The 72,089-nt window shown below is 40.5% G+C and overlaps 1 protein-coding gene across 1 annotated transcript; it reads left to right on the forward strand.

The window, feature by feature from the left end:
* The first annotated feature begins 11,828 nt into the window (after nucleotides 1–11,828).
* LOC108546077 (farnesol dehydrogenase) lies at nucleotides 11,829–16,371 on the forward strand. The gene is made up of 5 exons (XM_017898002.1): nucleotides 11,829–12,336; nucleotides 13,223–13,349; nucleotides 15,140–15,284; nucleotides 15,387–15,530; nucleotides 16,235–16,371. Exons 1-5 carry the CDS (start codon nucleotides 12,033–12,035, stop codon nucleotides 16,271–16,273), a joined length of 759 nt encoding a protein of 252 aa, XP_017753491.1. The 5' UTR covers nucleotides 11,829–12,032; the 3' UTR covers nucleotides 16,274–16,371.
* The last annotated feature ends 55,718 nt before the right edge of the window (nucleotides 16,372–72,089 follow it).

Consider the following 72,089-nt stretch of genomic DNA (forward strand, 5'->3'; position numbering starts at 1 on the left):
ATGTATAATTTTCCTCAAAAATTGATAAATATTCTAATACAACTACTATTATTAACATTTTTTTCTTAAAATAGGAATTTGTTCAAATTTCCCTTTTTTATAAAAATTGGCTGAGATTGTATGTATAATTCTCTTCATTTTATAGAAATTGGTCGAAAGTGTTGTTCCCTTTTTTAATAAAAATTAGTTGAGATTGTAGTTACAATGTACAACGAGTGACTAATTTCTATACTTTTCTAAACCGCATTAGAATAAAATTAGTATAACGAACCCTCTGCAGTACAATAACGAGTCTAACTCGTCGTGAGTTCTTGTCCATTATTATAATACTATCATATGCAAGCCTTGTCATACGACCGAAATTATATTTAATTGCTTTGAACGAGTTTCAAAAGAAATTCCAAAATTTTTGTACAATTTTATCACGAGTGGAATAGAAGTTACTTAAAATCAAATATTTTTCCAATACTTCATTTTTCGAAATGAAATCGTAATGGAACTACGCAAAAATTTATAACCCGCTCTGTATATTAAATAAATAAATATTTATATAAAAAAGAGTAAAAATTGTCGATCCAAAATATCAGGAGCGTAGGAAACTAATATTTCACCACCACCTACACGAATACCAAAAATTTTCAAAATACAAGTGCCAGGAAACTCTTTAACACTTTGCACTCGACGATTTTTTCGTTACAGGAAAATATCATAGTAATTCGAAGACTTTCTGCCATAAATTCGACGATATTTCTAACACGGTAAATAAGAAATCGTATGCAAATTGAAACGTAAAATTATTTTACTTAATTGTAAATTTGATATATTAATTAATATCCATCTTTAGAATTTGATTAAATGATAACTGAGAGACATCAATCGAGTGCAAAGGGTTAAAAATAATCGAAAGTAGAAATAAAATTTATAAAATGGTATTTTGCCATTGTAGTTTTTCAATTACTAAACATACTTATTTTGTAGTATTATTTCTAACAAAATTTCACGAAGGTACGGAAAAATGATCTGCGTGTAAGATAATATTCCTACGATATCTCCGAATAATTTTATCATCGGGATATACGTATAACAGTGCTCTGATACATTATTATAGTATAACAGAGAAGCATCGAAAAATTGGAGACTGGAATATATTTTATAATTTTATTCTATTTTCATCAAATTCGTTCAACATCGTCCCTAAAAAGCTTCGCTGGAACAAGGAAGAATTATCTGCTGGAAGGGAGATTCTGTCACGGTATCGCTGAATAGTTTTATCATCGATAGCCATAATAATGGCCCGCTATATTATTAGTGTAATGGTTCGGTGTAAGAACGGTGCTCGATATAGAGGATGGAATTTTAACGAGAATCGTATTATGTAAAATGGATTCGCAGACGATGTGCGTCTATGTCTTTTCCCGATTCCTTCGCCGTTTGTTCCTTTTACCCCGAACATACAGCAGCCTCCTCTCGATATCAGATAAAATGTAACTAATTCATGACGCCCTCGAAGATCGCATCGAGACTGCTGCCTGCGGCAATCATTATACTGAAAGAAATTTCACGGAATACTTCCTCGATAAAGTACCGGCTTCGAGATCTCTCTGCTGCACAGCAAGCTTCGCAGAGTCAGAGATATTCCCATATAAAATATATTTCCCATATAAAATATATTTGACAGCCGGCGAAATAGATACGGGATATTTTATACGTAAATTTCCTACTATTCGCTATGATTTTTAATTTATAATTTTCGTTACTGTCATTATTTCGGGTTAAAATATTATACAGGGGCCTCGTTAATTTTTGGAAATTTATTTCCGGGGTATACTCGTCGTGAAAAGATGGTCCTTGTGGAAATAAAATTCGCTTTAGCTATTTAATATTTTTAATAGCAAATTTTTTAATATTAGGAAGATTCTTTACTTTATTTTGAATTTATATGTTATTTATTTCGTTGTTACTTAATTCTTTAAACTTTTGTACTCGACGATTTTTGGCTTAAGGAGAATAGGAGTTCAAAGATTTTCTGTTACAAAGGTGACGATATTTTTCTGAGCACTGAATAAGAAATCGTATAATAATTAACACGTAGAATTATTTAATTTCGATACCTCACACACTGTTTCATTATTTTAAATTTGATATATTAATGAATATCGAGCTTCGAAATTTTATCAAATGACGACTGAAAGGCGCCTCTCGAGTGCAAAGGGTTAAATAATAAATAACGAAGGAAAAGATGACTAGACAGGTTTGTCATTTTATTAGAATTCGTTAATTCCGGATCTGTTCGCTTTTACTATTTAATATTTTTAATAGCGAATTTTTAAATATTCGGAAAATCCTTTAAATAATATTCCACGATTCTTCCTTTTATTTTGAATTTATATTTTATTTATTTAATTATTGCTTAATACTTTAAATAATAAATAACGAAGGTTAAAGGAAAAGACGATTAGACGGGTTTGTCATTTTATTAGAATTTGTTAATTCCTTAATTCTGTTCGTTTTTACTATTTAATATTTTTAATAGCAAATTCTCAAATATTTGGAAAATCCTTTAAATAATATTCCACGATTCTTCCTTTTATTTTGAATTTATATTTTATTTATTTAATTATTGCTTAATACTTTAAATAATAAATAACGAAGGTTAAAGGAAAAGACGATTAGACGGGTTTGTCATTTTATTAGAATTTGTTAATTCGTTAATTCTGTTCGTTTTTACTATTTAATATTTTTAATAGCAAATTCTCAAATATTTGGAAAATCCTTTAAATAATATTCCACGATTCTTTCTTTTATTTTGAATTTATCTTTTATTTATTTAATTGTCACATAATTCTTTAAATAATAAATAACGAAGGTTAAAGAAAAAGATGACTAGACAGGTTTGTGATTTTATTAGAATTTTTTAATTCCGAATCTGTCAAGTATACTGATCGAAATTAACGTATTCGAAATTAAATAACACTAATATTGTACTTTCTAATGAAAGTAATTTATTGTAATGAAATGGAAAATCGTATGGAATTTAAATGGCCTCGGAACAAAGAAATGGTGAATTTTTAGCTTATCACGGCCCTGTATCGCGAATTTTATTAGAATTTGTTAATTCCTATTCTGTCGAGTATACTGATCGAAATTGACGTATTCGAAATTAAATAACACTAATATTGTACTTTCTAACGAAAGTAATTTATTCTAATGGAATGGTAAATCGCGTGGAATTTAAATGGGCGTAGAACTAGGGAAGCGGTGAACTTTCAGCTTGTTACGGCCCTGTATCGCGAGTAAGCTCGCCAGGTTCTGTGAATAAAAAGATGTCGATAACGTCTGTTATCGTCTATCGCTCGGGAAAGCAAAGTTGAACGTCACTGCCCTGACTGACTTTTTCCCTGCCGTTCTCCCGATAGTTCCCTCAAACTTTCCAGCAAGTTTTCAAATAACTCTCCCTAATGCTACTAGAAAATGTCTCAAGAACCGAGATGCAAGGGCGAAACTGTCACGGGAATCCTCGTTTTTGCCGGAAAGAGCTCGAGAAGTCCCCTTATCGACGTCGATTGCCATTCTCTCTCATAGGGAAATCGTTCTTTTAATTTCCAATGCGAGCTTGCCTATAGCAACCACTACACCCCATAAACGCGAAATAAGAACGAACGCGAGAGTGGATTTTAATTTCGAGTGCGATCCGAGGCCAAACGATGCCAATTATTAATTTTGATCACGCGAGGTAGCTCGTTAAAAATTTCTGGCTAGTTATTATTTAGAAATTTCGCGCTGATGGATTATGAATTTATTAATTCGCGTTAATATCGGGATTATTAAATTGGTAATTAAATGCGTGGGTAAATTGTTTAATAGAAGGAGGTGAAGTGAATTATTAAATTGCGAGGTGATTAAATAAGTGTAAGTCGCGTGTTTTGGGATGATAGAGCTCGAATGGAGTGGTCGAAGGCCATCAGCTAGCCGAGGGTGTTAGGCGATAGCTATTGTCTACCCTATTCAAATCTCTGACCCACCCTCGATTTCGAGATGTGTATGTTGCCAAGTCGGAACAGCAAATAACCTCTCACATCCCACGGTCCTTATATACTCGATCACTACTAACTTCGGAAGATCGAAACGATCACTGTTGATCGCTAATCGAGTCACGAATCATCCCCCTACTATGCTAATTTACTATCCACGAATTTCTAAATTCACAACTCACTGTAAATTGCAAAATTTATTCCTTTGTGAGTGGAAATTTTATTTACACTTGCATTAATTTTTCAGGTAATAATGTATATTTAATTAAAATATTTTAGACAAAGAAATTTTGATTCCTGTTAAATGAAATATGAGGAAACTTCATTTTATTCACTTTCTAGAAATTTTACTTGAAAAATTGAAAGAAATGCTAAAGTATTTTTTGAAAGTCGATTAATCATTACACTTTCATTAAATTTTGTCTCATTGCGAGTATTTAATAAATTTAAATATTTTAAACACCATTTTAAATTGAAATAAAATGAGTAAATATGAAAAAATAGTACATTTTGATGGAAAATTTGGAGTATACTCGTCATGACACAAAATCCTGCCACTTCTCCATGACGAGTATACTCGTCAATCACAGCTAACTGGTTAATTTTACTACAACAAAAAATAATTCTTAGTGCAAAAGGATAATATTGTAGTATGGCGAAAATTGGTTTTGAGACAGTAAAAATTGACAAAACAACAAGAACAGAATAACACAAACTCAAAACTCATGAAACTAACTTAATTTAGGAAAAGAACACCAAGATAACAAAACGAAAACACAAAGGCACACTCTAACCTAACACTCTTTGCAACACAAAGCGACTCACACTCGCGCTGGTCACAATTGATTTCTAAGGACTCTGTTTCGGTGGTCAAGGACATGCTTTCATGCTTTTCTTAACCAGTTAGCTGTGATTGACGAGTATACTCGTCATCGCTCGAATTTCGCGACACATATAAGTGCATGTGCCACAGCTAACTGGTTAACCTACGCATCTCCTAGCAAGGACCACGCAACTTAATTTTGCTGGCTAAAATAATTTTCCATTTGCCTATTTGCCTTCAGAAAATATTGATCGATTTATAATTTGTTTTTGTTAACAAAAATTCGCGATTTCTTTCCAAAATGGTATCCCACGATATATCCATTTCCCATTACCTCCTCCCCAGAAACTGCAGCCTTCAAAATTATTTCCGCCCTCTGCAGTGCCCCTCGTGCATCAGCACACCCCAGCGAACTGAAGTAGAATAACACTCGCGACTTCTTACTCGTCGCGTCTGTTATCTCCAGCGACGGGGCTTCGTGGGTACATAACGAACGCGCGAATTCGCGAATTCCGTTGCTCAGGGGGGAGTTGAAAATTCGCCGATTGCGACGCGTGTAATTTATTCCCTCTCGAAAGGATATTTCCGTCTCGTTTAGCGTGCGAATCGATACCATTAAGCCGCGAGGAGAAAAAGCTGCGTTGGATGAAAATGCGGGAAAGCGACGACGTCATGCGCGGCTCGTTATCGAGCGTAATCTATGCGATAAAGGGCGGAAAATTGTATTATTACGGAAGAATACGCGTGATAATAGTTGCCGGCGAGAAATTACCGGGATGGACGTCTGTTGTTTCAGAGAACGTAACGGAAGCCCGGGGGTGGGCCGGGAGAGAAGGGGTGGTTTCCTTCGCTTTGCTCGTTAATCGCCATCTTCCCGTGGCGTGCATGAAAATGACGTGCATCCTGTGGGAACAAAGCGTTCCAGATATCGCCTGCTATTTTTCCAAAGCTGTCTAAACGGGATTCCACGTAATCCAACCCTGTGCACCCCTAAATTTCGGACTGTGCAGGAATTCCAATGGCATCTTTTCCGATAATTCTTGGTAATTATATCCTAACAGTCGACGTGTTATTATTATAATTGTTCTACGTGTTTATTTCTTTATCTCTTTAATACTCTTTGTCTCACTCCTTCCGCGACTCACTCGGACCTGTAACAAGTACCGAACATGAAATATGTATCCCTATACTGTGCACCTACACGCATACTTCGCCATTTTTCACTCGTGAAATCAATTCCGCGATTTTTATTCTCGAGAAACCTCTTTGTAAGGATTCTTTATTGCCACATTGAGTGAGATATTCTTCCTTAATTATTTATTATAGCGAGGAATACATATATAACAGTGGTAGAGCATATGCTATCAATGTCAAGATGCAAAACGTAAATGATGTGTTTCTTCGTATCTGGTACCTGTGTTATCACTTTGTCGCAGCCATTTTTCATATGAACAAATACAGTTTGTAGATAAAAATGTGAACTATAGCTAGTATTCCTCTGTACTATTAAGGACCGATACACTATGCGAGTGTTCATGTAACATAGGTATACGTTATTGTTGGTAGCAATGTCTCGATTGGTACGAATGATGAGTGAATGTGAAAGAATCGGCAACCGTGGAAGAATAAATGACAACGTGCAACTATGGATGTCAATTGTTTTCTGAGAGCAAGCATGGTGTGTGCTGTAAGCATAGTGTGCTGCAAAAATAAAATATCCACATGGAAACCTAACCTCTAACCTCTAACCTAACCTCTTACATTAGCTTCAAGAAGCATTGCGAATTACAGCCTCTGGTATTATTCTATCGTCTACCTAAGGAAGCTTAAAAAACCTTTTCGGATCCCTCTAATGATGCGTGCAAGGCTACCACCTCAAAGGGAAAGAAAAATTAATCCTCGAGTGCATCGTGAAAACCAACAACCCCCGACATCCGTGAACTAGAATCACCTAATTCGCGAGCGAGACAGACGAGACAAGCGACAGGTCAATATATACTGCCGATCATCTGGAATTCGTGCATACATGAAACACGAGTTAACCGAGTGCATAGCCGGTCGTTCTCAATTATTGAAAGTTTAATCGTCGAATCGATGGCCGGGGTCTGGGCACTCGAGCGACGAAAGCGAAAAACGAGCAGCAGGGCACGTCCCGCGACAAATGCGCGCGGGGGTCGCGCGAAATTTGTTCGCGCCGGGAATTCGCGCTTAAATTATTCCCCGTCCGGCAATTAATTCACCGGATGAAAGCTCTCCTCTCTTTGCCGTCGTTGAAAAATGCTCGCCGAAGCGCGCTCGCGGCCGCGTACACGCTCGCTGATGCGAGGCATCGTCCGCGGTAATTCCTCGCCTAGGATCCGTCGTTGGAGACGAAAAATATAGACAATGCTGGTAACGAAACGTCGGGAAACGATCGGGGCGTCGGAAACGCGTGCTACGTCCCTGGGAGGCCATGCGCCGCGACCGGCGCGCCCTCTGGCTTCCTCGTCGACTTCCGCGCCCTCACGGCGGGCCGGAATAACACCGACACGGTATTTGAACGTCTTAGGTAAACAAATAGCCGGACGCGGAGGATTTTAAGGGAAGCAAACCGGTATTATTCCGACAGAATGCGAGACTTCGATATTAAACGCATGCAGATAAATGCGCATGCGCGATGTAAAGCGGACCTATGTGTTCATCGCAGTTTGCGTGCCACGCCACTCTCGCCCTCGAGATAAAATGAATTTCTAACTTTTCTTGAATATTTCATAGAATAGTCACCCTGCAGGGGGTGTGTAATAAAATAGTTCTCATTTTTGAACATTAACTTTTCAAATTTTTTGGTCAACAGCTTCGAATCTTATCGAAATTTTTATTGAAAATTCTACAAGGTGTCTCATTTGAAGTTTCGGACTTAATAATTTTCTGAACTATACTTCATTTCCAAAAATGTTTCAAATGGAACTTACCCTGTTTTGGGGGGCGTGGGGATCTTATAATGATGATAAATTTTTAATAAGTAAAAAATGGTATTAAAAAATTATTACATCGAGTTAGAACGTGGTAACGACGTGTACCTGAAATCTCGAGATCGACGTAACGCCCGTTCGAAAGAAGAAGTCTGATGGGAATGATGGCGGTAAGTAGAACGGAGAGGACTCGTATAATCACGGCAACATTGAGAAATGACCGAGCTACGGGAGCATCTGGTGCTCGGCACCAGGAAACGACTAAAGATTCCGCTGCTTTTCTTGTTTATTTCCTCGCGGTGCGAACGAGAATAATGTCCCGGGCGCCAGGAGCGTACCAGCTGCCGACTAGATCGATACACGTCGTTGTTATTGCGTCTGGGAACCCGGTACTCTGTATCCGCGAAGAAGCTAGCGGATCCCGAGGACCGTGGATCATCGAATGATCGATCCCGGAGGATCCAGCGTTACGGATCTCCCTGGTACCTCCTGTTCCACGAAAAATGCAAGGTGTGTTTCGTGGAACGAAGCTTATGAACCCGCGCGATGCTGCTGCAACGTAATTCGATAAATTCCTCGAGTCGATCGCTCGTTCGCTGTTTCGATCACCGTTTTACGGTTATCCCTATTTTTCCTGCCCGTCCACGCTCCAACGCGGGAACATTAGTTGCACATTTTACGGCCCGCTGTTAGCGCCATCTATGTGGATCCCATTTACGATAAGGACATCACTCGTCTTAGAGTTGTATAGTTTATACTAAATATAGTTTAAAAATCGTGGTACTTTGTTGCATAATTTTGCAACTGATTTATAAGAGCTTCGTTTCAGGTGGAATATGAAGAAGCGAGGAAATTAATACAAATTCTGATTCATTCGTTTTTAACGACTGCCAGGTATATGTTTAACTGAAATGTTTTAAACGATATGGTATAAATAGTAAAGAAGAAATTCGAAGATTGTATCAGTAAAATTAGAAAATAAATGGACAATCTATGCGATATTTATATATGACACGCTTATCGTAGATATGGACCGTGGTGGCGCTAGTGAGTTAAGTAAGAAATCGTCTTAAGGCTACGCTATACGCGACGGAAGATGAATCAATATTACAATCTAACTCCTTACTTTTTAATACATAAAATTGAGAAAAGAAACACAGAAACACAGAAAATAAATAGACTATATATGCGATACTTATATATGGCACACTTATCGTAGATACGGACCGTGGTGGCGCTAGTGAGTTAAGTAAGAAATCGTCTTAAGACTACGCTATACGTGACGGAAGATGAATCAATATTACAATCTAACTCCTTACTTTTTAATACACAAAATTGAGAAAAGGAACCAAAGCTATTGTCCTCAAATCTTAAGGTACACTGTTACACATATACACACAGGGACTTTACCAATACTTTAATAGTAAACGTTCGGATACTATCCTCTAATACACATACCAGAAAGAAGACACGTCTCTTCATAAATTTCGAAGCTAAATTGCAACTTAAATTACGAGCTTAAAATTCGTAAATAAGTTTTCATCCTCTTCTCACCTCGTCCTATTAGATTTTAACGTTAATTCCATTGTCAAAGGAAGCATCACCGACGACATCGTTCAAAGTCAAGCTACCCTTGTCGCACCACGGTTCCTCCGCGAACTGACACGCGAGCAAACACGCTCGCGTACACACGCGTTTGCCTGGGAAGACAGTTACGCGTCCATATCCACTTCGAAACGACAAAGCTACTTCGGATTAGGTGGATCCGTTTACCCTGCGACCGCATCCGCCGGTTTTACCGCGGACTTTACTTGTTTTAAGTGAAGCGCGACGTGACCTGCCGCAAACCCGCTTGTATCCCAGTCACATCGGCTCCTGCGCACGATCTCTCTGCAGAGACGTCTATCCGAGTATCAGGCGCCGCGGCGCCTCGAAATCCCGCAGATTCCGCGGCACGACTTCCGGATATGTACCACGTCCTTCAGAGAAGTCTGCTCGCGGATCTCTCCGTCTCCTCGCGAGGAAAGCACCGACTGATAGGGAATACGGCTCGGCAACTTCCTGTCTGGAGTAGCTACCGCGTGGCCTTGAAATGCGACGAGTCGCGGTACCGGAAGTGCGGGTGCCAAACACCATATTGGAGCCTAACTAGGTGTAACTGCTATAGTATTCGTGAGTTGCAATTTCTCTTTTATCACTCTCCTTGTCTTGGGATAAATGGAACTTTTAGTTTCCCTTTCCCCCCTCTTTTGACATTTTTAAATGACAGCGTGAATGACAAGATCGAACGAAAGGTTCGAGCATCTTGGAAAGTACATTATTAGTATGGTATTCACGAATTTTCATGTTTGGGATGAACATATTGTGATAGATATGTATATTTAAATTATAATTACTAAATTTAATTATACTATGGGTAATTGAAATAAAATTGGCTTCTTTCAATTTTAATATATTTTTCTGAAAACGAATTCGTAATACAAATTACTCTATCACGATCAGTTTTCGGGAAAACGTGTTTTTCTACAGACCCACAATTTTTGGTTAAAATGGAATATTATTAGATAAAACTTAAAAAATTCATTGTTATTTCACAAATTATCTAAGAGTATTCCGAGTTCATTAATGTCCATAATTATAATTATTCATGTTTCTAAGTAATTGAATAATAAACGTATTTTCAACGAATATTTTTGCATATTTTTGCAAAAATTCCTTTATCTGATACGAATTTCCTAGATAATGTCGTATTATGTAAGCATAGCACCTTGAATTTGCTATTTCTAATTATTAAAAATAAAAAATTTTAAATATTAAAATTTAAGTAGCTTCAGTGCATTATACGAATAGATAAAGAATAAGTATTACATTATCGAATTATCGGTTAAGAAATGATAAGATATTGTGGTATCGCAGGATGACTGGATCGAGCGTATTATCTGGAGTACGTGCGGAAGGTCGAATGACCTTGCGCTAATTATTATAAATTCGTAGCCTAATCGTCACCACACATTGCTAATTTAATCCATTATTATTTGTTATTTAATAAATAGAGCCTATTATTTATCACCTACCCAAGTGTCTCTACAATATAGTATATATATATATTATAAAATTTGCACCGTAATTGTTTCATACATAATATATTCGATATGAGATAGAAATGTATTTACACTATGCGACCTCTTTCGAAATTAGCTGGACTAACTAACACGAGTGAAATTTATTTACTTTCTATGTACCCCCTCCCTCCAGTGTCAGTACATCTATTCTACACACGCGAATCAAGAGTGCACAGTCATTGAAGTTCGCAATGTCCCTTTCTACATACCCTGGTGATAAAGAATGTAACAGCGTGCACATGCGGAAAAATATTATTACGCGGACGAGAGACGCACGGTCAAGATTTCAGATGGAAGTAGAGAGCTATGAAAACAGAGGCCATGCATATGCAAGAATATATGAATGAGAAAACGCAGCGCGGCAGAGGAATGGAGGCTTCAGGAAGCTAATAGCCAGGAAGACCATTGTTCTCGTTTTTATTATTTCATTATCGTCGCCTATGTTCCCTATTACTCCAGTGAAACTCCAACTACCGAGAAAATGCCTACCCATAACTTCCACTATTCTCTAATATCTCGGATCGACGCGTGAATTTAGCCACTTACTGCACAACCATAATCACGTCATTATCAATTCCATCTAGCGATTTGATCGATTACGATCGTCTGACGCGCAACGAGTTTTTCACTAACGAATAACAAAAGAAACGACGATTAAAATACGTCGGATCAGTAAGTCGAGACGTTTGTTTCATAATTCAAAATGGCGGACAAAAAGTCAGCAATCTTAATTTCACTCTTCGACGATATAATCAATTGCATCCTCAAGACGTTCTTACACACGAACAATGTCAAGCTTATGGTAATTCGCTAGCCTATGACGCAAGCTGTCCACTACTACGCAAACATCCACTTGTCTGCTGTCATTATCGTAGAACTAGTCCAACGCGCCACACTCTAGAGCAAAGTGCTTCGAGCTTCAGATCCACTCAGACAGGACGCAAAGTTTCAGGACGTCAGTTGGTCCGAAGTCATCCTCGAACCGCACTCGTTCCGATCCTCTGACAGTCTCCCGATCGACTCGAGACGTTTCCAGAGACGTAATCCTCTTGACATTCCTCGAGACTCACCGGAAGAATCCCTCTCACAAAGAAGAATCCCTAACATGGATCGCTGGGTGAAGAAATGCGCCATTGTCACCGGCGCTGCGTCAGGCATCGGCAAAGCGATCACGATAGCCCTTCTGGAGAAAGGGGTGAACGTGCTGGCGCTGGATGTCAAAACAGAGGGACTCTCGTCCCTGAGTCACCAGGTGAAACTCGGGCCGTCCACGAAATTGCACGTCATGCCTTGCGACGTGACCAATCAGGACCACCTGGACCAGGCTTTCCAGTACGCGGAGTCCACGTGGAACGGTGTTGATATTATGGTAAACAACGCCGGGGTGTTCGACAACACTCGCGTGATTGGTAAGACACTGCATGCTGACTGCGAGGACAGCAAGAATTGATGTTTAACCCATTAGCTGCCAAAATTCTTATATTACATGATTCTTTAATTTCTCGCTTTCCGTTTTTCCCTTAACTTATTTTTTACATACCTTATATACCGCGAGGGGTCATTTGACCCCTTACGAAATAATACCAGTACCTACACGTACCATTCTTTCAAACCAAATATTCTCCACAATCGCACCTAACCCAAACCTACCCCCTTTTTACCCCGATTTAATTATAGGAAACTGTGCATTATAAAATTATTGAACTTCGATTACCTATTATTATATATTCGTATGTTATTTTATACGTAATATACAATATAAAATCGCACAAAATCTGCACACGTTAACGTACCTTAACCCCTGGTGCTACGATTTAATTTCCGACCGTCGAGATATAATCAACAGCAGAGTCTGTCACACGTCGAGTCACTTGGAAAAATAACACGCAACTGAGATAGAAATACGTTATCGAAAATTAACTATGAGCTTGACCTGTGTTGTTGACATCGAGTCTTATCTACAAATCATAGTTCTCACCCCTGACACTCGATGTCCTCACCACGTGTCATACACGATATTGTAGACGAAGGTGTAAAGTACAATTGGAATACACTGCGAGTGAAATTCGCTTGTCTTTTCATTCATGAAAAACTCACGAGTCGGACTCGTTATCGTAGCATAAGTGGTTAAGTCTGCGCGTAACCTGCGCAAGGTCCAAAGACACGCTGGGGTGGAAAAAAAGGCCCTTTATACGGCGTGTAGACCCGGCCCATAAGGGACGAGGTATTACGCCCGGGACCTCGTTCGCCAGCTCGTTGGCGCGTTTTAAAAAATTCCATAAATTACACTTGCAGAGAGCGACAGGGCGACATTCGAAAGGCTGTTAAATATTAATGTCCTCGCAAACGCCGTGTGCACGAACCGGGCGGTGCGCTCGATGCGCCAGCGAAACATCGAAGGGCATATTTTCAATATCAACAGGTATTGTTGCTCGCGAGCCTCGTCTTGTCCGATCGTTCATCCGTTCACGCGAACCCTTCCGCTTGCACGCCGATGCATTTCGCTTGTCCCTTGGCGAACGTCGCTTCTGCTTTCCGCCATTTTCTTTTTCTTCTATGCGAGGGAAATTGTTCCGACATTGCTTTTGATTTCCGTCATTTTCTTTTTCTTTTTATGCGAGGGAAATGTTACGAAATCACCTCTGCTTTCCGCCATTTTTTTTCTTTCCTTTTATGCGAGGGAAATTGTTCCGAAATCGTCTTTGCTTTCCGCCATTTTCTTTTCTTTTTTCTATGCGAAGGAAATGTTTGAAAATCGCCTTTGCTTTCCGCCATCTCCTTTTTTCTTTTTTACAGCAGGGAAATATTACTAAATTACCTCTACTTTCCGCCATTTTTTTTCCTTTTATGCGAGGGAAATTGTTCCGAAATCGTCTTTGCTTTCCTCCATTTTCTTTTCTGTTTTCTATGCGAAGGAAATGTTTGAAAATCGCCTTTGCTTTCCGCCATCTTCCTTCTTCTTTTCTACAGCAGGGAAATATTACTAAATTACCTTTGCTTTCCGCCATTTTCTTTTTCCTCTATGCGAGGGAAATTGTCTCGACATTGCTTTTGCTTTCCGCCATTTTTCTTTTTCTTTTTTACAGCAGGGAAATATTACTAAATTACCTCTACTTTCCGCCATTTTTTTTTCCTTTTATGCGAGGGAAATTGTTCCGAAATCGTCTTTGCTTTCCGCCATTTTCTTTTCTTTTTTCTATGCGAAGGAAATGTTTGAAAATCGCCTTTGCTTTCCGCCATCTCCTTTTTTCTTTTTTACAGCAGGGAAATATTACTAAATTACCTCTACTTTCCGCCATTTTTTTTTCTTCTATGCGAGGGAAATTGTTCCAAAATCGCCTTTGCTTTCCGCCATTTTCTCTTTTTTTTTATGCGAAGGAAATGTTCCGAAATAATCTCTACTTTCTGCCATTTTCTTTTTCTTCTATGCGAGAAAAATGTTTCAAAATCGCCTCCGCTTTTCGTCATTTTCTTTTCTTTTTTCTTTTATGTGGGAAAAATGTTTCAAAGACACCTATCCTATCCGCCATTACGTTTCCGATTACTGTCTTGTATCTTTATTTTTATTTTTCGCACGAAGAATTATTCGCATAAAGAAGTATTCGCGCGAAGAACTGATCCCTCTGACCCTGACACCGTCATGCCATTCAAACGATTAACAACCGAGAAATTTTCTCGGAAAAGGAAACTTCAAATTCTCAATTACTAACCCAAAAATCAAGTCAAAAATCCACTTTCTCCAATTTACCTTAAAAATCGAACTTCTTCCACAAAGAACCATCGTGTATCTCATACCTCACATCTTATGATCGATTATTCGAGCCAGAGGAATCTACTTCGAGCACGAACGAAGAGACTCGTAGGCTAGAAAATTCACCATCGTGTCGTTACTCCGAGAAGCCTGGAAGCGTTGTCGAAGGTCGGGTTTCGGAGGGACACGCGTGTAAAGGCCGTGTTGTTTGAGAAAGCTGCCGGAAATTCCGCTCGTCCTGTTTCCACGCGGCCCGGCCGAGCGAAAAGTGGAAAAAGGTGGAAAAAGAGGGCTGAAACGGGGCGCGAGGGGGGTCGAGGGGGAGAAAAAAGAGGATGGACGCTTTTAAGACCGAAACAAACGTTCCGGCTGTTTGCGCTCGAAGTCGATTCGAATAAAACGCCGTGCAAATGGCCGGCCACGGGCGGCCTGTTGAAGCAATTTTTTGTTTCGTGCGGCAGCGTGCTGGGACGCGAAATTCCGAGTAGTTACCTTTTGGAAAAAGATGGCTGGAACCTGTACCCGGCTTGCAAACACGGCACTGTTGCATTAACGCACACGGTGAGGCGGGAATTGGCGGCCATTAAAGCACCGATTCGAATCACCGTAAGTTCGCGCGGCCTCCACCATCGCATGAAAAGCTTTTATGAGCCTTATAACCGCCACCTGTCTCTCGCCATTTTCCCTGTTACCCTGTTTTGTCCACAGGGCATCAATCCGGGCTTCGTCGATACTAATATAGGCAGTCACGTGCCGCGATTGGTGGAAGCCTTCAAGAACATACCCACTCTTCGACCGGAAGATGTCGCTGACGCTGTCATCTACGCGTTAAGCACTCGACCAGAGGTCCAAGTAAGTATTCTTAGCCTGCCAAGCTTTTGTATAAACTGAATCGATTGCTGTACCTCGTCGAGTGCAAATTTATTTATTTATTCGTCTCGATGGACGCTCGAAACTTGCCATTTTGAAATGCAGAGAGTAGGAGAACTGGAAGGAAGGCTAAAAGTGCCAAAATTTTGTGTGTCACAGTATTACCTAGGAACAGAATAGACTAAATTTTTATTATTCCAAAATTTCGTGACGTTTCTTCCATTGTCATTTTGATTTTTCCTTTCATAGGGTATTACGAGTTATAATAACCTTTGAAATATTCCTAAATCTAATTTAAAAAGAAAAAAAAAGGAAAAATCCGTGTGTTTTAAGAAAGGCTACAAGATACTCTTATTTATTATTTGTTCATTTATTGAAAAAGACTGGAGAAATTGAATTCCCTCTTAACTGAAGACACAATGTACAGTGTGGTGCATTTGCCAACATACATCCCGAATTAATTGTCCCAAGAATATTTCACTCCATATTTATTAATATCCTTTCAGCCTTTTTATCTGCACTCTCCAATCGCAAGAAAAGAATGCACAAATTCAATCACAGATCTGCAATTCACTCATCCAGGTCGTTAAGATAAAGACCACTCGCAATGACAGAAGTAGTCTCGAGCAATCCATTCAGTTTAGACACAGAGTGGCATAATGTTAGGGTGACTGATGAAATTCTAGATCACCGAGCTCACCATCCAACGCACGGGTGAAGTTTAATCCCTGTGCATTCGTAGTACAGTACCTGTGTGTGCCTACATATGAACAGGTCCCAAGGAGAAGCTACTGATAGATTTCAAATAAATCCAAAGAAGTTACTAAAAGAGTCTGTTTACTTCTCAAAACCTGTGAGTCATTATCCACGTAGAATTTAACAAAGACAATCCTCTATGATATGGTTCGTCACGTGCTCGTAACACTTAGCATAAAGATGGAGGAAAATTCGCGATTGACGCGAAAATTCGTGGCAGACGTGAAAATTCGCGAGGACGGTTTCATTCGTAGCCAGATTACGCGCTATTGATTACAAACTGCGAATAGTCGGTACGCAGTCGCGGCGTAATTACAGGGCCCGTTGCTCCTTAGGATGCAATGATTGATGCCATTATTGGGCTGCGTGACCGGACTCGGCATTAATTCGAGGCGAGCAACAGTTACTAACTACGAGTCTTCCCCTTGCCCGCGATCGGGCTATCTCTAATTAGCCGTAATCACCGTGTCGCGCTCGTTCGCCGCGCACGCACACCACGGGCCGTCATTAAATATTCCGTGTACCCGGCCGGAGCATATTTCTTGCGTTGATTAATGCGCCGGCCCAATATAATTTACGTAATGCGTTCGCTAATAGACCGCGGCTCGCGATTTCGTTAAATACACGCGGCGCACTCGAAAATTCCATCGCAATTTATCGCGGCGCCGAGGACCCCAACGTCAAACGTCCACGCATTAATTGACCGATTCGCCGAGAGACCGGTGAAAATTCAATTTCCGGCTGGACAGCTCGGGAACTAATATTCGCTGTTAGGTATTTAGTTCCTCTTTTCGTCGTGCTTCGAGTTAGAAGCGAGTTTTTGAAAGGTTATGGCGCACGGCCGGTTAACTCGGCGCGTTGACGCCGGGTGGCGCGACGGTCGCCAACATGGCGCATGCGCGGTCAAATACGAACCGGTAGTAGTACATTTATCGTATCTAGCGAGATTCAGTGAATATGTATAGTGTGAAAAACGTGTTTACGACGTGGATAAATGATATTTATTCGTTTCCTGTACTAAAAATGTACAATACTTGTGTATTGTTATATGGAGGTTATATATTCTGTTACGTATACAGAATGGATCCTCTAGTTATTCAAGAATTAATACAAAATTATGTTGTTGTAAATGTTAGGACGTCAAATGAAATTATTGCTACGTCTAGAACAAATTTTTTAGCCGACCCAAATTATCTAAAATTACTATACTGTACTATGAGCATAAAACAAGATGTTAAATCATTTTTATAGGAAAGGAAAACGAGATAAGAAATAATTTAAAGTTTTGTATATTATCGAGGGGAAATAATGAAAAGATAAGTATTATTGAGTTTGATCAAAAACTTTTTGCCAGGGGTAGTAGCAATGAAAGCAGACATAGTCATGTTACACGATCCACCATGAATGTACTATATATTCAATTGATATGGTTAAGTTTAATCTTATCCCTACAAAGACTCACAATAGTCAAAAAATAATTCTTTGCGAATTTTAGTGTATTCTTTATTTTCTTATACACCGAATATTCCTGCAGTATGAATATTCCTCTTAATTTCAATCTGTCAGAAAATAAAAAGGGTAGGAAAATTTGCAAAAAATTATTTTATAATCCAAATATCTTTTTTCCTAATTATAACTTGTTTCCTGTTAACCCTGTTGACACGAGTGTTAATTATTATCCGAACGTTCCTCGTTTCACATATGTTTTACTAACATTCAAGACTGTAAAACAGAGCTTCTATTCCATCCAATTCTACCCAAAATTTCTCAGAAGACGTCTAACTATTCGTCACCCGAGAACCCTGGAATCGTACGTTTAAATGACTAGTCGTAAGTTGTCGACTACCCGACTGACAGCATAATAAAAGGCAAAGGAGAAAAAAGAAGTTTGACGACAACAGAAGTCGCAACACTCGATGAGCTTGTACGTCAGCGTACGAGTGTACATTTGCTCGACGCTGGCAGCAGGTTTGCACGCAAACTTCCGACAGTCAAGGCAAAAGCTCGCATTGTGCACAGCTTTACTGTCACCCGAGGCATCTCGGTGCACGGGACAGTTAAGGTGTCAAACAACTTCCGTCGAGCTTCGAGCAGTTCGGAGCTTCATGCTCCAAACTTGCGGCCTCCACTTTTCACGGTTAATAACCTCCTCCAACCTTCGCCAATCTGTCACGATAAAACTGTAATTTATGAAAAACTTCGCCCCATCCTTACGAACCCCCACCACGAGGATGTAAGTTCCCTGCGAGGATATTCTTCCGGGATCTCGCTAATTTTACGCTTCCCTCGCGAAGAATCCAACGGAAATCGATCTTCCTGGCGGAGGATCGAGGAGAAAGCTAGTAATTAATATTCCTCCACAGCTTTCTAATCATTCTCAACGCATATGAGAATAAAATTGCAGGATAAAATCTCTTTGCCCAGTAAATCTCGAATTGCATTTTCTAATATATTTATTTGACTCGAAAATGATAGATAATAATTCAACAAATCGCCTATAATTTCGAGTATAAAAGCGACAGCTTAACGAAATTTAAATTAAAGAGAATCACAAAATGGAGGAAAAATTTGGACACGATCGAAGAGCTTATACTGTGGTCAAAATTTAGACCATCAAAGAATCAAAGAATAAACATTTTTCACAGCTCTACAAAATTCTGCATGGATCACATAGATCTTGACACGATCTTCACAATGCAATATCTGTTTTAAAAAATAATTAAACAAATCGCATATAATTTCGAGTATATTGGGAATTGAAATTAAAAGGAATCGCAAGTTGAGGTTAGGTTTGGTCACAGTCGATAAGCAGTATGGAAATTACTCGCAGCTCTGCAAAATTTCGCATGGATCACATAGATCCTGACACGATCTCTACAATGCATTAAAGAGTATATTTGGAACTGAAATTAAAAGGAATCGCAAGTTGAGGTTAGGTTTGGTCACACTCGATGATCAGTATGGAAATTTCTCGCAGCTCTGCAAAATTTCGCATGGATCACATAGATCCTGACACGATCTCTACAATGCATTATTTGTTTTAAAAAATAATTAAACAAATCGCATATAATTTCGAGTATATTGGGAATTGAAATTAAAAGGAATCGCAAGTTAAGGTTAGGTTTGGTCACACTCGATGATCAGTATGTAAATTTCTCGCAGCTCTGCAAAATTTCGCATGGATCACATAGATCCTGACACGATCTCTGCAATACAATATTTATTTTAAAAAATAATTAAACAAATCACGTATTCGAGTACATTTGGAATTGAAGTTAAAGAGAATCACAAAATGAGGTTAGGTTTGGTCACACTCGATGAGCAGTATGGAAATTTCTCGCGGCTCTGCAAAATTTCGCGAATCACCGTATTGCATCTCCATATTATTGCATCGATGATCATCCAAACCACAGCATCCACGTTTAAATTTCCCAAAAACGACGACAACGATGGAAACGGAAGAAAAAGGTGCAAACAAAAAGACAGGAGAACATGAGTATACGTATTGCCGAAAATTTCGCAATGGCGGGCACAGGGAATGGCTCTACTCGCGGATCGCGAGACGTGAACGTGGAACGATAAAAATGATCGATAAAGTCGTCGTGTCCTGCGACCGCCGCGGATCCGGCATTTAGGAATTTATATTAAAATATGTAAATTTATCGGTGCAGGCATATTTGAAAACAGATAAATTATGCTGGCCATGTATCGCGTTCCCGTGGTAAAATATATCGACGTCGGGACACGCAGAGTGGAGGGCGCCAGCGGAACCGGAGTTCCTCGCATAACGGCACGTTCTGTCGTCCGGCAGAAATACAATTTATGACGATCATTGTGTAACGATCATAAATTATCTTGTTATTTACGTGCCGTCCAGCGTTGATTTTCTCGTTCCGCCGTTTTTCTTTCACCCCCTCCCCCGCCACTTTCCTCGCGATCCCACGAAACCACCTGACTTTGTTTAACGATTATCCAAGGAAGTTAATCACCTTTCCGATTTTTGCATTAAGCTTCCGCTCGTTTAACCTGCCCACAATTACTTTATTTTCACACTGTACATATATATACCTATAATTATGAAAGTGGTCTAAGTCAACGAGTTAATAAGAACGATTTTATTATTTATTTATTATATGTATATTACGATAAAATATATTTATTTTCTACGAGACAGCGAAGAATTGAATCGTTAGATTGAGTTTGTAGCTTCATCGCAATTAATTTCGTAATTTATGACGTATTTAAAAGCCAAAGATTTTAACCCTTTGGACTCGAAGATTTTTTGATTAAAGAAGAGTAGAAATTCAAAGATTCTCTACTAATAAAATAAATAAAAATTATATAGTAATAAAATTGTAGAATTATTTGACTTCTATACTTCGCACACTGCTACATTACATCAAATTTGATATATTAATTAATATCGATCTTCCAAATTTTATGAAATGGTGACTGAAGCTCACCTCTCTAGTGCAAAGGGTTAATATTTCAGAAGCAAATATAAGTGACTTAGACCACTTTCATAATCATAGGTACATATATACTTGTATCTGGAAGTCGTGAGAATCTTGGAAACCTGTGAGTATGTGAAAGAAATATACTTGACATGGAAAATTATTTATTTATTTTTGAAAAGTTTCCAGGTTTGAATTTTTGTTCAGCCATTTTGAAATTGGCGGAGAAATGGGGATATTTGGAAACACTATAGCTGGTGCATAATTGTCCAATATTGTACTGGTCGACGATAACGAATATTTAATGTGTTTATGTGAATAATCGTACACTAATATTCGTGACATCCTCAACAGAATCATTGCTGTTATTATTTTAGGATTTGGATATTGAAAGACCTTTCTGCTCTTTATATTTATTTCCTAAAATCATCCTACATTATACAACAATATAAAGGAACAGAACATTCCTCCTGCCATGGACGATTTATACAAAATTTGTTGACAATCAACCTGTTAAAACGTCACAACTCCCAAAAGATAGAATTCAATTTTATTCATAATTGTTTCACCCACATTTAACTATTTTTGACACATTTTCTATCGTTTCTTCGTTCAAGAAGGAGGCCAACCTCAGAAAGCTAATCACATGTGAACAACTATAAATTTGTAAAAAGTTAGAGCAACCAGAAAGAACAACTGTAACACCGAACCAACTATAATCCCTTATTATATATTTAATTAATTTATTTATTACTATATTTCCCATTTAAATTAAATAATAAACTTGCGAAATAAACATATGTACTCACACTGTAATTACAGAAGACAAAATTGTAATACATATGTGAATGTGAATTTACACCTTAACTGAACCTTTCAATTACAAGCGCATCATCAAAATGATAGAAGACTCTATTTCGAAGGAAAACTACGTAGAAAAATTCCTCTACTTTAATAATAATAAAATTACAATACTGTAATTGTGGTAGTGGTTGTCACAGAATGTTTGGTATAAGTGTGAGAAATGTTTGTGTGGAAGAATGTATGTGTGTGACGAGTATGACAGAGAGTCGTGAAAAACAATTAGTGGGTGAATGACAGTCATCAGAAATAGAAGTTGTGCGTGAAAGAGTGGTGAATAGATTATATCGCAGTGAGAAGCGAATTTATTTTATGTGATTTAACTATAATTTATGTTGTGTTGTTATACTGTTCAATAAATATTGTTCTCAATTTATCCATTCACAGGAATATCCTTCATGTACTGTCTACTATGCAGAAGGACTCGGATGAAAAATATCCTCATCTCAAGAATTGGAATTAAATTTCTGTCGCGTCGCGTCGCGATCTAAACTCTCGTGTTTCAGGGACGGTGCAGGCCGTCTCGCGACAACGACACGTGTTGCCCGCCAAATGAAAATTGGGCAACTGTTTAAGTTGCACGAGCAGAAAAGCGTCGCCTCTACGACGGTCTACGTTTCGAAAAGAACCGTGGCGTGTTGCTGATTCGAAGAGAACTGTTTCAAGAGAACCGATGTCTCTGAGAGCTCGTTCGGAAGTGTCTTTGACCAAGGGCGTTCCCTTGGTTCGCGAATCCGTTACCTTGGAGTGAGGGAAGGTTCCCCCGAAAAACCACGATAGTGGAGGAAACCCTCTCCTCCAAGGTGGGGTACCTGGGGTTCACCCGCGCGCCGGTGACCCCATCGGCCGTTTGTTACCCCTAGCGAAGGCCTGAGGCTTCCAACGTGTGCGGACCACGTGGAGCCCTCAGGCCTATTGTCAGCCAAGTCTTAAGAGCCGTCGCCTAATTTCGTTAAATTAGGGATTTCCAGGATTCTCGTGTTCCGCGACACGAGAAGTCAAAAGAAAAAAGGTACAGCAGTCAAACATGCTGAAGATCCCTTACAATTATGCCCCATGTTAATTGTCCTAATTCAACACACGCGTATACTGATTTCCCGAGGAAAATAAATTCGCGTAAAGGAGAGGAAAGTTTCAGTGGATGATGAATAGAATATCTCGCTGGCCTCGAAATAAGCGAAAGCTCAGAAGCCTGTTGGTTTACCGAAGCTCTGAGTGACAGATAAGCACGGGATCGCAACGGAGACCTTTTAATTCTTGATGAACGTTAAAAGCCTTTAAACCCTGCGTTTCTTACTTACCCGGGACCGTGCTTGCCTGCATCGCGTTTTCGTATAATATCCGCCTGAATGTTTTAAAATTTCGGAAAGAGGGACTTACAAACTGGCGATATCCGGCGCGAACGTTTGCCTTCGTTTAGTGTTTCCGGTTCCGTTAATATTACATCAGCAACGTCCGGATCGAGCGGGACGGAAGTGGCTGAGGGACAGTCGGCTCTGAAGGAGCCTCTTTAACTTAACGCTAACTAGATTCGCCGCTTAATAACTGGGATATAACGTGAACTCTAAATACCTCGCGCCATCAAACTCCAGAGCTGTCCCGGAAACTACGCGTACTCCGCCGTGCACTTTGAACTCTGGGTGACCGGAAACAACGCTTCCAGGAGACTCTCCAAACTCTCTCGCGTGTGAAGAATTTTATGTGGATGTTGCTGATCGGGACGTGCAGTTTTGGAGAAAAATTTTGTCGCGTTTCTTACCTTGTGAGTTGATTTTGAGCGTTGGTATACTCCGTGATCGTCTCCTGGAAATAGACAGAATATTTATTTGTAGTTTAAAGACTAGGTTACGGGAATAATATTGCATAGAAATTAATAATATGGAATTTTAAATATAATATATTATCACTGAGAAAAGTTATAAAATTATCTGAAATCAATTGTTAGATATAGAATAATAAAATACAAGTATGAAACGAGATATTAAATTGATTTAATATGAAGTAAAAACAGAAGGAAAAATTATAAAAGTTTCTGTTTAAAATTTATTCCATTTAGGAGAAATTAATTGAGTTTGGACAAAAATTTTTGCTAAAGTTAGTAATTGTCGATTATAATATGGGATTTTAAATATTATGTATTTCTATTTAAAATTATTATTTGTATCATGCTCCTCTTTATTTATATGGGAATAATATTGCATAGAAATTGTATAATATGGAATTTTAAATATAATATATTATCACTGAGAAAAGTTATAAAATTATCTGAAATTAATTGTTAGATGTAGAATAATAAAATATAAGTATGAAACGAGATATGAAATTGATTTAATACGAAGTAAAAACAGAAGGAAAAATTATAAAAATTTCTGTTTATGATTTAGGAGAAATTAATTGGGTTTGGATAAAAATTTTTGCCAACGTTAGTAGTTGTCAATTATATGCTTATTATCTCCTGCTTGTTTATACGAATCAAGTAATCGATTATAATAAAGGATTTTAAATATTATGTATTTTTATTTAAAATTATTATTTATATTGTGATCCTCTTTATTTATGTGAATCAAGTATTCAATTATAATATGAAATTTTAAATATTTATTGAAATATACGCTCCTGCTTATTTACATATACCAAGTAATCAATTTTAATATAGGATTAAAGTATTATACATTTATATTTAAACGTATTACTTGTTTTATGCTTTTATCTATTTATGCAAATCAAGTATTCAATTATAGTATGAAATTTTAAAACTATTAACTGTGTATTGTGCTTCTGTCTATTTATATAAATCAATTAATAAAAACCCGGTATAAATATATATAATATTATTAAATACTAATAATTATTTTATATATTCGTTCTTATTACTGTAATATTATACTTTTATCACTATATTTGCAATTATAGTAGAGTCAGGAGATTAATTTCTAATAATTATTAGTTTCGGAACATACATAGAACATAAACGAAAAGGAAATGTTATCAGAAAACGAAATTTCATTCACAGGAAGTTAAATTTCCTACGCCCCTTCGCTCGAACTTCCGGTTGAACGCAAAATGTCTAACTGTACGGCGGAAACGTCACTTTTTCTTGGCAATTTCAAGCCAGGAACTGCACTCGACTTGGAAACGTCTACGTCGAAGCCTTAGACAAACTAAAATTAATTACATATTCGTTCAAAGTGATCGCGGCACGAACGTCCTCGCGGTCCTCCATTACCGGAAGTGCCACGAAATCCGCGAGTTCTTCGATCCATAGGTACCAAACGACCTGTCCTCGGTATAAACATCCCGATTTAAGTTCCTCAAACGCGTTAGTAACTGTTTCTGACAGCCCCAGCTCTGTACTAACCTTATTTGACCGCGTTTCTCGCATTCGAATAAGTCTCGAAACGGATAAACTTGTTTGAATCTGCGCAGTTAACGTGATCAACGCACGCGAAATTCGCAGTTTCCGAAAATTCTTACAGACTTTTGTATATTTATGAGAACGAACGCACGGATTCGGGACTAAACTCGTTAGATAAATCGCGAAGCTGAAACGCGAACGCGTGTCCAATTTTTCGTCTCTTTTCTGTATTTTTTTTTTTATTATTTTTTCCCCCTTTTTTTCTGTTTCTGTGTATTTTTGGAAGTTTGCAGTGTCACCGGTGTTGATATTGCATGTGCTTTTTTTTCGACGATCGATATCGTTTCCTGTGTAACGAATCGACCATTACAGGCCGAATCCATTTCGTTCGGCAACGCGTTTCGGGATTCACGGAAGCGAATCGCTTTTGTAACGTAAACCGGTTCCAGGGCCGTTTCAAGGTTGAATGGGTGAGCGGTTAAGTTGATTTATAAAAAAATTTTTCAATGCACGCGACGGGAGATATGTCTCTAGAGCGAGTTCGATGAACGCGACCTCTGTGGAGGATTCTTAATCCTTTACGTTCTGTATTAAACCATTCGACGTCGTTTCGTCGAGACAGGTCAGTCGCCATTATTACAAAAATTTCTCAGTAAATGTGATAGGAATATATGATGGGAATTCGATGCAGGGAACTTTTCAAAAGGAATTTTAATTACTCGACGTCACTTATTTGTGGAAATTAGCCGCCATTATGGTAAAATTTTTCAAGAGACGTAACAAGAATTTCCACTATTGTAGACATGAGTTTGATGCACGGGACTTTTAAGGAGAAATCGTTATTCCTTATATAGGGTGTCCTCAAGAAACGTATACACACTTTAATACCTTATTGTTTACAATTTATTTTTTCTTTTCTAGGTATAACCCGTTTAAAATAATAGCTGACTTTAGACTAGACTTTGAAAAATGTAAATATATTTTAAAGTGCTACCATAAGTGTGAAAACATACTGGAAGTGCAAAGACGGTTTAAACAACCCGTTTAAAATAATAGCTGACTTCAGACTAGACTTTGAAAAATGTAAATATATTTTAAATTGCTACCATAAGTGTGAAAACATACTGGAAGTGCAAAGACGGTTTAATTAAACGGTAAAATGTATATTATTTTTTTTAATCACGCGAAGTGTGTATACATTTTGTTGGGACACCCTGTATATTTCATTGGAAATTATTTGATGTCACTTATTTGTGGTAAGTTAACCGCCATTATAGTAAAACCTTTCAATGGACATAACAAGAATTTCCACTATTGTAGACATGAGTTCCATGCATAGAAGATTTTCAATAGAAATTTTAATTCCTCATATAATTTATTTGAAGTTATTGGAAATTACTCGACGTCATTTATTTGTGATAATTAGCTGCCATTACAGTAAAATTTTTCAATAGATATAACAAGAATTTTCACTATTATAAATATGAATTCGATGCAGGGGACTTTTCAGAAGAAATCTTAATTCCTTATATATTTTATACAAAATTATTTGACGTCACTTATTTGTGGTAAGTCATTATAGTAAAATTATAGTCATCATAGTAAAATTTTTCAATAGACGTAACAAAAATTTTCACTATTGTAGACATGAGTTCGTTGCACGGGATTGTTAAAGAGAATTCTTAATTCCTTATATATCTTATTTAAAATGGTATGACGTCATTTATGCGTGTCAGGTCATCCGCCATTGCGCAAAAATTGTTCAATCGACGCAACGATATAGGTACTGAGGATACTTCGATAAAGGAAATTTTTGAGACACATGCGAATTTTCGATATTTCATGTAAAATGATCGAACGTCATTTATTTGCGTCAGGTCATCCGCCATTATTCGGTATTTACGGTCACGTCTGGTCGGTATTTCCTCGTCGCGTTCAGCCCAATTTCTGCCGCGTCCCCCTTTGAAAATGGTGCCCGCGTAAAGTGCAGCGCCATAGCAAATTGGATTAGCGTTACGTTACTACTCCACCGTGCCACCCCGGCCCTCTGCGTCCCTGGCCGACCCTCTGGAACCTCGTTCCACCCTTGCCGTGAACCGCATCGACGGAACGAGCCGTTGCATTCGGTGGCTTTGCTGCGGCGCACCGACCTCGTTCGCCACTCGCACGTCTAAGAATTTGCTGCAGCTGCAAGGACACGCCGCGCGATTTCCGGCCACCATCGTGCTCTACCACGGTAGAGATTCGTGAGACCACCGCTGTGGCTAGGATGCGCCGAAAGGAAATGGAGGGACGGGGTTGCCGAGAATAGCCGCAGGCTTACTTAATTTCCCTTTATTTTTCTTCCTATTTTCGAGCTCGTGTGATGAACTGATTATGGTTGCCGGTGTTGCAATTACCGAGTGCTGACAATTTCCGGGGGATCGTGAAGGTTCAAGATTAGAGAAAATGAGGCAATTTTCGGAAGTATTCAACTCTGAAAATGAGAAGGCTCTGTGATGTAAGAAAATTGTGATCTGAAGATTTGGAAGCTCTGTAAATTAGGAACGACTAAAAATTAGCGATCTCTAAAAAGAAATAAAAACTGTGCAATTTTAGGAACATTGAAAACTTGCAAACCCCGTAAATTATCGTACCCCGAAAAATAAAAAGTCTCCGTGATTTAATAAATCCCGAAAATTTCGAAGCTCTCTGAATTAGAAAGCTCTAAAAATAAATAAAATCTCTGGGATTTTGTGAATTTCGAAAGCCTATAAGCCAGGAAAAATCACGGAACGCTAAAAATCCGCGAGCAGCAGAAATTCCAGGAATTGGAGAGCACTGAAAACCGGAAAATTGGTAATCTCCGGATATTATTCGCTCTATTCGTCGCTGGTCCCAATTCGGGATTAATAATTTAAATATATCTCGTGGTGGTAATTAATATTAACGGCAAATGTCAATATTACGTTACTCTTCGATCATCATATGATAATTACGAAAACTTCATGCGTAATGCATCGCGCAAATCCGATAATCGCTCATCCTATGTACAAGCTTCGGTTTCCAGTGGTTAATTCACGCGATCGTAAATATCGTTCAGAGATTCGAGGCACTCGATTCACGCTTCCGCCATGTAAAGGTTTCGGATTGGATCTAAAGATGGCGTCGATAGAAAAGACGCCGGGCGAGGGAGTGGGGATGATAAAGGCTGCTGGGAACGAGCTCGAGGCTCGGAGTATGGAGGGTACGTAAAAGGGTTCAGGGACGGTTGGCTGAAGCCGCAACGATAGGTTCGTTAGCGGAACACTGGCAGTGCAAACATGTACACTTTAACCGGCAGCGTACGTGCGCCAATGCGGTGTCAGATTTGAAGTGGTTCGCGGTGTTAACTGGGACGTGCACGTGATGCGAGCGAACGTGGCGCCACCTGCCCTCGCGCCATTACCACGGCTCGATTCGTGCTCGCAGCTCCTTCTATTGACCAACTGATCTGTGACGAGCCGAGCGCGTTGTGCACTAGACTGGCATAAAAGACAGGAGAACAGTGACTTTCCTTCCTTCAAGATCTGTCGATTGTCCTTGTTGGTATAATCTCACGATTTCAACGTCGGAATTCTATGGACGAGCTACTGATTTTCTCCAGCTTGTCTTGGGTAATGGAGTAAGCATGGAACATCGTTTCTATAGATTTATAATTTATAGATTCAAATTTCTTACTTGAGGTTCGGATGATCTTTGTTGTAATATAGGTAATATTGGAAGTGTGGAATATCTGTAGCTGGAATCGAACAATTTAAATGGGAGAAATTCTTAGTTGAAATGTGGATAATTTTGGGTCTAACTAGTAAGGAATGTCTAAAGTCTTCACAGGCACTGTTTCATAATTTAAATATCGAAATTTCACTGTTGGTCTCCAAATATTCTTGACTCTATCCTAGGAAGCAGAGGTCTAAACTTCTTACAGATACAGTTATTTAGGATTTAAATATTAAAAGCAAATATTATATATTAAATATTAAAATATTAGCATCACAGACCCAATTACAAGACTCAAATGTCAAAATTTCATAGTTAATCCTATCCCTTATAAGAGAAGCCTAAAATTCTCACCAGTAGCCAATGTAAACATCGATCTTCCACAGATACATTTCCAAACCCTAACCTAAACTTCTCACAAACCCAATTCTGCAATATAAACATGAAAATTTCAAATTATACCTTGACGATTACCCATCCCAGAGAACAGTGATCGAGAATCAGAAATGAAAATCAAAGTTATAGAGAAGGACGAAATTTCCATTGGAAGAACCTTCGTATCGGCCACAAGAATCTCATCAGACTGGTCTGAAAATTGCAGCATATAGAGATAGCGATCCGCTGTTGGGATGAATAGAAATATGTCGCGGCTAAGTTGCCCGCGGCTCGCTGGCGACTAAACTTAAGAAACGTCTTACATCTCTCCACCATCCGAGCTCCTCTGGTTTTTTTAATCGTGCCGTCACGACGCCCCGAAGGCGCTCGTTCCCATCTTTATGCGGCATGCGATACAGCCTTAATGCAACGCGCGCATGCAGAAGGTAGTGGCGCAGATGCAGGTGGGCAGAGCGCCGCGTATTCCGCTCACCGGCTTAGGTAATACGGTTTAAACCAACCGCGTTATCTCGCCGCCCCTGGAATCACCCCCTTGGATCTTCCACCGACGTTTTCCCTCGCCACGTGCACCTCCTCGCCCTTAAGCTTCATCCGCAAGTCGCGAGAACCGACGAACTCTATGGACCCCGTTGGTTCGATTGATATACTGCTTAATTTGACGATTATACTGTGTAACTAGCTAAAACCTAACACGTGACCTCTCTGTTAGCTGGGTTGATCATGTTAGATGTGACAAGAAGAAAAGCTTCCTTTCGATTAGGTTTGGAATGTTATTTTTCAAAATATTGTACTACGCGTTAACGATAACCGTGGTAATTTCGTTCAGAGATGGCGTGTGTCTACAAACGTATGTATGTTGATATGAGAGTAAAAGTAAAAATTAGAAAGTAAAAATAATACCTACTATTGCAGATACAAGATAGATATATGAGTTTAATTATTCTAACCTTTAATGTTAAGTTGTCGGCCTAGTCCAGGTTTGTGTTGTTTCTATCTTCTTGTATAATTATTTCTTGTAAATGTATATGGTAACAGGATGTGCAGTCCTTTGTTAAATTTCACGCACGACCAGTAAAATAACAACACTACGATGCACTGCCGGTCCGTGTGAAGGTCCCAGGCGAGTGCCTGCGTCCCCACTCCAGAGGAGTGGGGCGAATAACGGCCGATGCCTGCGGTGGTGGGGAAGCTAGTGGCGTGGGGGCCCGCAGCTGGAGTGGGGGTAGCGCTCTCGCCTGTCTTCTTCACGCGTGCCGACAGTACAGTACGATGCGTTATAAACACCTATATATATACAGAGCGGTCAACGCAACATCTCTATAATTTCCAAGGTATATGTCATACGAAAAAGTTTTATATACAAAAGTTGCACGATTTGAAGAGGTACATCGCGTAGTACATTTATTTTGTTTATGGGTGGAAGGGTTTCGAAGATTTGGAAGTCAACCTTATTTCTTGAATGGAATACTACATTTTTTATACCAAAGTATGGAAGAATATCGAATTTTCAGTAAAAGGGTGTTGACCCTGAGTAACCACGAGGCTTATCCGTGTACATGACAAGAGGAAAAAGAAGTTTTCTAGTTATTTCTGCTACCACTGCGCTGTTTAATTTGTAATCGTCTCAGCACCGACGTGCTTCCATCCTTCCCATTGACGTACCGCGCAAGGGATCACGGGAACTCGTATTTTCCGCGCGATGGAGATGAAAAATGGTTGGAAACAGGCGATAAACGTGCGTTAACGAACTCCACTGGGATTTCACGTTGGTTATACGTATCGTTGCTCCGATTTTCTCCTCCGACGTACCCAGCCACGGATTCTATCGATAAATTCGACGTGGTACGAGCCGCATTGAAAATTCCTCAGGATTTCTGCCGGTTATCTCGGCTGGTACGCTCTGAACCGCGGCAGAAGTTTGCGGGACGAGACGGAAGGGGCGTGGGGTAAGTCTAACCCGCGAGAAAGATAAGCGTTATTTATCTTGCATTTGCAAGGAAAAACTTCCACGAACGGCTATCCTTCTTTTTGACGAACGGGCGGGAAGGAGCAGACGGCGAAATCCTTTCCAGGTGCGAGCCGCCGGCTGTCATTAAAAAGAAACGTTTATCTACCATTTATCAGCTGTCGCGGTAACATTTGCCTTCCCCGAAAACCGATCCTCCATCCCCGTGAAACTTCACCTTAATGACGCCTTTCTCATCCCTGCCCGAGATGAATTTCACTTCCACGAATGGTGGAATTTTCTTTCCGTGCAAGCTGTATTGTTCTTTCCTATATACTGCCAGTTCCTTTATACAGTACCAATTTCTTTTTTTCATATAATGGATTTTTTACTTCCAGGAATAAGCGTATTGTTCTTTTACATACAGTGCTAGTTCCTTTATCCTGTGTCGATTTCTCCTTTTCAGGGACCATACTAAATTTCGCAATACTGTATTATTTATAAATTAAACAATTTTTATGCGTTCATTAATTTATATAGACACCATTATACTAGCAACCCTTTCTTATTTTCCTTTGGAATTGGAAGGGTATATTTGTCATATGATAATTATGTTATATATCGGTGTTGTAAAGAGACCTAACCTATTTCTGCCCTAACTCCTCGTCTCTTTGATACCATCTTATTCTACTCATTCGTCTTTATGATTCTCAAAATGACATACCTATTATCACCTGATCATCGTGATTTTTATGTATACAAGTATCATCGAATGCACTTGGATTAAATGCCTCTGAAATAAAATAAGTCCAAATATAATTACCTACCCAATAAGAATGCACAGTCCGACGTTCGAATAAACGAAGCAGAGAGTTGAAATCTCCCTCCAGGCATAAAGAAACAGAACACTCGAAGTTATCAGCCCACCCTGTATATCACACCGTTTTCTTCGGCCGCAAGCTTCATCTTCCCATCGCGCTTCCACTGCATAACACGGAGAGAATCGATGGGGAGGCGAACCGATGAAACCGTAACGATTTCACGGACAGGCAACTTATTCGAAACGAATCAGTCAAGCCCGACAAACGGTCGAACGGGCGGCGTCGCGACGATTACGCCAGGTAATATCCGTCGCGTGTCGAAGAGTTCGCGGCGGTGGGGGTTTAGTGAAATTCTTAGACGACAGCTATTTGCGAGGATTACTCTTCCATGATTCATGAGCGCCGAACGTGAGAAATGTCCGTCGTTCTTATCCAGCGCGTCGTTTCCCGCGCCCGTGCTTTTTCTTCCCGCTTCGCACCCCTTTCATCCCCCTCCGCGGCCCTCCGCCGTCACCTCCGACCGTCTTCTACACCAAGCATCGCGAATGCCGTCTCCTGGAACCGGCCTGGCATTAGTCCCCGGCCAGCAACCCCCGCGGAGCACGCCAATCCAACGGCGGTTCCAGGCTTATTATTTATTTTCCCCGCGTTCACGGACAGCCCTTTTTCCAGCTTCGAGCTCCATGGTTTTATGACCTCGCTGTAATGGGATTATCGGATAATCCGGTAAGCTGTTTGGACGTTCCGTCCTTTGGAATATTCCAGCCTTCAGAGACGAGGGTCCTCGTTCCATTCGCCCTCCCTCTTCCATCCACCCCCGGGTCCCGCTGCTCTCCTCGTTTTTCGGCGAGACTGTTTGTCCTGCGTACACACGGATTTATGTACACGCGCGTGGCTCGATTTAAAGAGCCGGCGGAGGACTGCGCTGTTTACGGTGCACAGGGCCGAGTACGCGCGTCGAGACGAGCCGACGTCCGGCTGCACGGGTGATTCCTTGGAAATGCTTCGGAAATTATGGGATATTGTATCAGCGATGACTCGATAGCAGTACACCTATCGATAACTCGCCTAGGTAGACTGGAACGAAACAACGAGAGGCTGGGATACACCAGAAACGATCGCGGGGGTTGCTCCGGCTTATCATCGCGGGTGCTAAAGTACAATTTGGTCGATATAATGTAGAAATCCCTAACACAGTCCTCAAGGCGACAAAGAGATTAACTCTTTAGCCTACAACCACGTGTAAGGCTCGTGGTCAGGTTATCGGGTCGAAACTAATTATCACGTGCCTAGCACGTGGTACATCGGTCGGGTCGAAATTGACTATCACGGGCCTGGAACGTGAGACATCGGCCGGGCCAAATGTGAACACCACGTGTCACGCCCGTGGTTTATCGATGTTCCCCACTTCAATTGTTAACCTTTATCGTTTGTTCTCTGATTTAATAGATCCAAATCCATTTTACGCTTATATACATGCACTGAATTACATCAAAAACGCGTACATTCTCAATGTAGAATTACACGACGTGCTCCAAGGGGTGAGAAACGAAGGGTAGTGCAGGGTATATTAAAATTAAGTTCCCGAAGAGCAAGTTTCGCGAAGAGATATGGTATGAAAATCACGGGATATTCCTCGAGGCGACAGAGCGATCAGTGAAGCCCACTGTGCACGTAAAATGATAGAAATCGGTACAAACGTCGTACTTTTATATGCAGGAACGGAATTACGTCAGAAACGCGTAGACCCCCGACGTAGAACTATGCGACGTCTCGCAGGGGGGTGAGAAACGGCGGGTAGACGAAGGGTAGACGAGGGTGGACGAAACTGTGGACGTATCGGCGGTCGGATCGACGGGAAATACTCGATAAATTGGCGGCGGGAAAGTATTACTTGGAAATAAATGTTCCGGGCTAATATCGTGCCTGGAACGGGACACAACGTGGCCCCCGGTAAAATTGAAAAGATATTACGGCCCCGCGCGCTTTTACAGCGACGCTTCAAATTGAAACGTCGTGTTTTACTATCGCCGGGCTGCAGCAATAATAAATATTCCGTATGAGCGTTACGCGCGCTCCCGCACCCCCGGCCGCCCCCTTACTTTCGCCCCTGGTCGCGTCGACTACCGGTACACATGCACGTCGCGTTTTCGCTGCAATTTTTTTTTTCCTCCTCCCCTCCCCCCCTTTTTTTACGACAAATCCATGAATGTTTAATCGGCTTACCGATCGTGATCGACGAACCTCTCTGCGAGCCGCGCCTGTGTCGCCTCGACTTCCGGCCAGGCGAATCGCGATTTTTTGTTGTTTATACCTAGCCAGAATGGTGTCTGGTCTGCGCCGGGTCTATGGGGAGATGTATGGTGTCGATTGATTTTTTATCTTTTTTTTTCTGCGCCTGTGTGTGTGATTATGTGGGCAATATTTTTGGAAATAAGTCGTGGGATGTTATCGAGAATTGTGTGGTCCTTTGATCTCTAGTTTATATTCGACATTCTTGAAATTAATTATGGTAGCAATAGGTTATAGCTTGACACGTAGGACCAATTTTTGAAAATTGGAGAAACGTAAATAAATTGAGAAGATTAATAATAATAATCGTCAGAAGAAAAATAAAATACTAGGGTGCAAGCCATAATTGTATCTCGGTGAAACAACAATGGCGGCACCTTCTTGGAGAAGAGCAGTAGCCAAAGAGGCCCAGGCGGAATCGAGGGGCTACAAAAGTTGCGCAGCATCGATCACGCGTGCCGTGGTTCGTCTCGATGCGAATTACGTCGCGATTGGCTAATAAAGCTCGCGATGTAACGCGATTTTCGTCGACGAAACGAAGCTTGATGGGGGACGAGCGCTCCGGGGGTTGGTCCGCGTCGTTCCCACGATAATGGCCGTAATGACGACGATAACGGCACACGTAGACACGCATGGCCGTGCATACACACACGGAGATACAGCAGAGGCTGCGACACGACTGCACGATATCGTTTAAGTCACGACTGACGTCGTTACGAGGCAGACGCTTGCAGTAACAATGATTCCGACGACACGGAGTGGCTCTGTTAAGTGCGCCCGATGGAGCTTGTCAGGTGATGTCGTTAACCGCGTTATTTCGTTGTCATTCAACCACCGATTCTCAACTGCGAAACGTTTGCCCTCGTAACGAGGACGTAGTCGTCGTGCTACGTGTCCTCGTTCCAGGTGTCGATAGTGGGAAATCGAATGTAAGGCAGTAAGCTCGTTGCTGCCTTTCTGTACCGTAGATTGGGTCAGGTTCGGGTTGGCTAAATTTTTAAACCGTTTAATTGAAAACATCGAACGGATATTTTTCGCGGGAAAATTTAAATGTAAGGAATCTTTGAATACAATACTAATTTTCGTGATTTCAATTTTTCCTTGATTAATTTATATTTAATTATTATGTCCATTAGGTTGGTTGTCTGGTCATTGCTCTTTAGATACAGTACACACAGTATATCACACAGTGATACACAGATATTTTTCGAAGGAAAATTTAAATGCAAGATTGTTATCGATAGTATGATAAATCATCGCTCAAATTTTCAGAATATATTCGAAATTTTTGTTAATTTATTTTTTGGTAGGACGATCGATTAATTTGGTATTAATTTTAGTACTATGAATGATACGAAGATTTAAAATTGAAAATTTCCGAGAAATTCGATTTTTAATTATTTTTGAAAGTGTTAATATCCCAAGAAAATGATGATTTGATTTTAGATCAAATAAGTGAAGAGACAAAAGAATTTCTACTCGATTCTACCACAATTTTGAGACACTCTGTATATCTAAGACCTATCATATAAAATTTCGTCACCATCAGATGACTATCTCTTAAAGATCTGGTCCCACCAAATTTTTAATGATATCGTGTACCTGAATATCGATAAAATTTCGATATTACCACCTTCCATCGATAATACCAATTTTTCTGTCACAAAATTGACTTCATTTTTCACGGTAACGTAGAAATAAATCATCTACGAATTTATATGTAATTCCTACAATATCCTAACCTAATATTACCTATTAATCTTTGCTTACATCACGAGACCAGTCGTGTAGCATCGAATAAAATGGCGACTGGGTGTCGCCTGTCGCGTGCAGAGGCTTGGAAACGAGCAAAACTGTGTCAGGTTTTCTGCGTTCCTCAATGTCATCATTGCCAAGTAAGGTTTCCTTAAACCAAAAGACGCCTGAATCCGCGAGCGACGTCTAAAAGTCAGCATCGGGCTCGCGAGATGGCAGACATTCGCTTTAGCGAGGAAAATGTGTCACGATTTTGGTGAATCGCATTAAATAGGAGCCGACGTCTTTCACATGTTTCGCTTAGTTTGTCACTGGCGCGGGAGAACTTTATTTCCTGCATGGCCGCTATTCACGCTTACTTATGACCACTGACGTGTCATTTCGACCAGCCCTGGAACGATATATTCATCATTCCTAATCGTGTCTTCGCATTTCTGTACACGCCGTTTCTCCAAGTTCGAGACACGATTCGGTTTAATTAACGAGACAGGCGCACGATGCGTCCACGAAGTGAAACGTTATTGCCATCTGTGCCCTATACTTCTTTCAAAGTAACGAGGTAGAGGATAATTTTAGCAGAAAACGCAATTTTAAGTACCTCTAAATGTGAGGAAATAAGAAGCTTCTTGTTTGCTAGGGCCCTCGGTAAAGCGCCACTAAAATCCGTCCCTGAACGCCGGCATGCTAACAAATATTATACTCATAAAATATTCAGTGCGTCCCGAAAGTACTATTTAATTCGGAATTCGTTGATAATTCATGAAATACAGGGTTTATTTGTTATATACTGCAATAAACCCTAGAACTGCCATAGACAAAGCTCTAAAACCTGTGACAGACAGTTCCATACTGACATTCGCTGAGTCCAGCAGTGACTAGGGTTACCCAACGTCTAAAGCTTCCTATGTACCAACAGTGACTTCAATCACTCGCTACAATTTACATCGATTCACAAGATTGACAGAGTAATTCACACAAATCGAATGACATCTCTTTGACAATAGGTTAACCTCAGCCGCATTTTTCACAGACCACGTGAACGTTTCGTCTGTTCTCCCTCTTTGGACAGAGTGCCTATACATAGCTGGTACCTTTCATCGAGAAAGGTCGGACGACTATCGAAGTCACGCAGAAGAATATCGGACGAGACCTCGAGGCTTGGCACTTGACACATGTCTGTAGCAATGTCTACGAGAACCCGTCGCGACGGGATTGAAAGAACGCGTGAGGAACGAGTCGTCAATGCGGACGAAACGTTCCTCGGGAACACAAGGCCATTGTGAGAGCTTTGATTCACGGGTCGCTCGACGTCTCGCGTTAATCACGTTCAGGAGCTGCCTTCTTTCACGCCTGGCCCGCTATGTGCGTGGCAGCGTTTAGAGTGGCCGTCGTTATTATTTCGCCGATTTCATTTACCATTGTTTACTGGACACTGCGTGCCACCTCCTGAATAGAGGAGTCTCCACCACGCGTTGAAAGGTCGCTGCCATCTTCTCGATCTTCCTCCCCGCGAGCAAAGAAATCGACGCGTCTTTTGTCAGGCCTACCATTGTCCAACGCGTGTGTTCCTGATGTGAGAATAATTCTCGTGCGACGTGTTCTACTGAAAGAAAGTTCATGCTTCTTCTTCCCAACGGTCTTCTTTCGAACGTCCATGTATCGCGTTGTCTGAGTTGATCGTAATTTGAACGAGTCGGAGATTACTGTCAAGAAGTTGGGTCAGAGATGAAAGCTTTTTCTGAAAGATTACGTTTTCGTCCTTTCCGTTTAACCTATTTCTGAATTCCAATCTCTCGTTGAGAGGATGACAGGTGACAGCTCAGTAGTTCGTAGCTGGTGATTCAAAATGGCGTCGAAAAATAAGGCTATGTCAGTTGACATAGCTTTCCCTTGGTTAATTGGATTCCATGTTCTCATGAAATCTCTCTTTTAATTCATGACTGATATAATATTGTACAATTAAAACCTTTAGGCATCCACTGATTTCAATCGAGACTGTTCTGTCTCTAGGCCTAGGCCTGTCAACTGCAATCGGATTGACAGTGACCATCGATAGCCTCAGCTAAATTAACATCCAATCTCTGTCAAAGACGTCATCATTATTGGCGAAACAAAAGAGCAGAAATCTGTTGATGATTTTGCAGTAGTCTTCTGTCACCGCTATAAGACACGACAGTGTGCACTTGTTCATCTAAAGAACAAATACGTGATTCCCTAAATTCATACTGCCCTATGTAACTCTGCTATCCAACTCCAATGACCACCAGCAGCCTAGGTTTAATCCCACCAAAGTTAGACCCAAAGTCCAAGCAGACTCGCCGAAGCAATCATTCTGACTAGTGTCAAGAACAAATAGCGATAAACTGAAATCAAACTGAAAGATCATAAAATTTGATCAGCGAAGCATTGACAGGATCTTGGATTATCCAATCAGCAAATCTAAATTTCGGTAGCAGTCAGTGCAGAGACCAACTGGAACCAGTTGATGACCATCGGCCGGACTAGGGATTCGCTCGTGGCACCGTCCAGGTCGAGAAATTTTCGGGGAAGCCGGAAAAGCGGCGGACGGGACAAAAGCGGTGGGCTTTCCGCGTCGCGGGATCGCAGATAAATTTCCGGCGGTTCTCTGGCAGGGTATTAACGACGGGTTAGCCGGGGTCGTCAGTCGTCGCGACTTGCCAGCCGCTTAGGCTCTCGGGCGCGTACCGGAAGTTTTGGTATACACGAGCCGCTCACGAGACGGGGCCAGCTTCACAGGAGCTTTCGCGGTTTGCCTGCTGACTCTGCCGCACGTCTTATCCGCACGGCAATCCAAACTTCGCTAAGTCAATAGAGGCGGTCCTCGGGTCGGGATGAGAAGCTTCCTCGTCCTGCTCTTCGATTAGTTTCGTTCCAGAGTCCCGTTGCTCCGAACTTTCGAGTCGTCAGTGGTTTGTCTTTCTTTCGCTTCCTTGCCTCATATTCCCGCTTTCTTTCCATTCTTCGGCCCTGTTTCTTCGACTATCGGCAACGAGATGACAGTCGCTTGGTCCAAGCCAGGCTCCGTTGTTATTGGCTCCTTCAGCACACGTGACTGCACCGTTTCGATTGGGCAAACAGCCGACGGTTCACTTCGATGATGAATTTCGAAGTACAGACAGCTCTGTAGAATTCCTTGGTCCTGTGAGTAGAGTGAACCTGTTTGACAGTGTCATGGGGTAGACATGATTTATGGAGAAAAGAGACAGAAGGAGATTGAAGTTTGAGGTCCAGTGAAGATTCAGATAGAATGTCTGGTAGGTTACGACATGTACGCGTCTGGTAATACGTATTTTTACATGTCATCTTGACAGCGTTTAGCGCGATAATCAATTTACGCGCAATAATAACTAACTGGGTGATCAAGCTAGGTCGACTGTAATTTTTTAACAGATTAAACAGAAATTATAACGTATTACTGATGGATCTATAGACTGGTGATGATTTTTGACACAGTTTAGCTATTAAACTCGTCGAGATCAAACTGAACAAAGTATACCTGAATTTTTTCAAAACCCCTACGACTTAGAAAATTGGAAATAAAAGGAAGCAGAACTTTTTGATCAATTTTTATGAAGCATCGGTCCTTTTACAACAGACTGTCAATATGCTATATACGTATAAAAGCTGACATGTCTTGTTAGATTTAAAATACGATATAATGGCGTCGCGAGCTCTTTTCCAGGGGACCAAAACATCCATAAACGTAACTCTCACATCAGAAAAATGAGAAAAAATGTGAAAACCACCCCTTGGTATTTCACCCTCGAAATTCTAAATTCAGGAAACTAGGAAGCTCGTGCTACAAGAGGACGAATAGGACAAAAGGGAGCTAACGAATTGTTCGCGAGGGCTAATCGAACTGGCGGATAATTAAACTAAGCAAGAGAATCGGAGGGTCGTAGGAACGATGGAGCAGGGTCGTTGCAACGAAACAGCTTCTCCTTTCGAGATTCAATTAACCAATAAACGCTGGCAGTTACGATTGAAACGCGGCAATAAAAATTTCACCGGTCTAGTGGCTTAATCAGGCCGTGGAAAAAGGAGCATTGGCCCCGGTCGGGGCCAAGGGAGATCGTAATTCCCGGACAGCAAATATTAACGAAGGTAAATGAATCGAGAGGAAACGAAGGCGGAGGTGTACTCTCTCCTGGGAGAGCGAGAGAGAGAGAGAGAGAGGGGGAAGGGAATCGACTCGGGCCGATCAATCGAATTATTCCCGTTGGAAAAAGGCGTAATTATATAAGAGTGGTCCGAGGCTAAGTCGCCGGAGACAAAAGGGCACCTTCCGCGCCGCTTTCTTTCCCTGCCGATGATTAAAGGCGTGTACCTGACAGCGAGATGCGGCGCGAGGAACGAAGGGACGACGGGGACGTGGACTGGGAGGAACACTGGGGAACCTGGTCGAGGATCTTACGGGATTTCGCGTAGTCAACCGTGGGATTAATATCGGAAACGTAATAATGAAAGTGGAGAAGGAAGGGGGTGAAGAGGGATGAAAGGGAGACGGATGGGGTGCGTGTACCGTTCTCTCCGCGACACCTATCGCGTCTGCAGGGGTGCACGCTGCGAGATAAATGTCTTCGAGTCGTTGGTCCTCTTTCTTCTCGCTTGCCGCTCATTAACGCGAGGTTTAACGACCTCGCCGGCTTCCCTTGCGCCGCCATGTTTGCCTCCTCATCTGGCCAGTGTCCCCGAATCCTCGGCGTTCCCGCCGTCTCCAGGATAGTCAGGGTAATCGGAGAGCCTTGCGGTGATCAAACTTCCGTCTGGGGGTGCGCGATCTGTTCACCCTTTCGTCATCGATCGCTCGCTTTTTGCCGATTAACCAGCGATTAGCAGGATCTCGCGTGTCGAACACCACGCGACACGTGTATCGTGTTTTCTCTGACGTTTTTTTCACCCGGGAGACGGAGGACCGGGTTTCTCGTCAGATCAGGTTCGGATTAAGCCGCGGAGCGCTGGAATTAACCACACTTGCAGGTTTTCCGATGGCCCATCGATCCGCACGGTATCAGGTACGCTGAACGCCACGTGGAACAGAGGAGACTAGACTCGTGGGAGTCGATACCGGCGTTTCCAAAGTCGCGTTAGTCGATACGGACGATCACGGATACGTTGAATCCGCTATGGACGATATCGGTTTCGCGAGCTGCTATTGCACTCGTGGGATCCGGCGCGAACAGTTTTTGAATAGCTGGATACGGTATAAGACTCCGGAACCGAGGCTTACACCTGGGACGTGCACACTGGAATTCGTGGAAAATCGTATCGCTGATTTTGGGGATGAAATGGTTAATTGCGATGATTACGAAGGTAGTAGATGATGGAATTTAGTTACTCCGTTTTATTTTGCAGTATATATGTCGTTGTATTCTTCTTATAACGTCACTGTTCTCGTGGAAGATAATTTTGGTAACTACAAATGGTTAATTGTGATGATAACGAAGGTAGTAGGTTCTGGAATTTAGATACTCCATTTCATTTTCAAGAATATGTGTCGTTGTATTCTTTTTATTATGTCACTGTTCTTATAGAGATTACTTTTGGTGACTAGAAAGTTACTAGACTGTAGACTCTAGGTTCTCCAGTTCAGTAAGTGTATGACTCTAACTTTCTTATAGTGTCACTATTATGTAGGTCAATTTTGGTGACTAGAAAGTTACTAGACTGTAGACTCTAGACTCTTCACTTCACAAAGTGTAGCATTTTAGTCTTCTCACAGTGTCACTATCACTGAAGTCAATTTTGGTGACTAGAAAGTTACTAGACTGTAGACTCTAGGTTCTTCACTTCACAAAGTGTACCATTTTAGTTTTCTCACAGTGTCACTATCACTGAAGTCAATTTTGGTGACTAGAAAGTTACTAGACTGTAGACTCTAGGTTCTTCACTTCACAAAGTGTACCATTTTAGTTTTCTCACAGTGTCACTATCACTGAAGTCAATTTTGGTGACTAGGAAGTTACTAGACTCTCCATTCTAAAGAAATAATCACTGTGTTTCTGTTACAGTAATACTAGACACTAGACAATAGACTCTAGATCCCAAAGAACCATTTATAGTACTGTTCATACAATGTTACTGAATTCACACAGATCAATTGCGTCCATTACAAAGTTACTAGATCCCAGATCCTAGACTCTTCATTCCAAAACAGCAATTACTCTATAGTTCCATAATCTTCGTTCTTATGACAGTCAATTTTTAATGATCCCAATGTTCCTAGACTCTAAACCCAACAATTTATTCCAAAGAACCAATCACTTTCAAAGAAAAAGTTACCAGCCTCTAGACACTGTCCCTAATTAATAACGTCACTGTTAATCAAACGTACCAAAGCATCCACACTCACAGTCACACTCTGTCAAACCCACTCATGCATCACTCACACGGTTTCTCATCTTACATTGCACACATTGAAAATCAATTTCACAGGATGAACTTGTCAATTATCACCGACGTGCTGTTTTCATGGTGGTCGGTTTTTGCCTAGCATGACGCGTTGTTCCACAGGAACATTACCGTTTTTGCGCCTGCGCAATCGCCGAGAGGAAATAAAACTCGCTCGTTAGCGGAATCGTTTTTGCCCGCGACCCGGTTTACCCTCGCGCGAGTACAATCCGCGTTTAATCGTATATAATTAAGCGGCATTTCGCGTTCTTTCACGCAACAGGCTGGCCGCGTGTGTGCGACAACGGGGTGCAATCTCATTACAATGCGAAAAATGGCTCGTATTTGGTATTCGGGCAAATGGCAATCAGGGCCGACGGCGAATCAGTGGCCCGATTGAAAAGCGCTCGACGATTTAACCGTTAATTCGTGCAATTGGACGGCCGGCCCGGCGCCGATATCCATCATTACGGGGTGCATCGATAAAAATTACGTTTAATGGCCGGCACCGGGACCGATTGACATCATTTGCCTCGATTCCGTTAATAGAGGGTCACACGTCGATGATTTCGATCGCGTTCGAGTACACTTCGCGTTCGTTTTCCCTTCACATTCTGTCTTTCTCCCGTGCCTTCTCCGCTCTCTGTCGCGCTCCAGAGAGAGAAAACAAACGGTGAAATTGCTTTCTCCTTGTTTCGCTTTCACGTTGGGAAACGTTCGCGAGGGATGTGTTCGAGCGGTTAGAGTGTCTATACAGCGGCCACTCGACTATTCGCTCCACGAAAAGTGTTAAACTTCGTATATTCTGCTGGGGTAGACATTGTTAACTCTTTCGGCACTCAAGGTTACCCTGGCGACCTAACAGCCGTGGTAATGGTTACATAGATTTTAAACATATATGTAGGAATGTTGCGTAGGCAACAGAATAAGCAGTGACGTATATACAAAAATGATTTATTTCAAACTAAAACTTACGTAGCGACCAAGTTCTCACCCTCGCCAATAGATGGATTCCTACGTGAAGGAGGTTCGAGGACTTTCTTACGAGTCCATGGAAAACCTCTAATTCCTATATATATAACCTCCCGACCTTCCAATAGTATCCCAGTGTCTAAGGCAGGGCCTGTTAAGGTAGCCTTGCTCATGAGTCCGCTAGCAGACCCGGAACGAAACGCACCTCTTCCTTTTCCTACCGTCCCTTCTACCTATGCCGCCACCGGAGGATTCCTGCGACCTAGCCGACATCAAATGATGGTAGAGGAGAACCCCCATAAAATTATATATATTTCTATCAATCTGGGCGCGCCGGTCACCGGTGGGCCCCGTGGCGCCACTGCCAAGTTGAGTGCCGGTCACCGATGTCCCCCATGGCATTCAACGTGTTAAAACACTCTGACACACTTTCATACTCTCTCTGACTCTGAAACACACACTCTCTAACTCTCCCGGCCCTTGCACTCTTCTTTCATACCCACGTTCTCTTTCTCAATCAGTTGGTCACGTTTCCTAAATACTCAGACGCTTTTCTAGGCTTTCACTCTTCACTTGCATACAGCTCTGTCATAAACATCCCTTACATTCGATCCTCTTGCAAACGGTCACTTTCGCCTCTAAGCCTAAACACTGTTGACATTCTTTCAGGGCCGTACCTATTTCTTTCCTACATATACGTGCTGATGTAATAAATGAACGATGTCTGTAAGAAAGGGACGAGTGGGACAAGTATGCATGGAATGCCAATATCTAACGAATTCAGGTTATCATGATAAATGAGTAAACGTGTAACGATCGAGGTGTTGCGTGAATTGTGTACGTTCATGTAATGTATGAAAGAAGAAAGGACAAAAGGAAAGTGATTGCGCATAGGTCAGTTGCAATTGAGTTTTCATAGTGAAAAGAGGTGTGTTTGATCATTTTTGTAATTAAATAAAGAATTGATCTTATTGTTTATTAATATTTCCACCATTAAGAACAGCGAGTGTATATTCGAGGTGATTATAGTCACCTAACGATAGGTGCTACGAGCAAAATTACTATAATTATCGGATGTAGAATATTCGTTGTTCAATACGAGTGATTATAGTTGTCAAGTGATTATGGTTGATTATAATCATCTCATGACAGGTGCTCGTTGTACGATAAAAGTAGATATGATTATCGAATATTGAATATACGTTGATTACTACGGGTAATCATAGTTATCCAATATTGAGTGCTTCTTCTACACGAAATGTGATTATGCCCACCTAATCACGAATACTCGTTGCGTAATAAAGGTAATTATAATTATCGAATATTCGTTGTTCACTATGGGTGATTATATTTATCAACATTGAGTGCTCCCGATATACCAAGGATGATTATAATGATTCACTGTCGAGTGCTTGCATGCTCAGCTAGTGTTCGTTATGTACAAATAATAAGTGTGATTGCAGTCATGCAACTTTGAGCGCCCTCTATACGCGAATATTATACTCGAGCTGACTGCAGTTGCGCGATATCGAGTGTCCTCTATATATTATACTAAAAATAATTACACTAATCCAACGTCAAGTACCCTCCATATATTATGCTAAAGATAATTATAGTCACTCAACGTCGAACGCTTCTTGTTTACTAAAAATAATTATAGTCGTCCTACTAGTAAGCGCTATATATTACAAGGTCAAAAATGACTATAGTCATCCATCTTCGATCACGTACCTTACTCTAACATAATATAATAGGGATCAAAGTGGATGGTGGTCTTATTGAAGTGCTTAAGGTGAAGTTGCTACTAGGGAATCCCTGACTAGACTTTATTAGGCAACTATGACCGTAATTCGACTAACTACGGAACTCCGACAGACTATCTTAACTATTCTTTTAATAACTAACTTGACAACTCTCACAAAATTGCATCTGTGTTCCAGAACGGGCCCCTTTAAAGTCCGTCCAGAGGACAAGTGGAGGAGAAACTGCTTACAGGAACACTTCGACCATCACACACCAATAAAGTCTGAAAAATATCCTATAATATATATGTAGGATATTTTTTAACTTCCCCAGGTATAGAGGCCCCGTTAGCGTCCGGCGGCCAGACGAGCCTGGGGAAGTTGGGGCCAGGCCATGTGAGGTAGCCTCGCTCAACCCCGCTTTTCCCTATTGTAAACCGGGGGTGACGCGTCCGTGGGCACCTCTCGGAAAGGGTCCCCGCGTGGGTGACCCTTCGGAGAACATAACCTGAAGGAGGAATCCCTTCCACCTCAGAGCGTTACGTGGAGGGAGTTTCTCCTCCTTCGGGGGAGGCTCTTGCCTTCCAGACGGGTTTAAAAGGGCCCGCTCTGGAAGATAGAGGAGAGTTTTGAGAGAGTCATTAGAGAATTGAGGTAGTCCTTGAGAGAGTTGAGACCGAGAGTTGTGATTGCGAGAGTTACGCGTTATTGAAAGTCGAGTCGAAAATCCGGGCTACAGTGAATCTGAGTATTCCATGGTACTCTCCAGCGAGTAGAGACTGTGTGACTCTGCATATATGTAGTATTGCAAGTTTTCCACTGCATGTACATGTAGCTTTACGAAGTCACCGAGGGTTCGAAGGCCAAGTCAGTCGGAAAAATCCTGGGCGTCAGGCCCTTAGCACGACCATATTTGGGCATGTTGAGGAGGCATTGGAGAACGCGTGCAGGGTGTGCATGGTGGTAAGAAGAATATAGAAGGACAAGGACGTTCTGAGTTAAGAAAGTTGTGAATAACAGAGTTGTCGAGTTGACAGTTGAGGATTAGAGAATTACTAAGTCAGTTGAGAGTTGTCAAAGTTAATTGCTAACAATTGTGAGCTGTAATAGAAGAGTTGCTGGAAAAGTGTAGGTTGAGCTTTGTGATAAGTTGTAATAATTCGTATCCTTATCGTTACTCACATACTATGTCACTGTTAATTTATTATTAAATAAATATAAATATATATACCATCACCAAATCGTCTCTACATATATATATTTTTTTAAATAATTTATAGTATTCTACAAGTATGCTATATAGGAGTAATATATGGATCACAAATACCATGCTAAAGAGATATTTAAAAATTCGTGTATTTAAAAATTCGAATCTTGGAGCTGGAGGCACAAAGTATCATCATCGAACGATAATCGAATGGAGATCGCGACGAGGACAAAGGGTATAATTCTCGAGTCGACAGGCTGAAAATGGCGGCACGGGGACCAGGTATATCGCAAGAATCACCACCTCATTTCCTTTATATCTTTCCTATGCTCGGGAAGCAGCCAATAAGAAAAGTTCGGAGGTCGTACGTTGGGGAGGAACAAAAGCTATGCATAGATTTACACCGTGGCCGTTCCGCTTCGGTTCGCGTTACGCCATGAAGCTTTATGGTCGTTCCGCCGCACATCGCTAACTTCCACCGCGTCGATTTGTCGGTAATGCGAATACGGAGATCGCGTACTTCTTCGGCAATCGTGGCGATTTTAAAAAAATTTTATTATCGATTTTTTAAACATAATTTTTTTCCCGAGTGGATTATTAATTGGTGTGTCCCATGTCGTTCCCTTTGCCTTGAAATTATCGCAAAACTACCCTTGACAGAGGTGCATACGCGTTGCCATTTTTTGCAAATTTTAATATCACCACAGTTTCCAAAAATTGAAACTTCTTTTTTTTTGAGTAGATTATTAATTAGAATGTTCCACGCCCTTCCATTTGCTCTGAAATTATGACAAAATTACCCTTGACAAAGGTGCATATGCGTTGCCATTTTTTGCAAATTTTAATATCACCACAGCTTCCAAAAATTGAAACTTCTTTTTTTTTAGTGGATTATTAATTAGAATGTTCCACGCCGTCCCTTTTGATTTAGAATTATGACAAAGCTACCTTAGAGAAAGGTATGCAATCGTTGCGATTTCCTGCGAATTTTACTATCGCGACAGCTACCAAAAATCGAAATTTCTTTTCTATATGAATGGATCATTAATTAGTATGTTTCATGACGTTCCTTTTACCCTAAACTTATGACAAAATTACCCTTGATAAAGGTGTGTAATTACTAGCATTTTCTGCAAAATTTATCATGACGACAGCTTTCAAAATTTGGAAATTTGTCATGTCCCAATAAAAACATTATTAACTAAATTACAAATCGTGATATAAAAATATCTTTCATGCTCTAGAATACGAATGATGCTTTGAAAATACCATTCAATTTTGATTTCCTAGAAAATAAATAATTCCTGTCTCCTATTTGTAATTCCCTGTAATTATAAACATAACTACATTCCTATACCTAATCACAGATTAGGTATATCAAAACCAATTGCGAATATATTAATTAGCTCGAGAAATGCAAACATAACGAAATGGTAATTTTTCAGGAATCCCAACATCATGACAGTTTCCAAAAATAAAAATCTTTTTCCTTTCTGTAACAGAATCATTAACCAACGTGTGTCAGGTCGTTTACTTGTCACTGAGACCACGACGAAGTAACCCACGAGGCAAGTGTGCAACCGGAAGGGAAATAATGCACGGCTAAAATGTTTCTGTGTTTTTAAAATCGTGAAAAAATAATTCGCGTAAAAGGTGTGCCGCGGTAAAGGATCTGCTACACGCTTGAAATGTTTTCCTTCCAGCGAAGTACAGCGAAGTCGACTCCGAGCTCACCTCGCATATTCCATTCTCTGCTACTCTCAACGTCACGTAAACTTCGCTACTATTCGAAGAATGGATACATTCTTCGGGGAAGACGCCGCGAGAAAACTGCAACGACGATTCGAGGGCTCGTGGCGCAAGCAGTGTCCAATATACTCTGACATTCGTTGCGGCCAGGCCACCCTTGCTCTTCAGGGGTTAAGTGACACACTGATGTATCATCGAGATCTGTCAAACAAAGCATCTTTGTTACGGTTCAAAAAATTCCTTATATTCAAATTAAAATTGCTCCAACTATTTGCTAATACCTATTTTGCTAATAAGATATCAAGATATAATTTCTGTTGATCGCAAGTAATTTCTGAAAAAACGTAATTTGAAATATCTAAAATTTTAAAAATGTCTAAAATATGCTGTAGCAATAGTTTTTGCAAACTTCAAGAAATCATAAAACTGTGAAGACTTTAAAAACATTTGGAAACTAAGGCAATGCTAAGTTCGGAATTTGCAACAATTTTGGCAAGGAAAGTGCAGAAATAAAATTACCCACGATCTTATAATTCACAACCGATATCTGAAAAGCTCAAAACCCCAAAAATCCCAAGATCCGAATTCACACTAGAGCGATAATTTTTGCAAACTTCAAGGAATCATAAAATATTTCTCAAACACCACTATGAAGTTGTTCAAACTTCAAAAATATCTGGAAATCAAGGCAGTAATAATTTTTGCCAACTCGAAGAAACCTAGTAGCCATAAAATATTTCTCAAACACCACCGTAAAGGGTTGCAAAGAATCTGGAAATCAAGGCAATCCTAAGCCCAGATTTCGCAACAACTCCGACAAGAAAAGTGCATAAATAAAATTACCCTCAATCCTATAATTCACAATGGATATCTAAAAAATTGGAAACCTCAAACATCCAAAATTCTGAATTCACACTATAGCAATAATTTTTGCAAACTCGAAGAAACCTAGTAGCTATAAAATATTTTTCAAACATAACCGTGAAGGGTTGAAAAATATCTGGAAATCAAGGCAACCCTAAGCTCAGATTTCGCAACAACTCTGACAAGAAAAGTGCAGAAATAAAATTACCCTCAATCCTATAATGCACAATGGATATCTAAAAAATTGGAAACCTCAAACATCCAAAATTCTGAATTGGCACTATAGCAATAATTTTTGCAAACTCGAAGAAACCTAGTAGCTATAAAATATTTTTCAAACATAACCGTGAAGGGTTGAAAAATATCTGGAAATCAAGGCAACCCTAAGCTCAGATTTCGCAACAACTCTGACAAGAAAAGTGCAGAAATAAAATTACCCTCAATCCTATAATTCACAATGGATATCTAAAAAATTGGAAACCTCAAACATCCAAAATTCTGAATTCACACTATAGCAATAATTTTTGCAAACTCGAAGAAACCTAGTAGCTATAAAATATTTTTCAAACACTACCGTGAAGGGTTGAAAAATATCTGGAAATCAAGGCAACCCTAAGCCCAGATTTCGCAACAACTCCGACAAGAAAAATGCATAAATAAAATTACCCTAAATCTTATAATTCACAATGGATATCTAAAAAATTGGAAACCTCAAAAATCCAAAATTTTAACTTGACACTATGGCAATAATTTTTGCAAACTCGAAGAAACCTAGTAGCCATAAAATATTTTTCAAACACTACCGTGAAGGGTTGAAAAATATCTGGAAATCAAGGCAACCCTAAGCCCAGATTTCGCAACAACTCCAACGCGAAAGGTGCACAAAGCAACGTTCAAGCTTTTCAGCTTGGGGCAACAATGATCGCCGGGCTCGCTCGCTCGTGAGGTTCGTGGATGCTCGCGGGGCGAGTGACCCTAACCGGTCGCCTGGATCCCGGCACACAATACCCGGAACGTTTGGAATTCGAATTTGTCGCAAATGCCGGTTCCATTGCAGCCGGCGCAGCGTGCAAGCGCGCCGCTAATACGCCGGGGCCGCGTTTTTCACGCCGGCTGGCCATTCTGCAAAGGCCCCGATGTCACGGTCTCGCGATACTCGTTTCGTAAACCGTACGATCCCTAGGCCGACCCGGCGTCAGCCCGTCTCCCGTGTCAGCCCGTGTTTTTTGTCCGTTTTCACGCGAGAACGGACGCATTTTTCGATTCTTCGCGGGCCGTGGCTCGCGACGAGAGCTTTGTGCGTCACCGTGACTTCGTTAAAGCGAAACGATTTTGCCGACCGGCAGCGACAGCCTCGTCCGCGCATTGTCGGATTTTTTCACTGGGTCCGGCTGCGTTTTCAGTGATCGCTGCGCGCGACGTATCGTCCAATGTTTGCCTTTCGAAGGAAGAGTTCCCTTGGACGCCGAGTTTCACCCAACTTTGTTCGCATTGTGGGCTTGATGGGGTGCAGCCGGGCTTACGGGGTGTTTCGTCGAATCGAGTATGCCGGGATAAAAGATAGTCGTTTTTCCAGTGTTAAGAGGGTAGTTCAAGAGTGTTTGGGATTGTCCCGCGAACCAAGTGCGTCGTTCACGGTTTCCAAGTGACTCTGCAGGACGAATAAACGAATGGTGAAATTGAACTGCTTTGATTCTTTGGACGATTCGTATTCGAGGATGCGACGAGTGGTGTGATGATTCGAGTTTGACAAGTCGTGTGAAAAATTGCTGTAAAAGTCTCCCTGGTTTGGAGTGTATATAATGGGTGAAAGAAGTATTCACGTCGTACATTACAAGAGAATTCTCCTAATCAAAACGAAGTATATGTGAAAGAAATATTAGTATAATATTCACCTAACAAAAATATCCCAATTTTAATTTCCTAATTTCGACGAAATTCTATGAGCATGTATATCACAAAGAACTGTATATTTCTTCACGCAATATCACTATAAGTAGATAAATCAGATTTAAGTTTGACTTATTTGCAAGAGTAAGTCACATGGAAAATATGTATGACAGTGTAGTGAATCAAGTTTGGGATGTGCAAAATCTTTTAAACAATTATACAGTGGACGAAAGAAGAATTGACACTGTCTATTACAAGAGAATTTACATAATCAGAATGAAATATGCGTGAAAGAAATATTAGTACAATATTCACCTAACCAAAAATAATTTTTAAACCAATTTTAATTTCTTAATTTCGACAAAATTCTGTGAGCACGTATATCGCAAAGAACTGTATATTTCTTCATAATATATCATTATAAGTAGATGAAATCAGACTTAAGTCTGACGTGCAAGAGCAAGTCACGTGGAAAATACGTATGACAGTGTAGTGAATCAAGTTTGGGATGTGCAAAATCTTTTAAACAATTATACAGTGGATGAAAGAAGTATTGACACTGTATACTACAAGCGAATTCACCTAATCAGAATGAAACATGCGTGAAAGAAGTATTAGTACAATATTCACCTAACCAAAAATAATTTTTAAACCAATTTTAATTTCTTAATTTCGACAAAATTCTGTGAGCACGTATATCGCAAAGAACTGTATATTTCTTCATAATATATCATTATAAGTAGATGAAATCAGACTTAAGTCTGACGTGCAAGAGCAAGTCATGTGGAAAATAGGTATGACAGTGTAGTGAATCAAGTTTGGGGTGTGTAAAATCTTTTGAGCAGTTTGATTGCAGGTAGATGAATTATACAGTGGGAAAGTAAAGTATTAACACGGTATATTACAAGAGTATTCACCTAACCAGAAGTTTCCAATTTTACTATCTGAATTCGGTCAAATCTATGAGCATATATATCATAGCAGGCTATATCTTTCTCCACGTGATATCACTCTAAATAAATGAAATCAGCAATTGAATTACACTCTTCTTTTAAATATAATTTTTTAACCCTTTGCATCTTCAGTCGCCATTTAATTAGAAACTAAAGATATTTGTTAATTAATATCTCGAATTTAAAATTGCCCAACGACGCGTGGAATATCAAGGTAAAATAATTCTATGTCCTACAATTAATTTGCACTTGTTATATACCGTTTCGAAAATATCGTCGACTTTATGACACAAAGTCTTCGATTTACTATGTTTCTGTAACGAAAAGATCGCCCAGTGCAGAGGGTTAATAGTAATTACACTCTTGTCAAGAAAATTTTCAAAAAACGATTATAATTGGAGCACGAAGAAATATTAGTATTTCGAAAATCTATTTGTACAAAAATTTCCTCGTAATGCAGTTTGCTAATATTTCTATTTACCCACTATCTGTGTTACACAAAATGACTTGTCGAGGTTGAATTATTATTAAAAGAGTATTTTCCCGGTTTTTTAAAAGCTCCAAAGCGTGATCGTCTTCGTCTATAGACTTCTACCATACTACAAACCATTTCGTTGAAGAAAGTAAGTTCCACGTAAATGCTCAATAACAACAAACGCGTGGAATTCATGGCTGCAAAGCGGGACACCTCTCGAACACCTGCGCACAAAGGAAACCAGCGAAACAAAATATTGCCGAAGCTTGAAAAGACATTCAAAATCCTCTCTTCACCGCGATCAAACGCTCCCTCCACGATAATCACTACACAAGGCCGCGAGGTGCACAGAGTCATCGGTCCACGATGGTGAAGCGTGCCTCTGAAAGAGGAGGTCGTTTCTTTTGCCGTGGCATCCGTGTTGGCTGTTGAAAGCGAACCTCCGTCGTCCGGAAAGCCTCTCCTCTGGGTATTTTTCTTCGACGGTGAAGCCGTTTGCGAAACATGCCCGCTAAGAGGAGGAACGGGCCAGGATAGACCAGCACGGACAGATGGCTGAGACGGGACGGAGAAGGAGGCCCGGGAAATAATTTATTCGAGGAGTTCGCGTTCGACTCGGTCGCGAGGCGTTGTCGTAGCCGATCTTAAATGAAAATGATTTCCCAGGGGAAGAAAAAGCCTGGCAGGGGCTCGTGTACCGACGCCGGCGTCGCGGCAGTCGACGAGGGAGCTGGGGTGGGTCGTCTTAGGCTAACTCTTACCCCCGGATGGCACGCCGGGGAAGAGACAGGCGGCATCCACTTCGCTCGTGCTCGAAAATACGAGCGGAATATAAATTCCCGCGAATTAATGTTATTCTTCCTCGGCTGCGGTTCGTCCTCCCGTGGAACCAGGATTACGGGCCACTTCGACTCGCCTTCCAATTCGTTCGGATCGACCGTAGTGTTTACGTCTGCGCATACATTTGCCAGCCAGCTGGAGAACCGGTTAACGACCGATTCGAGAACGACTCGAAACACCGGCGAGCAGCGAATATTTAAATGTCGGCGCGCGCCGCAGCTCCGCTTCCGGCTGCCGCTGTTTCAAATGTAAATAAAGAGGAGATCGAGGAACTAGCACCGGGCTGCTGTTTGCCTTCGCTAATGCAGAGTAGATGTTCTACTTTCTGGCCTAGCGAACGCCCGCCCGGCGTAGATCAATGTTATGGATGTCTCGACTCAAGTCTCCACCCCTTCACAGCTATTGCGCGTTAACCCCTTGCATCGAGACTTAATTACGAAAAACTCTGGATCGGGGAAGCATTTCATTTGTAACTCTTCTGGGGTATAGCAATTCTGAATAGCAGTATACCGATCAGTGTTTTCAGCTGACCTTCAGAGGGCTTACCGGAATGTACTGCAATTTTAAACCTAGTTAAGTACTTCTGTACAGTTCTTTCAGCTATAACACTGTGGTGTTCAAGGTTAGAAGTGATCCCTTTGTTTCCTGTAAATAGGAATTCCTGATCTGAGACAGGGGCCTGTTAGCAGATTCATCGGTGAAGCTGCCTAGCAGGCTCGGGATGAAACGCACCCCTTCCTTTTCCTTTTTGTCCTTTCCTCATACTCACTGATCTAAACAGTGATCGTCACAGATAAAATAAAAGACATCTATGTACAGAACGATAGTGGTTAAACAGTCACCCCATAGCACCTTCGTCATAAACAGTGCACATCTTGTTTCCTGTCTGTGTGGCACTTTTACCTTTACCTTTCCAATAAAAGAAAGCCATCAAATGCCTATAATACACTTTGTCTGCTTCCATATTTCAAAGCATACGAACCTCGCAAAAATTTATGTATCCTACCAAAGTATCCAAATATAGGGTGCTCAGAAAGATTGAGACCAAACTTGAATTACGTGTTACTGAAGTCAAATAGATGAAAAAGGTTCACATATGTGGTATCGCAGGATGAGCGGGTTATCTAGAGTGCGTGCGAAAGGATGAATGATCGTGCGCTAGAATCGTGGGATGTTTATGAATGTATCGAGTGGCTTTAGGAATGCGTTTGAGTGTTTGGGCTGAGTGACCCGCTGAGGGTAAGATTGCGAGGAGTGCGTGGGAAAGTGTGATTGGAAAGAGAGAATATGTATGAAAGAGGATAGAATGGATGGTTTTAAATAGGGATGCAAGGGCGTGAGAGTCAGTAATAAATAGTTTTAGTATTATTCGTGTTGTCCCCACCCTATCTCTACACATATATCTCCTATCTTCCACTTTCTACTTTTAACTTAAATCCAGCATAATAATTGCAAACTATATTTCAAGCATCAAAAATTCCTCCGAAACTTAACCCCTGTCACTAAAATAGTCTCTTTCACCTGGCAATAATCCCTGGTGATAATCATCCCCTAGAAGGATTCCGCGCGATTTTACTTGCCGATGCGGGGGAGACAAGTCCCTGTCTGTTTGCAGGCTAGCCGAAAGCGGCTCCGGCAGTCTCGTCATCGGAATACGTTTCGCGAGGCCAAGGGACGAAAGTTTGGTCGACGAGGCTCTCCAGAGTGGCTGCGAGGGTGAGCGTGTTGCAGCGAGAGGCGGCAGCGCGAAAATTCAGGCTGATTCGTCTCTGCCAGGGCGAAAGGAGCAAGAGGGCGCAGGAAGGACGAGCGGTTGGCTGCTCGTAGGCTGGAGGGTGGGTGAGCCGCCTCCCGGGGCCTATTTGTAAATCAGTTCCCGGTTGCTGGATCCTGATAAACGTCCTCGTTACGCGAAAACGTGCCGGCGACGCGATTATTTAACATCGCGACGCCTGCGAGCAAGCAAGCAACCACCCCCTCCGAAACATTTGTCTCCCAGCAGCCACCCTGCTCCTGGCCCTCGCCCTGTAGTCGTCGGATGCCACGGATCCGCCGTGTCGCTTGCACGGTACGTAGCCGTATCTAAATTGCAAATATCCCGGCCGCGAGATCCTGATCGAGACACGGGACCAACCGGCAGCTGCACACGCTGCTCTGACTTGCTGCTTTTCACTCCAGACGATTACTTTTCGCCAGAAGGAGCTGATACAGGGCTGATACGTGGCGCAGGGAAGGGCTGTGTTGAGAAGGGTAGCTGGGGCAATTTCTGTTTGCGAGTTAGGTAGTGGATGTTCTTGTTAATTGCAGTAATATGCGCTGAAAAATTATACTTGCTGTTAGACGACACTGGAAATGTATCTATATTAATATAATGGATATTATTTGTTAGGCTTCTGTTTTTTAATTTTTATACAGCTGCTTTCGATAATACCAGGTTGATAAAATTTATTTAAGCAAGTTATTTGTATTATATGTATTATAATTCAAATTGCCATTCAGGTGCCATTATTAAATTATTAAATTATTAATTATTAAATTAGGATAATGGAATAAATAGGTAAAGGAAAGTAGATTATGAAGAAGAGTTTCCAAGTTTGAAAATTTTAGTTAGACTCCATACGACATACAATTGTAAATATTTTATTAACAAAATTATATGATAGGATGATATAGAATAATAAAGGTTGGGGAATATTTTAAATTATGGAAAATTTATTTTTAATAGCTGGAAGATCCTTTAATAATTAGTTTAATGGATTCTATATAACAAACGTTAACTCACTTAAAATCCTACATCAGCTATTATATAATCCCCGTAACTTATTTTATATGATTAAAAAATCATTATATAAACTTGTTCTATTTTGTGCAATTTTGAAAGGCATTTTGGTGTATTTCAAGCTAAAATATTTAATTTCCAGGTTCTTAGCTGAATATGTACCTTCTCAATTCTTCTCTCCAATTCACCCCATAATTTCTCAATCAAATTGGGATTAACCAATCTTGGCTATCATGCCATAATCCATCCTTCATTACAATCTTTCAACTTCTTTAAATACTTTCTACGAATTTTCAAACCGTGCACGTACCATCATCATCCTCCACGAGTACTCACACAATTTTACCCTATTAGGAAGAAAGTTTAAATACAGGGTGGCCACTGAAAAAGTGAAGGCTTTAAAAAAGCCATAATTTGTTCATTTTCTTTTTCTGTAAATTATAGAGCATACGTTGCAGATTAATTATATTATCAAATAAATAAAAATTATTTTTGTTTTATATCATCCAGTTTTTCAGTGGCCATCTTGTATCACACTTCCTATTAACCCTTTGCACTTTTTCGTTGCAGAAAAATAATAATTCGAAGACTTTCTGCGATAAAGATATTTTTAAAACGGCAAATAAGAAATCGTATGCACATTAAGACGTAGAATTATTTTACCTCGATATTCCACGCATCGTTGGATAATTGTAAATTTGATATATTAATTAACATCCATCTTTGGAATCTGATTAAATGGCGACTGAGAGGCGTCTTTCAAGTGCAAAAGGTTAACACTCGAATGACGAATCATCGGATGACTGACTCAACATTAGAACTACCATGGGGGTCCAAAATTTGGGGGGAAAGGGAGGCCCAAAAATTATTTTCGTTTTCATTTTCGCGAATGGTCAAAATATGCAGTTGCTTCGGATAAAAATTATGTTGATTTTTGTCCTTTTATTTTATTTTTGTTGCCCCCTCAAGTGCAAAGGGTTAGCTCTAGCTGAATAATAATCCAGTGATTTAAAACCCAGACCTAACCCAAACCATTTGGACCACGACAATGAGAATCTTCCTCGCTCACTCCTGAGTCACTCCTAAACTGAAAATTTGATAGGAAATGCTAGAGTGGACTTCATTTCGGTGCATGTCGCGATAAGAACGTCGATTTCGGGTTTCGCGTGAGCGAACGACCGCGTTATGGCAGCAACGACGGGAACGCGAAGAAAGTCGATGGTTGTAACGCGTAGCGAACTTTTCATTCGTCGGTAGAGCATAAAATGAGCCGCGAGATTCCGCGGTAATGCTCGTGTAATCCGTTTCGATCGTCGCGCCCTCCTTTTAATGGGAAAACTTTCCCTCCCCCCGCGGCCGGCCGCGAGATAACGCGTTCATAATTGAAATCTCGTCCGTTCGCCGGTCTTTACGCCACGTAACAGCCGGGGGTGGCAAGCGAGCCTCCCTTCAATTTTTTAACCGTCCATACCCGGTTTTTACATTCTTTTAAGCGTCGCGCGCCACCAGACGCGGAAAATTGCGCGACAACCGCCACCGGATACGTACCCGCCGAATTGTTAAACGAACTTCTTACCTTGCTTTAGACGAGCCAGAGATTAAGGAACGAAGGAGAAAAATAAATGGAAAGAACGAGTTATAAAAAGGAGTGGGAAAGAAAGAAGTAGAAACAAATTCAGAAAAGGGGCGGAAAAGAAATTTTAAAAATGGCAGGAAGAGAGAGAGAACGAAAGAAATTAAGGATAAAAAGAGAATTAAAAAGAAAGAAAAGCAAAATAAATAGAGGAGAAGGAATTTTTAAAAACGAAGGATGAGAAAGAGATCTTAAAAATGGGAGAACGAGAAAGAGAACGAAAGAAATTAAGGAAAGCAATAGATTTAGAAAAAGAAGGAAGTAAATTAAAGAAGTAAAGCGAAATAAATAGAGAAAGAATTTTAAAAAGCGAAAGAAGATAAAGAGATCTTAAAAATGGGAAGAAGAGAAAGAGAAAGAGAACGAAAGAAATTAAGGAAAGCAATAGATTTAGAAAAAGAAGGAAGTAAATTAAGGAAGGAAAACGGAATAAATAGAGGAGAAAGAATTTTAAAAAGCGAAAGAAGATAAAGAGATCTTAAAAATGGGAAGAAGAGAAAGAGAAAGAGAACGAAAGAAATTAAGGAAAGCAATAGATTTAGAAAAGGAAGGAAGTAAATTAAGGAAGGAAAGCGGAATAAATAGAGAAGAAGGAATTTTAAAAAAGAAAGAAAGAGTAAGAGATTTTAAAAATAGTAGAAAGAGAAGGCAAAAGAAAAAATTAAGGAAATAAAGGGAATGAAAGGGATTTAAAAAGGGGGGAACAAATAGAAAAGTTACTTAAGAAGGTAAAAAACGAGAAAGAGGAAGCAATAGACTAACACTAAGGGAAGAAAGAGGAATGAAAAGAGGGGAAGAGATTTAAAGAAGTCTGGCACAGGAAGAAACCGAAAACAATTAAAAACAGAGAAAGAAACATAGAGATTAAGAAGATAGAAGAAAGAGATTAGCAAAGCTAAGGAAAACTGAGAAGATAGAGATTAAGTGACTAATGGACGAGGAAGAGAGACGAGGAGATAGAAATTAGAACGAAATGAAGTTCAGGGGTGGAGGAAGGTAGATGACGGTAGGAAGTTGCCAAAAACTAGCGAAACCGTTCGCCGGAATTTTATTCCGGTCGATAACCCGCCGAATTTAAGTTGTACCCATATTTACCCGTCAAGCGGAGAGACGCGGACGCTAAAAGTGCACCGCTCGAGAGATCGATCGAGAGGGGTAGGAACACCAACATCGTCGTCATCGCGGGAAGAAAGAGTAAGAGATTTTAAAAATAGTAGAAAGAGAAGGCAAAAGAAAAAATTAAGGAAATAAAGGGAATGAAAGGGATTTAAAAAGGGGGGAACAAATAGAAAAGTTACTTAAGAAGGTAAAAAACGAGAAAGAGGAAGCAATAGACTAACACTAAGGGAAGAAAGAGGAATGAAAAGAGGGGAAGAGATTTAAAGAAGTCTGGCACAGGAAGAAACCGAAAACAATTAAAAACAGAGAAAGAAACATAGAGATTAAGAAGATAGAAGAAAGAGATTAGCAAAGCTAAGGAAAACTGAGAAGATAGAGATTAAGTGACTAATGGACGAGGAAGAGAGACGAGGAGATAGAAATTAGAACGAAATGAAGTTCAGGGGTGGAGGAAGGTGGATGACGGTAGGAAGTTGCCAAAAACTAGCGAAACCGTTCGCCGGAATTTTATTCCGGTCGATAACCCGCCGAATTTAAGTTGTACCCATATTTACCCGTCAAGCGGAGAGACGCGGACGCTAAAAGTGCACCGCTCGAGAGATCGATCGAGAGGGGTAGGAACACCAACATCGTCGTCATCGCGGGACCTCGTAATGGAGTGCTGTTGACGCGACGTTGACGACGACGTTGAAGGATCGAGGAGAAATTTTCCTCCGTCCAGCTTCCAACGACGTTCCTGTCGATCAAGCAATTAGGCTCCGCGACTTCTCCCTGCCACCCCGTCTCGCTCCACCCCTCGCGCGAGACAAGCTTTTCGCCTAGCTGAAAATGCCTTTCTAACCGACTCCATGGAACTTTTATCGATATTCGCGTCGGACGCTTGATAAAATTCCTCCTGCTCCCAATGCAACCAAGTTCCCGAAACCACCCCGTTCTTACTTTTAAATATTCACCTACCATATCCCGCAATCGTTCCTGCGCGAGATACATTTTACCAGATAAGAAAGAAACGTTCCAGTTCGTGTATACAGGGTGTCCCAATTTTCTTCGTCTTTAATTTCGGTCAAATTTCGGTCAAAGGTCCCGAAAGGTCTCGGAATTTTTACCCTTGGGGGCTTTTAGGCTCGATTTTGGTAGGGAGGTTGTTCGTGACGTGGACACCTTCACGTGGATACCAAACTCAGAATATTAACCCTTTGCACTCGATGATTTTTTGGCTAAAGAAGGGTACGAGTTGCAAATTTTGCACTAAGTTGATGACATTTTCTGAGCAGTAAATAAGAAATTGCATAATAATTAACACGTAGAATTATTTAATTTAGATACCTCGCATACTGTTACATTATTATAAATTTCATATATTAATTAATATTGGTCTTCGAAATTTTATCAAATGACGACTGAAGGGTTAATTCTCGAGTGCAAAGGGTTAATTGTTACTATCAAATTTTAGATTTTAGGTTCACACATTGCATACTTCGTAATGAAACTTTTACAGTTGCATGTGTAGGATTGAACAATGTTCATACACGTGTACACCGATGATGTTAAGGGTGTAAATAGTATATACCAGGAACTAAAGGGGTGAAAATGACTTGTTACGGATATTTTATTTTTACAATTTCTGAGAGCATATAAACTGCTTTATATGCAAATCGAAACATAATTATTTATAATTATTCGTTTCCCTCATTCCATTATAATTATCTTCATTTGTCTAAAATATATGTACTCACCCACCATAGGTCTGTAATTCTTTAATTATTAAATTAACTCTATCTCTTCATACACTAACCTGACGACTACTCAGACCAACCACTCAATAATCAACATAGTAACTGCTCTGTAACTGAATAGGTCTTCCAGAACGAGCCCTTTCAACACTAGGTTTACGGACGCTATCTGTACACCTATTTTTAAGGGCACAATTAGTTTAATTTGAAAGCAATTATATATTGTATTAACAGTCTTAATATAAGTTAACTAAATCAGTTACTATCGTATAATTGGAACAACCCTTTCGTCAAGTTGACGGGTTCCATAAATCTAGTATTAATGATATTCATTACATTTAAAATTTAACAGATTCATAGATGAAACGTTATATTAAAATTGCGAATATATATTTGAACAAAGAATTGTCACCTTTTCATGACGAGTATACTCGTCATACATGTCAAAATGATTAACAATAGAACTACCAACCCAGTCAAAATGACTGGTCCCAGAATTTTCCTTTTTGCAATCACCGAACAACACATACACCTGCTTTAAGAATAAAATTGGTATCAACTCATATTATGAAAGAACTGTAATCAATATGTTCACTCATATTTATCGTAATTATTATAATTACTATAATCTGTGCACGTTGTAGTTTGGTGCCCACTAAAGATCGGTAGTTCTAGTGTTAAGGAGGCATGACAAGAGTCACGGTTCAAGTTTGTATCTTCAATTTTACTAGCTCTTTCTGTTGGCTAACTGATGGTTACTTTATTTGGATCAGAAAGTACATTAGAATGGACGTCTTTAACGAAATTTCGGAAATTTTTTCACCCATATCTGTTGTGGGTATTTTTCCTTGTTAGTGCTGGTAAAAATTCCCCTTTTTATCGCTTTCCATCGACGTCTGAGTAAATTGCAGAATCTTCTTTTTTATCATTTTTGTTTCTGACGCGTGTGTCAATTTGGAGAAGTTGTTTCTTTTATCGTTTTTCGTTGATCTCTGGATACGTATGGCATGCCAATGGCAGGAATTAAAATTCAAATGGGAAATTACGAGAGTTCATGAAAAAGGGTTTCCAAGAATTTCTTTCCTGCCATTTATGTTGACGTTTATATTGATCTTTTGATATGAAGCTAGTATAGATGTGCATAGATAAAATTTTATGGTCCCTGATGTAAATGAGGGAGATAAGTATACTGCAGTACGAGAGACTAATTAGGATTAAGATAACATATTCATGAGTTTATTTTTTATTACTTCTATTTCCACCTACGCCAATGTATCTAGTTGGATGATCTCGTATAGAGATGCAAAGATGAGGGATAAAAGTAATTGGTTTGTGTTATCGTGTAATTTTAAGAATTAAAATTCGTTTGAGTGAGGTTTTCAGAAATACCATTTTTATTGTCACCTATGATAATCTTCCACTGTCTCCTAGATAAAATACATGACTAGCAAATTCTTTTCTTCTCACCCCTATGAACACATACGTGAGTCCCCTAAAAATTTTAAAACCTCACGAAAAATACAATCCACTTCAAAAATAATTGCACACAGGTGAAAATTAAAATTCGAATACCTAGAATACTTTTCTACTATCTTTCACACAAAGGCATAGGCAACAAATTCCCATGTTCTCACCTCAATGGACACAAACCATAATTTTTCAATAAGACACCTACAATGATCTAATAAAAATTTTAAAACCTCACGAAAAATACAAAATTCACTTGAAAAATAATCGCACATTGGTGAAAATTAAAATTTAAATACTTAGAATAATTTTCTACTATCTTTTTCACAAACACAAACGCAACAAGTTCCTTTCTTTTCACCACAATGGACACCAGTCATAATTTTTCAATAAGACACCTATATCGGTCCACTAAAAATTTTAAAACCTCACGAAAAATACAATCCACTTAAAAAATAATTGCACACAGACGAGAATTAAAATTCGAATACCTAGAATAATTTTCTATCTTTCACACAAACGCAAAGGCAACAAATTCCTATCTTCTCACTTCAATGAACACCCCAGTCATAATCTCTCAATAAAAATCCCCAAATCCGTGGAAAAATCTAGGAAAAGGCGAGAATGAAAATTCGAATGGCAAATTCCGGGGATTTAGGTAAGGCTTTCCAGGCGGAAGCCTGGCATAATCACTCGCGTAAGGGTGCAAAGGGGTGCGACGAAAGGCAAAAGAGATTCACGAGCCCTACCCTAGCCGGTAGCTGCAATTATTCGGTTCATTTAGCCCGCGGTATGTCGGCTGAGTAATGCCGGTGTTGTGCAGCGGCCGCAGCCTGGGACCAGCAGAAGGTGTGTCACCCTCTCGGGGCTTTGTAAAATTCCTGGAGCGTCGCGGAAGGGCACCTGGCCGGCTCGTAGGGAACACTCGATACCCTTTGAAAGCACGTAGGTAAGCATTTATCCGGAATATCCTATTTATCTCGACGCCGGGACACGCGCCATCCCTTATTCTGGCAATTCGGTCACGTCCTACCGGTCCAGCGTTTCGACGAAAACCTGCAATTCCGATTTCTTCCCCAAGATTTCCACCCTCTCCACTCCTCTCTTCGACCTCTCGTCCTCTCCCTCTCTCCATCCCTCGAATTCTGCACGTTTTTCCGCATAAACGCGTGCGTTTGCCCCGCGTGAACCGAAAACTCGCGGGTCTGAGGCAAACAGAAGGAGTCCTCCGCGTGTGAGGGTCGATCTGACGATGAGTCGACGGATTTTATTGTTTTGTGGGAATACGTGGAAGATTTCGACTCCCTATCCCTATCTCTCTCTCTCGAGTCCTTTGTGTTCTCGCGCATAAACGCGAACCGAAAACTCGCGGGTCCAAAGCAAACAGAAACGGTCTTCAGCGATGAGCTGACGAGTTTTGTTGCTCTTCACCGTGCTGACGTCTTCGTTTAGCTTGTGGCAATACGCGGAACGTTATTTCCGGGAACTTCACGCATCACTGGCTACGAAAGAGGCACGTGTTTTCTTGGAAGCTCGCAAGCCTTCGAGAACGTTGGACGCCGGCTGAGCGAATTTTGACGGATGTTGACTCGTCGCGACGGTTTGGTGACCTACGATTCTGTTTTTGCCTTTCTTGGACGAGGTATTTGTTTGGGTATAAGGGAACGGCAGGGTGATGAACTGCGCGAATGGTTAGTCGACTTCGTGTCGGTGAGTGAGGTGGTCGGTTCGTGTTTAATACCGTGGCTCCTTTCGTCGGTTCAAAATATCGTTCAACATTTAAACAACGGCTAGTAGTTGGGCGTTAAACAAAGTGCTCTATTCGTGAACTTATTTACACGGTTGGAGATTGTGTTTCGAGACAGTTGCAAGGAGATCAACCGATACGTGCTAAGCTGCTGACGGATGGAGGACAGAAGAGGGGTGGAGAAACGTGTAATGTGAGTAGTTATATATTAGTAGTATCATGAATATTGTAGATATTATGCGTATTAACACTAGAACTACCAAGTCAGTCAAAATGACTGGTCCCAGAATTTTCCTTTTTGCAATCACCGAACAACACATACACCTGCTTTAGGAATAAAATTGGTATCAACTGGTATTAAGAAAGAACTGTAATCGATATATTCACTCATATTTACCGTAATTATTATAATTACTATAATCTGTGCACGTTGTAGTTACGTGCCCACTAAAGATCGGTAGTTCTAGTGTTAACGAAGCTATAACTATTCCAAATCGCTATGTAACTGTATTAAAATAAGTATTTCCAATGTTTCCTTCTTCTTTTTCTTGTATTAGATTCTACTATAGTAGAACTATAGTTCTAGTGTTAATAATGATATACATATCGATAACGTGAGGCCAGCTCCCAAGCTTGTAGCAATGGGTGCAGCGGAGATAGAGCTTTCTTTCTTTAACTATTATAATATTTATTATATATAAAGTAGAATATAAAATCGACTTACTCCTGATAGTTGCTCGTAGTAAGTTATTCGCACTTTGACTCGTACTGACTCTTAATTCTCACTGGCTCTCTTAACGCGCACTGACTTCCTTTGTTAGCTCGTACTGACTCTCTGACCCCCTTATCTTTTAGCATCCTTTCTTATATGCATTCCAACTACGTGTTGCGGTCCGAAAATTCTAGAAGCGTTTCAGAGACTCATTCGTTCTTCACGCATCACGGATAATGTAAACATTCTGGCGATAATCGTTCGACCTGCTAGGCTACGCAATACTAACATAGTCCAATACCACAGTAATATTTTCAATATTATTGATAATACTGAGAATATTATAAATATTTATGGTATTAAAAATATTATTAATAATATTACGTGTATATTGTAATTACTGGAATTATTAGTTATTCCAACAGTGTGATAAATGTTATTAGTACTGTTAGTAGTATTTACAATACTATCAGTTAAAGCAAATATCAATAGTATATTAACAGCGTTATAATTATTATATACACTTGTAATACTATAAATATTTACAGTGTTAAAAATACTGTTAACCCTTTCGTTACTATAGGTGACTATAGTCATCGGCCACAAAAATTGAGTAAAAGATTAAGACGAGTGCGACCTACCTCTTAGCTTTCTTCGCGAAGAATTGCAAGCTCTATTGCGATAGTCAATTTTTCCCTTTCCTTTTTTCTTCAAAAGATTCGCGTCAAAAGACTGAACACTAAAGACCGCATGATCGTAATGTTTCCATCTTTGACACGTCGTTTCGTTATACAGGGGGGCTTCGCGACGACATCCGCCATAACAAAAGGATTAGCCCTTTGCACTCGAGAGGTGACTCTCAGTCACCGTTTGTTTTAATGCTATAACTTAAATAATGGATGACGATTTTCTTTTTTTAATTTTAGCATAAAGAGTATCAGTGAGCTTATAAAAATCTAAGAAGAGCTTCGAATTGCATCTTCGCAACGAAGAAATCTTCGAGTCCAAATGGTTAATAATATTCCAAGTGTTACCAAAAATATTAATATAATAAATATCATTACTATCGCGAGTATTTTTAATAATACAAACGATAGAAGTATTTTGTAATATGAATTGCACGATAATAGTAGTTTCAGTACCCTAAATATCAGTATCATTATAACCACTAGCACATAACCGAGAATAACACTTCATCTTCAGTGAACCCATCGAAACTCCCAAAACGAACGCAAAGAGAGTCAATTCGAAATGAAAACGTCGATTTCTCGCAGTCAATGACGTTCCCGTTCGTTTTTTCCAGCGTACCCCGATGTGCCCGAGCTAAACACACATCTGCCATCGTCGCGGCCAATTATCGCGCTCAAATAATCGCGCGAACGCGTTAAATTATTGCTACCTTTCCGCCTCGAACGCAAATTTGCCTGGAAAAGCGGGACGCGAAAATTTGCGAATCCGTCTGCGTCGTGGAAAACCCGTGAAAACCGAGTTTCAGACAGATTCCGGCACCGCGACGATTCTCTCGTGAAATGCAATTTCGAACTCAACGTTCTCCATTATTTCTTCCCCCCCTTTTTCCCCCTTTTCTTCGGCGCAGATCGTCGAACGACGGAATCGCGAAAGCGATTAATCCTCGGTGGCACGTAAACACATGTATGCCTGTTAGAACGAGGCGTCTGGCAGAGAGTTGCAATTTCAGAATTTTGCAGCTGCACGATTAACCGAATAACTCTTGAATTTCCAGTTCGAAACGTTGTGTTTCGCGATGGCGGTTTCCCACCCCCCGGAACTTCTCGTCCGACCGAGGAAATTCCACTTAATAACTGCTTCTAATCCAGATGGAGAATCGAGCATTTTACTAATGGTTGCCTTGGTTTTGCCAAAAGTTGTACTTAATGAGTTCCGCTTGTAATACCCGTGGCCAACAATATGTTCCCTGAAATGTAATTTCGCGTTTAAATTTACCGCCGCGACCGTTCCCTGTCGCTACACCCCGAAACACCTTAATTATCATGAATGTTTCCCGATTATGGTTCATCTTTCTCCCGGTTACCAGACCCAACTTCCGCCGCTGAGTTCGCTAACGACCCCGACGCGTTAGCGTTATTCACGTCTGAAAAGTTTCATTTCGTTACTTTCCCCGCGATTACGAAGTATCATTCGCCGACAGTTAACAGAGCCGCGGACAAAGGAAGCAGAGAATGTCACGCTGGCTCCTCTCCTACGCCATTGCTGCGATTTCCGGATGAAAGTGCTGTCCGATAGCACCCGATGACGCAATTTTAGTTTTAGGAGCAGGGTTTTATTACCATCTATACGCACCTGTTTTTATCACAGACTGTTCTTACGGTCTAGTGACACACGTAGTTACGTACTTGTAATGTAGGTACAGTCGGATCAACATGTTGCCGATTTTAGGTACACACAGTGGCTCAGGAAAGTATTCGAAAGCTATGCAAATTTGAAGAGAGTACTCTAACTGAAAAATTCTGGTTTTAATGCAAGTATACCTGTGTATAAAGCGTAACGAGTTACACATGGATGGATTTTTTTGTCTGCAGACATCACTTCGCGTGGGTGAAATCGTTATTAAAAATTATGGTCCGATTTCTGTTCCTTTTTAAATACAGGGTGTCCCAGAAAAACGTATACGTGTTAAGTAACAATTCTCAAATCTTTTACTTGAAATTCCACATTCAATGTTATCCTTTGGATCACTTGCCTACTTAATTTATGTTTTAGCATGCACATGATCAATTTTTAAATATTTTCGCTTATTCCATTCCCGCTGAGATTCTTTTGTGCCCCTTTTTCTAATCATCGATCATTTCATTAGTCGTACTAGGTTTATTGTTACATAATTAACTCCTTGACTATGGTAGATTTTGATACGCAGCGGCCATATCATACGGCAGGAATTGAGTTACGATGTGCGCCATTTTTGTGAAAACAAGCGCCCTCCTGTCACAAACGCAAAATTTCTAAGCGCCCATAGGCGTCCTCCGAGTCACAAACGCCAAATTTCTGAACGCTTATGGGTACCCTCCGTGTCACAAACGCAAAATTTCTAAGCGCCCATAGGCGTCCTCCGTGTCACAAACGCAAAATTTCTAAGCGTCCATAGGCGTCCTCCGTGTCACAAACGCAAAATTTCTAAGCGTCTATAGGCGTCCTCTGTGTCACAAACGCAAAATTTCGAAGCGTACATAGGCGTCCTCCGTGTCACAAACGCAAAATTTCCAAGCGCCCATAGGCGCCTTTTGTGTTACAAACGAAGAATTACTAAGCGCCCATAGGCGCCCTTTGTGTCACAAACGCAAAACTTCTAAGCGCCCATAGGCGTCCTCCGTGTCACAAACGCAAAACTTCTAAGCGCCCATAGGCGTCCTCCGTGTCACAAACGCAAAATTTCTAAGCGCCCATAGGCGCCCACAGTAGTCAAGGGGTTAAATAATAATTTCTCTGATAGTTTCTACCCCATCGTTGAAAACTCGCGAGTCGTTGGGATGGGATGTTTCAACTGTTACACCGTGTATAAAGGTCTCTGAACTTCGTCATCAGCATCCTCGCCTACTCAAGAAAGGCGACAGAACTCGCGCGCGGAATCAACCCCTCGGCCTAATTTCCCGCGTTAATCTTAACCAGCGAACTCGAACGTTGGCTGCTCTGGCCCTTTGCCCGTGATTCGACCCCGGACCCGAAATCATTCGCGTAATCAGCGTTGCACCGTCGGGAGATTGATATCGGCTGGCAGTTTGGCATGGTCGCGCGCGCGGAGTGCATGACGACGTCATAAGTAAAGCTGCGCAGCGCGCGTGCGCGCATTGTACACGGTAATTATGTGTTAACTACCCGTTAAGCAGCACTTCGTTCTAATGACGTCATGTACGTCCTGCTAACGACGGCACGCTAATGCGCGGCCTGTGTACAATGCTTGAAAAGCCGAACGTTACAAATCTCGCGAATTACCTTGGATTTTGCCGAGCTAACCCCCCAATCGATTATTAACTGCGAGATCTGCGTGCTGCGGTCATCCCGCCACGCGATTCTGCGCATTAGATCGCGATCGATAAACGAAACTTTTGTTATCAAACGACTTCATTGAGTGAGATTTCGAAAATCAACCGTGAACTTAATAAATAAATAAATAAATAAATAAGTTTATTTATCAGCGAATGACTGGTAATAGGAACGCGATGTACATATGAGAAATGTGATTAAAATGATACCAATAAATACGAATAAGATAAATAAAATAATACGAATAATATAAATATAATAATCCTTTGCACTCGAGAGGTGACTATCAGTCACCATTTAATCAAATTCTAAAGATCGACGTTAATTAATATATCAAATATAAAATTACCTAACGATGTGTGGAATGTCGAAGAAAAATACTTGTACGTCTTAATTTGCATATGATTTCTCATTTATCATTTTAAAAATTTCGTCGACTCTATGACAGAAAGTATTCGAATTACTATTTTTCTCTAACGAAAAAGTCGTCGAGTGCAAAGGGATAATACTAGTAGAATAATATGGATAATATGAATAAAATATTAACTAGTATATACGAATAATATGAATAAAATAATACCAATAAATACGAATAATAAGGACCTAGTAATCCTAATCAAGTAATACTGACAAATCGAAGAAGAAGATATTGACACTAATTGATAGAAATTTGTGGAATTACAATAATCTATGAGAGTAGATAAGAAATTATCCTAACTCTTGTTTTTTTTTTTCAATTATTTATACAATATAGGGATTGAATAAGTGCGCCATTTTTCTACAGTCTCCATCCTTTTCGATGCATTTGGTCAGAAACTTCCTTGTTTTACTAGAAGATTTTGCTTTATGTACTGTATGTACTCGTATAGTAGTCTAGCTGCTCTATGATGGACTAGGTATATCTTGATAAGTTTAGTAGAAAATTCTGAAATAAAATTGATAAAGTTCCCTTTGAAGAATTTAACAAGAGAAAAAGTCAATTCTGTCAGAAAATTGTGAAGTTTCGAATCAATTCTAAAATTGCTAATGCAAATTGCAAAATAAAATTGCTAAATTGTTAAATAACGACAATGGATCGAATTTAATTAATTGCAGAAGTGAAGAATAGTCTATAATATTAGATAATGTTTAATTTCTATAAAAATATTAAATACAGAGAAATATTCAAATATTGCAAAATTTGGCAGAATTTGTAATCAAATTAAAAATATTCTGGACCCCAAGATGAATTCTTTCAAATAAAAAGAATTATTTTCTATATTCATTTTCATATGCTTGTTTGCGCAACTTCTGTACTCTGTTCTTTGAATGTTTTTCTTTTTCCTTTCTTAGACCCATTTTTGATTTCGTTCCTTATAAAGTGGTCTTTTGAAAAACGTCAGTTAATGTTCGACAGGGGTGGTAACAAGCAACATTTTTGGCTCGGTCGTTCGGATGTGGACGGTTAATTAACGTAGCTAATTGGGAATTCGTGTGTCCCTTTGCCATTAAATTCGCACATATTTGCGTCTGTGTTGCTTTCAGCCTTTAAACCAGATATCCCGCTGAAATGTCACTTGTCCCGCTTCACTTTTCACCTTTGCGCCGCGCGTTTCCGTTTCATGCACCCGCTGCGAAAATTATTTTCATCTTGCCAATTTTTCTTCAGTCCCTTCGTCCGTGTCCACTCGAACCTGCCAAAATGTTTCCAAGCCTTTATCCAACTTCTTTTCCATTTTTACCCTTTGTCGTACCTTTGTTCCCTGTGCTCGAAAAGCAAATTACAGCGTTCACGATGGCGAGAGAAATTTTGGGAAACGAATACACTTTTTAGCAAAATTCCCTGTTTTCCGAGATCAAAATAATAATTAGAAAATAATATCTTCTCGATTTTAGGGAAAATTATGTTGATAAATTTATACTCTTCCTTCGATGGACACTCTGGCTACCTAAATTATGGTCTTTGAAATTAACGAGGGACAGTCATTTTTTAATTTTGGAATTTTTTGAAACTTGATTATGCAAATTTTTTTGATCATTGATTAATAAAGAGACATTTTCTTTATTTTAAGTATCTTTGGAGAATCATAGTTGATCAGCATAGTTGAGGTTTTTTTAAGTCATTTTGAAAGTGTTTGAGAAACTATGCTCAGCATTATCCAGGAATTATTTCCATTTATTATTAGAATAAAAATTGTGTATTTCACGTGATAGCCAAGAGCAATCAATTAAGAATCATGATCAAGATTCTTCAACTTCATAAATCTTTGTTTATATTAAACTTAGATAATCGTAGTATCATTGCAAAAATTATTTTCCATGTCGTCAAAGAGTCATAATCCAACTAATGCATCTCAATCAACAGCCACAATTAATTCCTCACCATCTTCTGCTTTCTTAACCACAAAAATCTTCGTGGCAATCGATAACCATAATCGCTTCCTCTGCTTCCTCGACTCTCAGAATCTTCTCTCTGTATCTCTACAAAACTTCTCCAATTCCAGAATCTTCTCTTCCAATAAAAATCAGTCTCACCACCCTTAACGCAACTACCACCCGAAAGCTACGAAAGCACCGAAAAGTATCTCGCGAGAAGTCACGTATGAAGCTAATCCGGGGCTATCCAGGAGGCGGTAGGCTCGCGACCGGCAAGCATAATCGTGCTTCCTGAGCAGAGTCGATACCTGGAACTCGCGGTAGCCCTGGACCACGTAGAACGAAGCATCCACCAGGCAGCTAGCCACCCTCTCGAGCGGGCAGGGCGGTGCGGCGTTAATTGATCAAATTACAGGGCCGGCATCGAAATTGCAGAGCTGTCCGGCCGGTTTTCGGATCAGCCAGGTGGTGGTAACCCCTTGCCGACACCGCCTTGCAGCCTGGGCCAAGCCTGATCGCCGGAATCGAGGGAAGGAGGGCCACTTCAAACCGATCGGCACGATGTTCCGCGAACCCAGTCGACCGGTCAAGTGTTCATTGCCGGTTCATTCGCGCGAATTCCGCTTTTAATTAATGACTATCCACCGGCTACCACCCCTCTGCGGGTCGATGATTGATCGACGGTATCGCTGATTGCCGATGAACGCCGAATTCATCTCCGTTTCCTGCGTCAGTGCCCGGGTCCTTTGCCTCCTGATTCCGCCGTGTCTTCGCCGGGGTCGGCGAAGGTTCTCGAGGATGAGGAACTCGCGTGGTCTTGATTTTGATTTCGGGACAGAGTGAATTGGTTGGAGACGAGGTTAATGGGATGGTCGATGCTGTTTGGTTTCGTATAACCGCTTACGGCTCAAATACGCGAGGTTATATTTGACCTAGCGTTTGAGTAGCTTTGCGTAGAAAGGGGTGGAAATTGATGCCGAGGTGCGTGGAAATTGACCTTCCTGGGCAAAGTATTGTTTGCGAAGAAGATTTCGACCTTTGACTACCGCATTCGTAATATCACCGGTGTTATTAACGCTTTAATCTCGCTTTAAGTTTACTCCCTTTGAATGTGGTGAATTATTTTTCCTCGAGAGTTGCGTTGTGAGAGAATCTACAGGGAAACTGGATTTTAATATCCGCCGATTATTAATGCATTTTTACACAAGCAGTATTGCATTGGTTAACCCTGCACGCGATGTCGAGGTGAAAAGAAAAGCTACGAAGGGTTACCGATTTAGTATAAATTTTAGTAGGATTTAGTTTGCCTGATGGTGAAGGTATATGATTATAGGTGACACTACTGGATAATTTTTGAGATATTTGCAATCGAAGATTTATCATAGGTTTAATACAGTTCTGTTTAGAAGGATTACCATGTAATGGTTTAGTGTAGTGGCAACGGTCTCACACATAATATTAAATTGTATTAAATAGAATTACTTACCCTCCATCACAGTC

Source organism: Eufriesea mexicana, unplaced genomic scaffold (assembly GCF_001483705.2).
Source record: "Eufriesea mexicana isolate 0111107269 unplaced genomic scaffold, ASM148370v2 scaffold571, whole genome shotgun sequence".
Taxonomy (NCBI): domain Eukaryota; kingdom Metazoa; phylum Arthropoda; class Insecta; order Hymenoptera; family Apidae; genus Eufriesea; species Eufriesea mexicana.

Bases quoted from the DNA above. Each gene is read 5' to 3' on its own strand.
- LOC108546077 (XM_017898002.1), top strand. From the start codon at position 12,033: ATGGATCGCTGGGTGAAGAAATGCGCCATTGTCACCGGCGCTGCGTCA. The intron at 12,337-13,222 runs GTAAGACACTGC...TTACACTTGCAG, and splicing joins CGACAACACTCGCGTGATTG to AGAGCGACAGGGCGACATTC. The intron at 15,531-16,234 runs GTAAGTATTCTT...ATGAAATTCTAG, and splicing joins GCACTCGACCAGAGGTCCAA to ATCACCGAGCTCACCATCCA.